A 72,089-nucleotide genomic window follows, 5' to 3' on the forward strand; every position below is an offset into this window, starting at 1 on the left:
TGCATCCTTGCATCCTACCGGCACTTACCAATGGGGCTGAAACATGGAGGTTAACAAAAAGGGTTCTACTTACGTTGAGGGCAAATCAGAGGGCTATCGAACGAAAAATTGTAGGGCTAACATTAGAGGCTTTTAGTTTAGCGCTACCGCTTACCTCTACCGTCTAGCGCCCGAGCGTCAGTATGCATGCGCAGATCACTCCGATGGCGACAGATGGCGCTGCGTTCCTGTGAAATTCCTGTGAATGCAATGGTATCCATCCGGAAGTTGATGCAGGCGCAATCACTGTTCCTGAAGCTCTTGGCTTTAGAGATAACAGTGGCCGGGTGAATAAACTGGCGGTGGAAACTAGCAAAAAACGGCTGGAAGATTGGTGGCTTAAAAGCAGAGAAGTGACATAATGTTAGTAATGTAGGAGCAAAATTTAATAAATAGAATGGTGGTTTAGTTAACCATTCTAAATCAATAATTAAGATATAGGGAGAAAAATGAGCACGATAGCTACTGCTACCACCCCGATTCAAAGGGGACGCTCCTATATTCCATCCATCCATCCATCCATTCCGGTGAACTCTGCACGTAGGGATCAATCAGCGAGTGCTGTGCTGATGGCGCGCGGTAGCGGTAGACGGCCGCGGTATGCGAGAGAGGTAAACTAAATGTCCATATTGAGTGATAGGAAGCATGCAGAGTGGGTCACAGAAATAACTTGTTACGGCATTCTAATATAAATTAAGGAGAAGAAATGGGTATGGGCAGGACATATAATGGGAAGAGAGGATAACCGATGGTCGCTGAGGACAACAAACTGGATTCCCAGGGAAGGAAAGCGTAGCAGGGGGGGGGGGGGGGGGGCAGAAAATTAGGCGGACGGATGAGTTTAAGTTCGCAGGGATCCAGTGGATGCAGTTAGCGCAGGACCGGTTTTTATGCAGAAATATGGAAAAGGGCTTCGTCCAGCAGTGGGTATAGTCAGGCTGATGATGATGATCATGAAAAAACTGAACTAAGGCACAAGGCGGGCAACGTCATTACTAACATGGACATGGTAATCAAGGTGGCAGAGGGGCTGTATATGGAGCTCTACAGCGCCCAAAGTAGTCAGGACAAAAATGAGACTTTAGTGAAGAGAAATCACACGTTCCGCCCATAACGAAGGAAAAGGTTATGCAAGAATTAGAAGCTATGAAAAGGGGGGAAGCTGTTGGGGAAGATCAGGTTAGTACAGTTTTTTGAAGGACGGAGGGGACATCGTACTAGAAAAACTAGCCACCCTGTATACCCAAAACCTGTTGACATCGAACGCACTAGAATCTTGGGAGAACCCTAACGTCATCTTAATTCTTAAGAAAGGGGACGCTAAGGAATGGAAAATTACACACCAAACAGCTAACTGTACATTACGTGTCAAGGTATTTACTAAGCTAATCGCTAGTGGGATCAGGATAACCTTACACGTTAAGCAACCAAAGAAAATTCAAGCCAGATTTAGAAAGTGTACTCGACCATCAATCATATCCGCACTATCAAACAGGAATGATAAATGGGCCCGCAATATAAATAACCCCAATAAATAGCATATGAGACAGCACTTGACTCGGTTGAAAGCTTAGCAGTCATGCAGGCATTGCGAGATCAGGGCGTAGGAGAGACATGTGAAAGTACTGGAATATATTTAGAGCGGCTGCACACCATGCACAGTTCTTTCTAAAGAAAATGATAAAACTTCAATTAGGAGAGGCGTTAGGCAAGGAGACACCATCTTCGGAATACTATTTACAGCTTCCATAGCGAGCGCATTCCAATACGTGGAATGGGTGGAGTTTGTCATTGGAGTCTATGGGGAATATTTCAGTAGTCTGCCATTTGCTGAGGACATTGCCTTGTTACGTAACCCAGGAGACCAATTACCAATAATAATCTAGACATAACAAGCTGCAAGGTAGGCCAAAAATTAACATGCATATGGCAAAAGTAATGCTTACAACATGGGGAAAGGAGAGCAGATTAATAAACGTGGAGAAGCGCTGGAAGTGGTAGGCGAATATGTCTACGTATGACTTTTAGTAACCGCTGATCTGGACCCCGAAAGTGAAATAACTAGGAGAATAAGACTCGAATGGAGCGCGTTTTGAAGTTATTAATACATTATGGCTAGCACGTTACCGGTATAACTCAAGAGGAAAGTGTATAACAGTTTGATCTTACCGGTACTCAGATATGGGGCTGAAACATGGAAGGGACCAAAAGTGGTTCTACTTAATTTTTGGACAACGCAGAGGGTTATGGAAAGGTAAACAGCCGGTGTAAAGTCAACAGATAGCGTGCAGAGTGAGTCAGAGAAAGGAGTCAATTTACTGACATTCTAGTCGAAATTAACAAGAAATGGACATGGGCAGGACATGTAGTGCGAAAGGAGGATAACCGATGGTCCATATGAGTAACCAATTAGATCCCAAGTTAAATAAAGCGTGCCAGAGGGCGCTGAAAATCAGGTGGGTTGATGAGGTTAATTCGTAGGGGTCACGAGGATGCAGCTAGCACAGGACTGGGTTAATTGGAGGGATATGGGAGAGACGTTCTCCCTGCAGTGGGTATAGTCAGGTTGATGATGATGATCACCTCAGTAATGTGCGATTCTCTAATACCAATGCCTTGATAAGTAACTCAGGTGAACTGCTAGGAATTATTGATGACGTAGACCGGAAAAACAGAACTCTACTCTTCACAATCAAAATGCAGGAGACTATGGTACTCAGAAACAGCCTCGAGAAGGAACAGCAGCTTACAATGGGTAGAGAAGCAGTGAAATGGTAGGCGAAAATAATACGTAAGACAGATAGTGACCGCAATATATACAATGGAAATAAATAACCATGAGAGTGCATTTGACAAGTATTCGCAGATCATGACTTGGAGCTTCCCGTTATCGCTCAAGAGTAGCGTATATAAAACTTGCATTTTGCCTGTACTGGCCTATGGAGCGGAAACGTGGAGGGTAATGAAAACGTTTCCACTTAAGCTCAGGGCAATGCCGAGAGCTATGGAACGGAAAGGGCAGGTGCGACGTTAAAATATAGCAAGCATGCTGCAGTGTCTCAGAGAAATAGCCCGTGTTATTGGCATTCTAGTTGAAACCAAGAAATGAGCATGGGCAGGGCATGTATTGTGCACAAAGCGTAACCAATGGTCACTATGAGTAACCAATTGGATTCCAAGGGAAGGAAAGCGTAGCAAGGGGCGGCCAAACGTCAGGTGGGCGGATGAGTTTAAGAAGTTCGCACAGGTAAAGTGGGTGCAGGTCGCGTAGAACCGGGCTAGTAGGAGCAATATTGGAGAGGCCTTCGCGCTGCCGTGTCTAATTCGGCTGAGGATTACGATGCTATGATTTTCGTTTAACCTGTCCACATATATAGAGCCTAAATAATAATTGAGAATTGGCAAAAAAAGCGGCCGCCTTTAAGCTTATGACGCTGTCGTTTCATGCCCTTACAGACAGAGCTATAATGTATGCAGTTTTTGCATATTAATTTGCTTTGTATATAGGTTGTAAAATATTGGAGTTTCGCTCTTTACAAGCCTGGAGTGAGCATAGCTATAGAAATGTAATTTTCAGTTATCTCAAAGCAGCACAAAGGGTGTCACTCAATTTAAACCCATACAAAAATTTCCTATGGTCATCTATACAAAATCCTTTGTATGGTCTGCTACAGATATTTGACCCAAAAAGCTATAGCCGTTACTATGGTTGCCTTTAGGTTTCGCTAAATTCTGTGCTATAGAAATCTTCAGCCGTTTCTATCGACTTATGGTTGCCTACGCACTGTAGGCTTTAGCATTTTTTATGATGATGTACAAACATTTATGGTCACCTATAGAAAATCCCTTCCATGGTCGGCTATAGATATTTGGCCCAAAAAGCTATAGCCTGCTATAGAAGTCTATGATTCATGGAATAATTCTGGTGTCCTAATGTATTGCAGTCTTTAGATTTGCTATGGTCAGCGTAGATAATTCGCGTGCACATGTGTGTGTACGTGCATACGTGTGTTTGTGCATGCGCATGTATGCTGGTTAATGTGTGTCATGCTCTATATTGTAGCGTGTGCAACAGCAGCCGCTAGGCGGCTGCACATCGAGAGTCTCGTGCGCGGACTCGAAGAAGTGGCCCCGTGGCGTTCGAGAAGAAGCTGAAGTCTGCTGCTGTCACTCAGTGCTCTCTGGACCTGCTCTTCTGTGCTTATTAGGTCAACCCCCCTATTAAAACCAACCTTCTGGTTACGGGCCTGAACGGCTACGTGACACTGGTGGAGGTGAGGCCTTGAATTACATGACTCGGGCCTCTCGCAGCCGCTCATCGAGTCCCAACCGGCTTCCGCTTGTGTCGACACCCGTTCATCGCTGCAGCCGTCGCCTCCGAGGTCTGGCGCCGGAATTCGCTCCTCTACCTGAACCGACGCCAGCTGACCAGCAGTTCGAGACTTCTGTAATGGCACAGGCAAGTCAGCATCAGTTGCTGCTTCAGCAGCCTCGTACGCCCCCCAGTTTCCATGGCGCTACTGCGGAAGATGTCGACGACTGGATCGACCAGTTCGAGCGAGTGGCGCAATTCAATAAGTGGAGCTCTGCTCAGAAGCTGCGCAATGTATATTTCGCCCTTGAAGACTGCGCAAAAACGTGGTATGAGAATAGGGAAGCCAGTCTTCAAAGCTGGGATTCCTTTCGCCAGCAGCTGCGGGACACTTTTGCCAGCCATGACCGCCGTGATCGCGCACGCCGCCTCCTAGACGCTCGTGTGCAATTACCTAACGAGAGCGTGGCCATGTTCGCTGAGGACGTGACCCGTCTCTGCCGACGGGCTGATCCCGACATGACAGAATCAGCGAAGTTGCGGCACCTGATGCAGGGCGTAAAGGAACCCCTCTTCGCTGGTCTGGTTCGCAGTCCACCCCAAACCGTCGCGGACTTCATCAACGAAGCTACCCTCATTGAGCGAGCCCTGCAGCAACGATACCGGCGCACGGAGTCTGCCTGTCGTCAACCCTTCAGCAGTGTGGCCACATTGAACGGGTCCACTGAAGATCACTCTCTGCGTGAGCTGATACGCGAGGTAGTTCGCGAGGAGCTCCTCAAGTTCAATCTTGGATCGTCTAACCCGACTGCCGCGGCTGTCACCGAAGCCGTGCGTGAAGAAATCCGCCAGACATTTTCACCGCCTGAGTCACTGTTGGAGCCACGTTCTATGAAATACGCAGCGGCTCTTCGTCGGCCTGCAGTGCCTCCTGCGCAACAGCTTCGTTTCGAAGCACAGCCGCCGCCCACTCTGCAGTCACCGCTCTACCAACCTTCCTACCAGCCGCCAACCCAGCAGAGCCTCGTCATGCAGCCGTCCGCTCCTCAGCCACTATCCTACCAGCCTCCCTACCAGCCGCCATCCCAGCAAAGCCCCGTCATGCAGCAACCGGTTCGGAAGGCAGACGTCTGGCGCACTCCTCGCCAACGGCCGCTGTGCTACCACTGCGGAGAACCCGGCCACTTGTACCGTCGTTGTCCATACCGTGAACTCGGTCTTCGGGGTTTTGCTCGTGATTCCCCGCATCCCCGGGTCGGCGAACGCCCTCCAGAAATCGAAGAATATCTGGCAACCCGGGCAACCTCTTCGAGCGACAGTACACAGTCTTCCCCCGTGCGCTACTCGTCACCCGGCCGCCGTGAGTTTAATCATGTGTCGAGGCGCCGGTCGCCAAGCCCACACCGGGGAAACTGAAGGCGGCGACCTCAGGGGGGCAGGTTGCTGACGAACGGAATCGATGTCCCGAAGACCCTCCCGTGACGACTCAGCCCGATGCTGCGACTACGATGCCTCCGCCGCCCCATGAACCCGAAACTCCCAATCAACCTCAAGCTGATAACGTTGTTAGCGCCGACCTTTCCGTTCTCGTCGACGGACACCCAGTAACCGCTTTGGTAGACACCGGAGCAGACTTTTCAATAATAAGCAAGAATTTCGCAGATCGGCTCTCCAAGGTGAAAACTGAATGGCTGGGGCCGCAAATTCGTACTGCTGGCGGTCACCTTATGACGCCGATCGGACGATGCACTGCCCGAGTAACCATCGCCGATTCAGCCTTTGTAGCCGTTTTTGTTATCCTGCCGCACTGCTGCAAGGACCTCATACTCGGCATGGACTTTTTCCGTGAGCATGGGGCCATTATTAATATTCCTCGCCGTACTGTAACGTTTTCGACGCCTGCAACAATGACCGCTGACTCAGAACGACGCCACGCACCTTTACGCATCGTTGACGCGGATGTATCCATGCCGCCACGTTCGTCTGCTCTCGTCACAGTCAGGTGCGACGACCAGTCCTGTGCTGCCGGTGTTGCCGAACAGAACACAGAGCTTCTGTTACATCATGGAGTCTGTGTTGCACGCGGTATAGTTCATCTGACTAATGGCCTAGCTCACGTGCTGATTACGAACTTCGGAAACGAACGGCAACGCATCGCTAAAGGCACCACGGTAGCTTACTTTGAAGGTGTCGCAGAAACTGCCCACGACTGCTTTGTTCTTGAGACCAACACGTTTGCCAGCCAAACGCCCAACTTTGACCCTGATGTGAATCCCGCTCTATCACCGGCGGAGAAGGAAATACTCGTCGGGCTACTCTTTCAGTTCCAAGACTAGCTTCTCATCCGCCTCCGCGGTTAAACAGACGCCCTTGACCAAGCACCGCATAATAACCGACGACCGCACCCGACCAGTCCGACAGAACCCCTACCGAGTGTCACCGCGGGAACGCGAAGTCATTGCTCAACAGGTCGACGAGATGTTAAATGACGGTGTCATCCAGCCATCGAGGAGTCCCTGGGCTTCGCCTGTTGTCCTCGTTAAGAAGAAAGACGGAAGTTTAAGGTTCTGTGTGGACTACCGTAAGCTCAATCAAGTCACAAAAAAAGACGTCTACCCGCTGCCACGCATTGATGACTCATTAGACCGGTTGCGCCACGCGCGCTACTTTTCATCACTTGATCTTAAGAGCGGTTACTGGCAGATCGAAGTCGATGAACGCGATAGCGAGAAGACAGCGTTTGTCACGCCCGACGGACTTTATGAATTCAAAGTCCTACCTTTCGGATGGTGCTCCGCTCCAGCGACATTCCAGCAAATGATGGACGCAGTTCTATCTGGTCTTAAATGGCACATGTGTCTAGTCTACCTGGACGACGTTGTTGTGTTTTCACCAACATTCGAGGAACACCTCCAACGTCTCTCCGCTGTGCTACGGGCTATCAGATCTGCCGGCCTCACGTTAAAACCACAAAAGTGTCACTTTGGCTATGAAGAGCTCCTGTTCTTGGGCCACGTCGTCAGCCATCGAGGAGGTCGTCCCGACCCCGCTAAAACAGCAGCCGTCACCAAATTTCCTACTCCATGTAACAAGAAGACAGTTCGCCGTTTCTTGGGCCTCTGCGCCTATTACCGACGATTTATTGAAAACTTTTCACGCATTGCCGCTCCGTTGACACGTCTCACCCGGGATTATGTCACCTTCACCTGGACGGACGAACAGCAAAAGGCATTCGACGAGTTACGGCACCGCTTGCAGACAACACCTGTGCTTGCCCATTTCGATGCGAATGCCGAGACTCTGGTCCACACAGATGCCAGCAACGTGGGTCTAGGTGCTGTACTCGTCCAGTGGCAAGACGGTGCCGAGCGAGTTATCGCATATGCCAGCCGGACTTTGTCCCGTGCCGAATCGAACTATTCCACCACCGAAAAAGAATGTCTGGGCGGTGATGAAATTTCGACCCTATCTTTATGGCCGGCACTTTCGGGTTGTGAGTGACCACCACTCTCTGTGCTGGTTAATGAACTTGCGAGACCCCTCCGGACGCCTTGCACGATGGAGCTTACGGCTACAGGAGTTCGACATGACCATCGTGTATAAGTCTGGACGTCAGCACAACGACGCTGACTGCTTGTCCCGTTCACCTGTCGAGGCTGCGCGGGAAAACGAAGAACCAGACTTTCCCCTTATCGCAGCCGTCGACGCGCTCACTGTTTCGCAGCAGCAACGTAACGATCCGGCTCTCGCACCGCTTATCGATTTTCTGGAAGCGCGCACTACAGAACTTCCCCGTCTCTTCGCCAGAACGCATTCATCGTTCTGCATGCGAAACAATGTCTTATACAAGATCAACTTCGCTCCGACGGGAAGAGATTACCTCCTCGTCGTACCACAGTCTCTTTCCGAAGAAATCTTACAGGCATGTCATGACGAGCCCACCGCGGGTCACCTGGGGTATGCTCGAACTCTGGCCAGAATTAAGAAGAGTTATTACTGGCCAAACCTTGCTGCCGCAGTACGACATTACGTGAGAACATGCCATGATTGCCAGCGACGGAAAACACCGCCTGTGAAACCGGCCGGTTTACTGCATCCTGTTCAAGTGCCAAGATGCCCATTCGAACAAGTTGGCATGGATCTGTTGGGTACTTTTCCAATCTCTGATTCCGGCAACAGGTGGATAATTGTCGCTGCAGATTACCTCTAGCGTTACGCTGAAACGAAAGCCCTCCAGCGTGGTACGGCAATCGAGGCAGCGAAATTTTTCATCGAACGCATAGTCCTGAGGCACGGCGCCCCGACAGTTATAATAACGGACCGAGGCACTGCTTTCACTGCCAAGCTACTGGAATCTGTCATGCAGCTAAGCGGCACTACCCATCGCAGGTCAACCGCCTACCATCCACAAACTAATGGCTTGACAGAACGTCTGAACAAAACTCTCGCCGACATGATGTCCATGTACGTGGATGTTGAACATCGGTCTTGGGATGACGTTCTCCCGTACGTCACGTTTGCGTACAACACGGCGCAGCAGGAAACAACGCAAATGACGCCGTTCTCCTTATTGTATGGCCGCGAAGTTTCGACAATGCTCGAAGCCATGTTGCCCCACGACGGCCGTGACCTCGAAGTTGGCGCCGAGGAGTTCACTCAACGCGCAGAAGAAGCGCGACAGCTGGCGAGGGCACGCATCCGGAACCAGCAAGGCCGAGACGCCCAGCGTTACGATCACCGCCACCGTGTAGTGACTTTCGCACCGGGCGACAGAGTGTGGCTCTGGACTCCGATTCGACGTCGGGGACTATCTGAAAAACTTTTGAAGCAGTACTTTGGGCCATACAAAGTGCTCCGTCAGTTGAGCGACGTCACGTACGAAGTGCTTCCGGACAGCTTTTCTTCTACTCGTCGCCAGCAGAAATCCGAGGTTGTCCATATCGTGCGCATGAAGCCGTACTTTTCGCGAGAAAATTAGCGCACCGCCTAACGCATGATTCTTGCTTAATTTTTTTTTTCTCTCTGCATTCGAATTCATCAAGTTGACATTTATTTTTTTTAGAGAGGGGGGTAATGTAGCGTGTGCAACAGCAGCCGCTAGGCGGCTGCTCATCGAGTGTCTCGTGCGCGGACTCGAAGAAGTGGCCCCGTGGCGTTCGAGAAGCTGAAGTCTGCTGCTGTCACTCAGTGCTCTCTGGACCTGCTCTTCTGTGCTTATTAGGTCAACCCCCCTATTAAAACCAACCTTCTGGTTACGGGCCTGAACGGGTACGTGACAATATCTTCAGAAGTTTTTTTTTTTTTTTTCAATTCGATGCCTAAAGAACTGAAATTTGGCCAGCAGTCCCCACAATTAAAACCACTGTGGGTCGTAGGTACTCACCGCAGGCGGACTTTCGTGCGGGGGCAGTGCTCCCACCAGTTATACCAAGATTGGGACACAATCCAATTGTCGTACAGAATGCCTACTGGTCTTGAATGCGCGTGTGCAATAAATAAATAAATATATAAACGGTTCCTCTCTGCATACAGCACACAGTTCTTAGTCAAATTAGAGGACGAGTCGGTAGAGGGAATCGAACCGACAACATATGTACCTTCATAGAAGAATGTGTGACTATTGCTCTATAGCTCGTTGTATATACAGTATTCTGTAGCCAGCTAAAACGGGTTATATGGCTTGCAGCCTGCAGCTTTAGAGGCATTGACATTTCTATAGACGGCTAAAGATAACTTTATGGCTAGTTCATAGCTTCAGGAGCATGCACATTTCTGTCGCCAGCTAAAGCAGCTCATATGACTTGCATTCTATAGCTTTAGAGGCATTTTCATTTCTATAACAGCTAAAGGCAGCTGCATGACTGCCAGTCTATAGCTTTATGAGCATACACTTTTCTATAGCCATCTTAACTAGTTTGTATGGTTCATAAGCCATAGGCACAGTGGTATAGAATTTTTTATAGCTGCCTATTGATATTCCTGTAGCACTTTGGGGCTGACTATAAAAGTTCATAGATAGGCATAGCTGACATTAAGGTTTCCATTGAAGTACATAGACCATTTTATATGGGAAGCTAGTAGCACTCATGAAGTATTTATATTAAACATTTGCATTGAAAAAAAAATCATTTTATGCATTACGGTAAGATATATACTATTTTAGGGCTGTACCGCATTTAAGGTTTTCACAAGTATTTGTCAGATTTTCCCAAGATTTTTTTTCCTTTCTATTATGCGTTTCGTATTTTTCAGGTGGAATGCTTATTTTATCTAAATGAGTGGTTAAAATCTTTTCTAATCGTTTTGAAATATGCATGGCTTATTCAATAGAATACCGACACGTTTTATAAGCAATATTTTGAACTGAAAAACAGGGAATTATGTAGAGAGAGCATTTAAATATCAAACACCTACTCTTTCAGGCTAAACATAAGAGCTAATCGATTGACAGGTTGTATCGACATGAAACTACTTTCAACTTTTTAGTTGCAATACCACAGATATCCCTACGCTTCGGTGTGCTCGAGGGCCTAGTATAGCTTGCAGAGCTTTTTTAGTCTCATTCTACAGGATATTGATTACGTGTATTTTGCCATCTTCTTACGAGTATATCGAGAGTTGCGTTAATTGCGACTGCAATTCTGTTGAACAGATCCAATATTTTGTTTTGATACCTGATTTTAAATTTGCGGATTGTAATTATCTTTAGGTGGCATGTATTATAGTAACCTTTCCAAATTATATTTGCAAGCATATAGAGAATGAGAATATATTATTAGCACACCTGTCCGTTATTGCTGTCGTTTCAAACTGTGGGAGGGAAAGAAACTTTCCGAGGCATTCCACATATATCTTGTTTCGATTCATATTTCAGAAAAACATTAATTAAATTTGATTTCGAATAAAAAATTATCGGCATCGGTGTTGCGTTGTCCTTCCGCATTTTGCAAGAAAAGCTTTTAAAAACATCAGCTCTGCTTACCGTGAAGCGAAGGGACAATTCCGCTAGAAACAACTTCTTCATCGTATAGGCACTGAAAAATAAGCGTAAAGAAGGGTTGAATTAATCATCACGATGGAATAAGCTAAGCTATTTATGGTATTTACTGGAAACGAGATCCCTTGACTGCGTCTGAATACCCCCCACAAATTCATGTGTCCTTCGGAGATGCGGTACTCGGGTACAAATTTACTAGCGAAAGATATTAGTCACGCCAGAGTTGCTTTGGCGAAATAAGGTCAACCGCGATGCTGACCAGACCTTTGCCTTTTGTTGTTCAGGTGCTCGAGCTCAGCGGTGGTCTTGCTGGCCCTGCTGGTTGGTCATAGCCACCGCGTCGGTTGGATTCATCGCCTTCAAAGCTTCCGTAATCCTGCACGCTCGGATTAGTCTACTTGTTTTATTGTCATCTCCTCATTCATGTCAGCATGGCGTTCCGACCTCTGACGTCATCTTTTGCCCATGCTGTAAACCTGTCCAAGACAGCTGCACTTCAGTCATAAAGAAATATACCTACGTAAGTAACGATGTGACAACTCTCCAGGCGGTGAAGCCATATGTGCGTTCACTTAACATCGAAGGTATGCTGTTTATCAACGTCCACCTGGTTGCATCCATGCGTCCCATTTTCATATAGATGTTGGTGCTTTGCCTGTCATAAGCTGCCGGTTGCGCCCACCTGACCGCCAATTTTACCGCCTAGCTACCTTTTTCCGGTAAGCGATTTTAAAGCCGTAGCTTTTTTTTTTGAAGGTATGAACTTTTATTAAAACGAAATACAAATCAGTCATAAAGGCATAAAATGTTTTTACAGTAGGAGGTTCCAAAGTAAGACTGTCTGGGGACCTCCCATCAGGGATACATGAGTATAAATAAGCAAATGTGGCAGATGATCTGGAAAAAGATATAATCTAATTGAAACCCATTAGTAAAATTTGGGGAATGAATAGGCTACACAATAGTTACCAACGTAAGTTTAAAAACAAGCATTATGATAAACACAAAAGAAATCAGACACAGAATGGGCAATGGAAGGATGCAAAGATAACAAAAACAGAAGCGGATAGAGATAAGAATATTAACAATGACAAACAGTTTGACCGTTTGCTTTCGGAGTGGGCAACAGAAAGTGCGATTAAGGCAACCTTAGGTAAGGTATGAAGCTGAGTTGTTTGATAAGAGACGCATTTTCAGTAGAGTGTAGAAAGCTGGTTGCGAACGTGCTGATTTAACTTCTTGCGGTGATGAATTCCAATTTTTTTTATTGCGGAGAGAAAAGTGGATTGTTTTCCGTAATTTGTGTTGAATTTTGGCACTAGCATATTGCTTTGTTCAGAGAATCGAATGTCATTACTCTTAGCGAGGAAATATTCAGAGAAACAGAGAAGTTGGCATTTAGCAATGCGAGCGCGGTAAATTAAAAGGCCTAACCTAAGATTAAAGATGCATTTCTAGGGAAGAATGTTTAGATCTGAGTAAAGGCGTGAAGCAGAGGCTGTGTAACGGCCTAAAGATATAATTCGAAGTGCTTGGTTTTGAAGATGAGAAATACATGATAAATGGTATGAATATACATTACTCTATGATAATATGCAATATTTGAGGTTGCCGTTAATGACGGCATATTATAGTAATAACAGAACATGGCGTTGAAAAAAATGTCTAGTTATTATCACCCTTATTCCAAATGAGATTTTTTTACAGATCGATTTGGTGTGTAAATTAAACTTTAGATCACAATCGAGCGTGATGCCGAGAAATGTAACGGATTCGGAGACAGAGATATGATCCTCCAGACAAATGTGTGGCTTCATGATCATTTGCATTCGAGGAGTGCAGAATATCATGAAGATGGGTTTTGTCGGGTTAAGTTGTAGCGTTTTATCTTGATCCCATAAAATAATATTCTGTATGTCTATGTTTATTTGTATATTAGGCGTGTGAGATTACTACCCTGAGTGAATATATTTGTATCATCTACGAAAAGTATACACTTAGTGTTAGGGACGAAGGCAAGTCATTGATGTAAGTAAGAAAAAGAAGTGAACTTAATTGGAGCCTTGTGGCAATCATAAATTTATAGTTACAAGGTTAGAGAGAGTTTCTTGCAAGCGGTCAATTTGTGCATGGTTAGTAAGATAACTATGTAAAAGAGCTAAAGCAGTTCCAACAGATGCCAAGGGATTCTAATTTGGTGTACAGTATTGTGCTGTGAAGAGTGTCAAATGCTTTAGTGAAATCTAAGAAAACAGCGCCGGAAAGAAAGCCATTATCTATATATTGTTTAATTCTGTCTGTGAATTCGATTAAAACCAGCTTTGTGGAGTAATTAGGGCGGAACCCAAATTGCTCATCTGCTAACAGTTTGAACTTAAGAAGGCAGTTACGATCACGATTACGGTTAGCTTTTCTATTATTTTAATAAAAAAAGTACTATAATAATGAGAAAATAACTAGTTACGCATACTTTCTTGCCTTTTTTGAGGATCGGTATCACTTTACCCTTTTAAGTTGAGCGGGAAAAACACCAGTCCTAAATACTAGATTAATTATGTGACATTTGGCAGCTCAAGACCAACCAGCTTTATTTTGAAAGACGGAATTCCATCCACTCCAGGAGTAGTATGTTTTTTGGCGGGAAATTATCTGAAACACTTCGTCTGGTGAAGTAGCGCGTAAGCAGAGTGAATGAGGGCATCGACTTGGGCCACAGAAGCTGCTTGGAGGCAAGGAACTGCGGCGCAAGAAAAAGAAGTTAAATGCATTGACAATGTCGGATTGATTAGTTAAATTACTATCGCCATCGGAAACTTTTGTTATGCTTATTTTATTTTCAGCTCGGCTCAAAAATGTTTCGTTTCCCAATTTTTACGAGTGTCAGTTCCATTTCTAAGTATCTCATTTTGATAGCATTCTTGTTTAGAGCGTATAAGTGCTGCGGAGAAAATATGTGAGTATTTTTGAAAGCGCTGTTCTAGGTGAAAGTTAAATGGCTGTGTCCTAACCTTTCTGAGAAGATTAATTTTTTTTATACAGTTGAGAAGACTATTGGTGATCCATGCGTTCCGCAGAACTGAATATCAATGAGTGATGCGAATTGTTGGTGTGCATGAGCTAATCAATTCTTTGAGTTTGACGGAAAATTTGCTGAAAAATGACTCTGTTATCAGCAGGAATGTTACAACAAAAATATCCCGCTTTTCCCGCTTTTCATTGGGTCAATCGAAGTGTAACGTCAAAGGCCGCGAATTTCAAACGAGACCAACTGTACTTCGATGAGTATTCACCTAACTAATTAGAGGGTTGGTGAGGTAGGACACTGAGTGAGTCTCGGTTGATTTAGTTAATTATCCAAACAGGCTAATTCACTAAACTGTACTAATGTGTACCTCGTCAGTAGCCAGCAGTAACTAATATTAACTAGTCATTGCAACTTTTAATAAGTCCTTAGTCATGACTAAATAGTCATGAGTAATGACAGATGACAGAATTTGACGTCTCAATTGGCTGTGTCTAATAACCGGAAGTGTTAATGACTTCACATCCGGTCATGACGTCATGACACGGGAGACGAAGGGCTCCTTTTTGGTGGAAATAAAGTTTTCATTCATTGAATCCTTAATTCACGCATATATCAAGCTTACCCCGCCGGGCGTCGATCGAAGCGGATCCGTGCGGCGTGTTTCATTTGGCGTTTGCTCGAACGCCGCACCAAAGAGCATATAGAAATAGACACTATAAGTAATTGGTTCACAGGAAGGGAAAGGCGCAGTAACTGTCACACTTTGCTCTGTGGACACCCGAACCGCGCCGTAAGGGAAGGGAGGAAGGTGGGAATGAAAGTGGAAAGAGAGAAAGAGGAGCCGTAGTGGAGGGCTACGGAGTAATTTCGACCACCTGGGGATCTTTAACGTGCGCTGACATCGCACAGCACACGGACGCCACTTCGTTTCGCCTCCATCAAAAAAAAAAAAAAAAAAAAAAAAAAAAAAAAATAGACACTATGCTTCCGCTTTGAAGCACTTTAGTGAGACAAAGGGCCCCCTGAATTTTTTTTATTTGATTTTTATTTGTCTTGATGACATAAATATGGAGTATGTGAATAAATTTCTACACAAGGTGGCCCAAAGACAAAAAAACGGGAGGGGGCCTCTTTTGATTAACGATGATATTATGGCAAGCCAAAGATGCATACGTGTGCCCGGGAGGAGGCCTGAGCCGAAACGAAGAGGCGTCCGTGTGCTGTGCGATGTCAGCCCACGTTAAAGATCCCCAGGTGGTCGAAATTACTCCGTAACCCTCCGCTACAGCTCCCCTTTCTCTCTTTCTATTTTAAGTCCCACCTTAATTACTCCCTTCTCTTACGGCGCGGTTCAGGTGTCCACAGACAAAAGTGTGACAGATACTGCGCCTTTCCATTCCTGTGAACCAATTATTATTATTATTGCTTTTGATTAAGTGCAACATTTAAGCGCGAATATAAGGCAGTAGAACAAGATAGGTGCACAGAGAGGACTTAAATCGTGAAAAGAAAGCAAATGGAAGGAATGTATGAACAAAGGTCGGTACAAGCAGATACGTAAAGAAATTATAGAAACAATAGTAAACAATAACAAAAAACTAATCAATACTATTGGCAAGGAATGCCTAAAGAGGGAAAGAATGTTATCATTATTACAGAAAAACTACGATATAAAATAATATGAATACATATTTGTCAAAAGAGAGCACAATATATCGGACACTAATCACCAGCAATAAAAAAAGAAAAAGGAAAATGATTCACAGTGGTAACGCATTTAATAAATAGCTCTTCAATGATTGATGAAATGATCGTGATGTGCATGTAAAGTGAAGAGAAGTGGTGGGTAAGGAATTCCGGATGAGTATCGCTGAAAAGAACACTATAACTGCTTACCGGAATTACTACGAATTTTTGGAAGTGGGTTGGAAATTTATGAAAATTTGTTATGTTTGACTGGAGAAGGGTGCCAATGAAATCTAATTTGCGTTCATTATTACGAATGCAACATATAAGCAAGGATAAATTAGCCTTAAGTTGAAAGTCGAGAGGAAGAATATTTAGGTTAACGTGTCCTTGGAAAGTAGTCGATCTGAATGGGGCAAAAGTGATTCTACGGATGGCGTGATTTTGCAAATCACGAAAGCATGAAAGTTGAGTGTTTTAAGTATTTCCCGACGATTATAAGTAATAAGTTAGATGGCTATGTACGAAGGAATAAGAAAGAGAGCGAAGAATATGCAGCTGAAAAGAATGACGTGTTCTAATTATTAAGTGAATTCGAAATGAACATTTAGAAATTATATACCCAATACAACTGTTTCCTTTTGCCTTCAGAAATAACTTACGGGATTCTTGGGCTACGGACGTGTTATCATTTCCAATGCTTATTGAGCATATTTTGTAGACGTACCATAGAATAGGAGCCGTGAGGATATATACCCTGCAGCCATTCACTTGTGCGCAGACTTCTCCGGAAGTGCAAGCGCATTATTTCCAAAGCGCAATTTTAAGGCGAAAGCCTTTAATGGCTTTCGCGGCGTTCGGCCAATCAGAACGCTGCTTTTGCGGCGTTCTGATTGGCCGAGGTGGGATGCGTCCCTGCCAGCTGCAATGCCACACTTGAACGCCCGCAAAGGAACGCTACGCGATAGGAGTAATGGTGTACCATCCAAACGCACACTTGCCGGAGAAATTGTGATACTGCGCCTTTCCTTTACTGTAAACCAATTATAATTATATGTAGCACTGCAACGAATACCGACAAGAGGGTAACAATGGGAGGCAAATTATAGGATAGGAAGGGTAGGCTTTCACCATTCTCCTCTTAAGGGACATCTAAGAGACCCTCTAATTTTTTCAAAAGTCACTCTTAACACCTTCCGCTAAAAGCACAAAATTTAGTATCCGTGGCTTACCCGTTTAGTAAAACAAAGCTTTTATATGGCGCTCCTCGAACTGTCTAATGCTCATTTGAAATTATTTTGTGACGGCTGTTAACCACTCTATATGCATGATGCATGCAATTCGGCCAGATTAGAAATGGCGGCTTTACTTGACGTGTTCTTTCTGGTTTGGTTTGGTTTGTGGGGTTTAACGTCCGAAGGCGACTCAGGCCTAAGACAGGCGCTGGAGTGGAGGACTTTGGAAATTTCGACGACCTGATGTTCATGAACCTGCACTGACAGCACGCGATACACGGGCGCCTTGGTTTAAGACTACATCGAAAAGCCGCCGCCGCGGCCGGGATTCAATCCCGAATCCTTGGGCATAGGAGCAGAGCAATTAATCTCATTCCTGAAACATGCTTGTTGTGATTTGAAAAGCACTGGTGCTGCTCAGGGCCTGCATTTTTGATCCCGTATACTGGTATTTGTCGCGTAGAGTAGGCTCTCAGTAATACTAACGAGAACTGTTGTGACCTTTACTTCCTGTCGCGAACAGCGCAGAGCTAAAGCCTTATTGCTTTTATTTTTAACGCTCACACTAATCTAAGGAATGCCAAGAATAAATTCTGCTCTTTTTTTCTGCCATTTTCCAGCCACCAGGCACGGCTTTATCTTATTGCCCATCGCACAAGATGCCTCGAGACGTATCTCGAATGATAGCAGCCACTCGTCTCTGCTTCCACACTGTTCTAGATTGCAACAGGCTCCAAGCTTCCAGTTCCAGGTTTTAGCTTATTTTTTTTCCTGTTGCTCTTAGCAATATTACGATTTTTATGTGACCTAATATTTTTCTCTGCAATTCTTATGTAAACAAGAAAAAAGAAACTTTATGTATGGAACCATGGACTTTTATTCTGTGCAACTGAGAAATGCAGCTCAATGACGGCAAAATGTACAATAATAACAACTCTGATCGCAATATTAGAACCTCCATGAACTAATGCTTTGCTTAGATCTAGATTATTCAAGAAGGTTGGCCGTATTTCCAGTGAAATTGCTGCGATCCGCAACTGCATTAATGCGTAAGCATTTTATCACCCTGTAGGCGGGTTTCGCATGGAAATGACTTTGTCGGCGGTGTAGAAGAAAAACTAGTTGGTATATTAGAAAAAGAATAATACCATCAAATAAAGCGTCACATAAAGTTTTGTAAGTGACAAAGTGGGTTATGTGGGTTAATAAAGCAATTAATTAAAGACCATTAAGTGTGTAATTGGGAGCCAAACGGCTGTCAGCCTACATCCGGTTTCGGTTTGGAGCTTCCGGTAGCGCGTCTCAGTGGATTCCACGCGTCTCATTGGAACGCCCCTTGTTCCTTTGAAAGCATCAAAGTTCACCGGCAGTTTATAATGGGTTTGTAGGAAAAGTGTAGTATCTGCCACTCGCGGAATCCTACTGACACATCTTGCCAACAATACTGCAACCCTCCGGCCAATTTGTCCGGTGCAGATTCTGTAGTCATCACGGAAGATTTTACATCTATTTGTATGGCATGCGTAGAAATGAAATATTAAATCCCTTTTGCTCCACTATAAATACTCTAGCTGAGTATTTTATTAAGCAACGCTAGATCAGTGTCGAAATTATTCCTATCGAAAAAGCTAAAGCACGCGCCAAAAAACTCGGAGGATGAAATTACCGGTTTGACCAGTCGCACAGGCGCTAGCGGCAATGCAGTATATCGGGCTCTATATGTATGCTTTTCTATGCTTCAGTGTGGATGCTGAAAGGAAATCAGCTGCAATTCTGAAGAGACCTTTGCTTTTTGTTGTTCAGGTCTGTTATACATTATACGTAAAGTTTGTTAACAGAAGTCTTATTTTGCCGAGCCGATTCGCCCATTTATATATCAGGTAAAAAAAAGCTTCGTTTTTTTGCGTACTGTTACTTTTCAGCGACGCTGAGTCAAACCCTGAACCAAATATTGGTGATATATATGCTCGCAACTATTTTTGAAGCACATACTGCAATTTTGCATGACAGTATGTGCTTCATATTGCCTTGAAGTTTGAAGCAGATACTCCAAGGTAATACTCGTAAATGCAAAGATGCTAAATAACACAGAGAGGTTTATAAAAAATGTCTGCTCTCGTTGTACATTCTTAAAATTGAAAGGCGCAAAATCATAGGACAAACAACAAGGAGATGACGGGCACGCCGTCTTGTTTTTGTCCTCTGTTTTTCGCGCTGTTACATATTAAGAATGCACTGTAACCAACTAGCCCAATAGCAACATCTCACTTGGTACAGTGGTGAGCAGCCTTGTCTAGAGCGCGCCGAGAGTGCTCAGCGGAGCAAGTCAGCGGCATCAAAGGTTAGGCCCTAGGTTCCAGTTATGCGTGTCGTTGGGAGGCATATTCGTGGATTCTCTGCCTCATTTCCGCTCAGTGCTTGAGCTACATGCTGTCAGGTACACGATTAATGATATGCAACAGCAGACAGAAACCAATACGTTTCGAGCGGACCACGAAACGGCTAGGCAAGCAGTAAGGTAGGCTTGAAAATCAATATGCAATATGAAAATCAATATGACTAAGGTAATGTTCAACAGCCTCGGGACGGAACAGTAGTTTACATTAGGTAGGGAAGTACTGGACGTGGTAGGCGAATATGTCTACTTAGGACAGGTAGTAACCGCAGATCCGGACCATGAAAAGGAAATAACAAGAAGAATAAGATTTGGATGGAGCGCATTTGGCAAGCACTCGCAGATTATGACTACCGGTATCGCTCAAGAGGAAATTATACAACAGTTGCATCCTACCTGTACTCACCTATGGGACTGAAACGTGGAGGCTAACCAGAAGAGTTCTACTTAAGTTGATGACAATCCAGAGGGCTATGGAATGAATAATGGTAGGGGTGACATTAACAGATAGGAAGCGTGCAGAGTGGGTAAGAGAAATAGCTTAAGTTACCGACGTTCTAGCGGAAATTAAGAAGAAGAAATGGACATGGGCAGGACATGTAGTGTGAAGAGAGGATAACCGATGGTAGCTTAGGCTAACAAACTGGATTCCAAGGGAAGGAAAGCATATCAGGGGGCGGCAGAAAGTGAGGTGGGCGTATGAAGTTAATAAGTTCGCAGGGGTCAAGTGGATGCAGCTAGCGCAGAACTGGGTTGAGTGGAGAAATATGGGAGAGGCCTTCGCCCTGCAGTGGGTATAGTCAGACTGATGATGATGATGACGATTATGAAGCAATTGAAAGTGGTATTGATTGCACAACTTTTATTTCCATCGGAAATGGGCGTCCTCTTCCCCACCCCCGGCACGCATTCCGGGGAAGACGGGGAGTCGTGCGCCCGCGGATTAGAGACTCAGCACGGTGTTTACCTCAGATGACCACTGTACCGAGCAGTCGACCGGAATGACGAACGGCACCGTCAGGGAACCACCCCCATCTTTATTACGGCTCGTGCATATATAGGACCGTGGCGAGAGAAGGCAGGGTTAAGAAGAGAGGAGGCAGTGCAGCACGTTTCACATGAGCTGGTGATAACAAACGGGCACCGGCACTGATATGATACATCTCCCTCCCTTTAATAATAAAAATCAGTCGTTAGTGATTTGTTCAAAAGTTCCTGTCATAGCCTAAACGCATGGGTTGCCTTGTGGGTCGCGTGGACCGCGTTGGGAGGGGAGGCTGTGCCGTCGCAGAAGTGGCTGTAGGCTCCTGAGGTGATGAGGTGACATGCTGGGCTCCAGTCGGGAGGTCGTCAGCAGAGTCGCTACCGTCCGATGGATGGATGGATGGATGGAATATAGGAGCGTCCCCTTTGAAACGGGGTGGTAGCAGTAGCTATCATGCTCATTTTTCACCATATATCTTAATTATTGATTTAGAATTGTTAACTAAACCATCATTCTATTTATTAAATTTTGCTCCTACATTACTAACATTATGTCACTTCTCTGCTTTTAAGCCACCAATCTTCCAGCCGTTTTTTGCTAGTTTCCACCGCCGGTTTATTCACCCGGCCACTGTTATCTCTAAACCCCAGAGCTTCAGGAACAGTGATTGCGCCTGCATCAACTTCCGGATGGATACCATTGCATTCGAGTATAATATGGTCAATTGTTTCACTGGAGTTCCCACATACAGCACTTGCGTCATCTCCATTGTTAAACTTCTTTTTGTAGCTGCGTGTTCTAAGGCACCCTAATCTAGCTTCAAAAAGTAGGGCACTGCCTCTAGAGTTATCAAAGAAATCTTCCTTCCTGATCTGCATTTTCCACTTTCGGTATAATTCCACACTCTGTTTTTTTTTTTCCATCGAATTTATCCAATTTTTACCTTCTGTGTTTTTCAACTGTTGCTTAAGGCTCTTTATTTCTCCGTCCTTGTTACTAACATACTTACTAGTTAGTTTCCTAGTTCTTTTCCTCCATTGTGAGTCAACGCTTTTTAGGTACAGGTATTTAAATACCTTAGCTGCCCATCTGTTACTGTCCAATTTCCTCAGGCGTTCCTCATATAATATTTTACTCTGAGCTTCCCGAACTTCAAAAGATGCCCAGCCCATATCTCCCTGTACCGCCTGATTTGTAGTTTTGCCGTGGGCACCTAGTGCTAATCGTCCAACGGATCTCTGATTTGTTTCTAATGTCGACTGTACCTCTGATTTTAGGCACAAAACCGCATTTCCGAAAGTAAGTCCGGGCACCATAATTCCTTTCCAAATACCCCTCAATACCTCATACCTATTGTATCCCCACAATGCCTTATGCTTCATTATCCCGGCATTCCTTCGCCCTTTGGACTTAGGTGATTGGTCATGCTTTCCAATGTATGCCAATCCTTCGTTTATCCATACCCCCAAATATTTATATTCTGCTACTCTAGGTATTTCAAGGCCTTGAATTTTAAGACCCTGATCAGTTGAGCTGTTGAAAATCATCAGACCCGACTTAACTGCGCTGAAACTGAAGCCTAGAGCGTCCCCTTCGTCTCCGCAATACTTAACTAGAGTTTGCGATTCTTCCAGACTCTCAGCTAGCAGCACAATATCGTCTGCATACATCAAACCGGGGAGGCGCTGCTCTACCGCCTTTCCACCTAATCTGTATGACAGGTTAAAACCTAGGTTACTGTCTTGTATCCTCCGTTCCAGGTTTATCATATAAAGCATGAACAGCACCGGTGATAGAGGACAGCCTTGTCTTAATCCTTTGCATACTTTGACATCCTCCGTACTTATTATTCCTTCCCACGTAATTTCTACTTTGTTATCCCGGTATATTTCCTGTAGGAACTCTATTATCTCATAACCGCTACCTTCTTCTTTTAATATGTTCCACAGGAGTTCCCTGCTTACGTTGTCGTACGCCCCGTTTATGTCCAGGAAGGCCAAATACAAAGGTCTATTTTCCACTCTAGATATTTCGATGCATTGGGTAAGCACGAACAGGCAATCATCTAAGCTCCTACCATTTCTAAAGCCGTTCTGAAGTTCTCCGAGTATCTTGTTACTTTCAACCCATGCTTGCACCTTTAATTTCACCGCCTGCATGGCTAACCTGTACATTACAGATGTTATGGTAATCGGCCTGTAGGATTTTATGTGCATCCTTTCTCCTTTCCCTTTATAAATCAAATTCATTTTACTCTGCCGCCAGCTGTCCGGAATTTGCTTATTCGCTATGACTGTTTCCAAAGCTTTTAACAACATTTCCTTACTTTTTGGACCGAGTTCATTAATCAGTTTGATCGGAATTCCATCTATTCCTGTAGATGTGTTTTTAGGAATATTTATTTCTGCCTTTTTCCAGTTTAGATTGGTCAGTTCTAAGGTGCTTTGTATTCTGCTACCTTGTGGTGCTTCCTGATTTGCGGAGATTACCCTATCGTCGTTCTTAAATGACTCGGCTATAACTGATGTAATGTAGTTCACTGCGTTGTCCCCCTTTAAAAAATTTCCCTCGTGATGAGTATGAAGTGAAGCGCTCCCTTGTGGCGAGAAAGTGCTGCCGGTTGCGCCTCAAGATGCTTCCGCCGGTTTGAACGTAATAGGACCGTGGTCCGTCAGGTGATATCAATTTAGCTTTTCTTTCCCAAGAGGACCCTTTTATCCGTACGACGTCACCTTCTGCAAGGGCTGGCAGGTTCCGGCTGTTCTGGCTCGACTGCTAGTGCTTGCCGACCTGGATGGTCGGCTGCGGGCGGAAGTCAGGTAATGGAGTGCGAAGACTTCTTCCTTGAAGCAGCTCTGCAGGCGATCGGCCGTCTTCCAATGGACTCGTCCTGTAATTTATTACACCAAACCAAAAATATTCATTTCTTTCGCTTGTCTTCTTAAGAATCCTTTTGATCACCTGCACGCCCTTTTCAGCAAGACCATTTGAGCGCGGAAATTGTGGGCTGGATGTAGTTTGATTAAAGTCATACAGTGTCGAAAAACGAGCAATCTCGCGGCTAGAAAATTGAGGTCCATTATTGGTGCAAAGTTCAGCTGGGATGCCATATCTTGAAAACATTGCACGGAGCTCGTCAATGACTGTGCTCGCACTCAGATCAGAGAGCTTCTCTACATCCGGGAAATATGACATTGCGTCATAGGCGCACAAATAGTACTTTCCCCCGTACTGAAATATATCGGCACCAACACGCTGTCAAGCATGATTCGGCGTTAAACGAAGCATTAGTGGTTCTGCTGGCTCACTGTAAGCGTACTTCCTGCAGATTCCACACTTCTGGTCCAATGATTCTATGTCAGAGCTCATCCCAGGCCAGTAAACCAGTTGACTAGCTCTTGCTTTGCTCTTGGCTATACCGAGGTGGCCTGCATGAATGCGCTGCAATATCTCGGCACGCATGCTTGTGGGAATTATGACCCTGGTGCCCTTCATGAGTACGCCGTTCACAACTGATAGCTCCGGCGCGATAGGCTTCAAACACCCGTCTTTAGGCCCGCCTGTCGAAATGCGCTCGATCACACCCTGCAGATAGGGATCCGCCGATGTCTCGCGCACAAGGCGCGTCAATGGTCTTTCACGCACGGTTGACGATAGGACATTGATGGCGTGCACTTCGGCATCATCCGTGTCCACAGCAAAATCAGCAGGAAGCGGCGACCTAGACAACATATTGGCGAGCTCCGTGTGTTTGCCAGGAACATACGATAACACGTAGTTGTACTTCAAAAGCCGCAAAAAGAAACGCTGCACTCTAGGCGGCATGTCCCCAATTGCCTTCTTAGCGATATCCATCAGCGGCCGGTGATCACTTTCTAAAGATATCGGATGGCCATACACAAAATGATGGAATTTTTCGCAACCCAAGACAAGGGCAAGTGCTTCTTTCTCAATTTGTGAATATCGTTGCTCGGCTTCTGTCAGGACTCGAGATGCATATGCTACCGGTCTGAAGGTAGCCCCATGACGCTGTAACAGGGCTGAGCCTATGCCAGCTTGTGATGCGTCTGATGTCGCTTTCGTTTCCATAGTTGGGTCCAATATTGCCAGAAGAGGAGCTTTGGTCAATGCTTTGCAAATGTCCTGCCAGTCCTTTTCATGATTAAGTGTCCACTCAAACAGAGCATTCTGCTTGATAAGGGACCGCAACGCTGTCATTTGCTGAGCTAGTGCTGGTAAGTATTTGCTAAAGTAGTTCACAACGCCAAGCATTCTCTGCACCGCTTGTTTTTCTTTCGGTTTTGGCATTTCTAGAAGGCACTTCACGAGGGTGTGGTTTGGTCTTATGCCTCTTCTGCTAATAATGTCGCCAAAGAATGCAATTTCTTCAACACCGAACTGACATTTTGCCTCGTTAAAAGTCAGTCCTGCCCCTTCAGCCGCTCTTAGGACGTTATGCATCCGTTCGTCATGCTCTGCCCTAGTTGCATCCCAAATTATAACATCGTCGACATACACTCGCACACCTGGGAGGCGATCAAATATCTAATTCAGAGCTTTCTGGAACACTTCGCCGGCTGAGGCTATGCCGTACGGAAGGCGTAGAAAACAATAGCGTCCGAAGGGCGTCGCGAAAGTGCATATTTTTGACGAGACCTCATCGAGCGAAATTTGGTGAAACCCCGCATTCGCATCCAAACGAGAGATTGGATTGGTAAAACGTTTATTCGGGGCCGCCTGCCAGCTCCGCCTCAATGTCCTCTCGACGAGGCATCTGGTAGTGCTCTCTTTTCAGACTCTCGTTAATCCTCCTGGGGTCAAGACATGCTCTCAACTTGCCGTCTTTCTGCGCACAATGACTAATGGGCTTAACCAGTCGGTTGGGTTGCTCATTTTCCGTACGATGCCCTCTTGTTCCATCCTGTCCAGTTCGGCACGCAGCGGTTGCTGAAGAGACAGTGGCACTCTTCGCGCCGGCTGTACGACGGGTACGGCGTCCTTGCGGAGCGTTATTCTGTGTTTTCGCTGAAGGCATCCTGTCCCCTTGAACAGTCCAGGAAACTGCTGGGCTACGCTTCCCGCTGTGGTCGTGACTGCCTCTACCTGCTCGTTGGATCAGGCCCAATCACTCGCTTGTTTGTTTCAAGTCCCAAAATGGCTTGGTGGTCCTTTCTTACCACAAAAAAGTCAGCGGCCACCTCTCTGTCTCCAGCTATTACGCTTGTTGCAACCACGTCGCAATGCTTGATGAGCCCACCGTTATAAGACCGGAGTTTGGTATTACTGGGTTGCAATGAAGCCATACGTAACTTGCGGTACACCGACAAGGGTATGATGTTAGCTTGTGATCCAGTATCAACTTTAAACACCACTTCTCAGCTGCCCATCTTCACCTTGATGAGCCACTCGCGGTTGCTGTCGACGGTTCCAACAGCGACGGTTAGCACTTCGAAGCTTTCTTCTTGGTGAATCTCATTTACACCCGCAGTTCTGCAGCAAGACGCGAAGTGTTTCAGCCCATGGCACGAGTAGCATGTCTTTCCATATGCTGCGCAACGGCGAGGGGCGTGTACTCGGCCGCAGCGAGTACACCGGCTGTCTCGCTGAGGACGTCTCAAGGCTTTTGAAGTATGATTGCTCGAGTAAACGGCATCCACGTCCGTCTCTTCTTTTCCTGCGTTCCAAACTTCGTTTTGACGGGCTGCAGTCTCCGCCGTCTTGCATAAAGCAACAGCTTTTTCAAGCGTCAACTTTTTGTCCCTTATCATCTTCTCTCGAAGTTTGGGAGAGTTTGTGCCAAAAACGATTTGATCGCGCACCATGTCATCGACCATTGTGCCAAAGTTGCAATGCCTGGCTTGTTTCTTAAGATCCCGAAGAAACTGCTCGAAGGACTCCCCTTTTTCTTAAATGCGAGTGCGAAATATGTATCGTTCGTGAACGTCATTTTGCTGCTTGACGCAGTACGACTCGAACTTTGCGACCACTGTACCAAAGCCCTCTTTGCTTTCCCCTGTGGCAAACGTGAAGTTATTGAAGACTTCTAACGCGTCTTCATCCGCAAAGCTGAGAAGCTGTGCATAATTCATGGCACTGGATCTTGGCTGTTCACTGCACGACGTTGCTTGCCAAAATATTTCAGACTTCTGCTTGAAGATGCTCCAGCTCTTACCGCCGTCTCCGGTGATGCGCAGTTGTTCCGGTGGTCTGATGCTATCCATTCTTGCTCTTGTAGTCGGCAACCGCCACCGCTGCTCTCGGACGAAGGTGGCCATCCCACTTCTGACAGCATGTATCGAGAAGTCGACCGGAATGACGAACGGCACCGTCAGGGAACCACCCCCAGCTTTATTACGGCTCGTGCATATATAGGACCGTGGGAAGAGAAGGCAGGGTTAGGAAGAGAGGAGGCAGTGCAGCACGTTTCACATGAGCTGGTGATAACAAACGGGCACCGGCACTGATATGATACAACCACCTTTTCAAAAAAAATTTTCAGCGCCTCAGAGTGCTAATCTTTACAAGCACTAGTGCATATTTCTTTTTCCCACGTTCTTGCTTTTCATACTAGGTGGAGGCACCTGCTTGGTTATATTGCGTTTTTTGTATTTCACGTGCAGCAATCGGAATGGAATCACGTGCGATTAATCCCAAGCTTTTTTACAGGTTTGTGGGCTTTAACGTCCCAGCGCGACTAGATCTCGAGGTAAGTGCACATAGTGTGGCTTGAATAACTATATAAATCAGAGCTCATATGTGGAGAAGTGCTGCTGTGCAAATGACATGGATTATCAGGTCCTATTCGTGCTATGGCTTAGCTTTATGATGGTGGTCACTCCAGGTGGCCACCAAGCCTGACGGGGCCTGTGTATATAATTTTGCTTTTTCTCGCAGAAGCTCAAGTTGAAGACATCCCCTCGGATACTGACAGTTATGCTGGCGGTGATGTGTCCAGTGATAGCGACGACGAGTGGGAGCCGAGCGCTACTGCTAAAAGGCAGCTTGCCAGTTCCACGAAAGAAGCATGTGTTCATGCCGTCAGTGATTCATCGGACTCGCAAAGTGAAGAAGAAACGTCACGGACGCCAGATCCAGTGCCTATATGGAGCAAGAGCAATAAAGTATCGCCACCACTTTCTTTAATGCGCCAAGCGGGAGTGCCTCAACACATCCAGGACCTTGAGGTGAACAATCCTTTCGATATGTGTCTCGCATTATGTGGACAGACGCGTTCACAGAATCGCTAACTTTTCAAACAAACCTATATGCCCAGCAACAAAACAAGCCCTAGCACCGATCACAGCAAAGGAGTTCCGCACCTTTTTAGGAATGTACCTTTTGATGGGCATCAAAAGAACAACGCGTTACCGCGACCACTGGTCTAGCGCTCCGGACCTTCATGGCCCATTCATATTACACCTGATGACAGGGATCGTTTTGGATGGTTGCTGTCTCATCTGCATTTGAATGATAATAATCTGCAGCCAAGCGGGAAGCCCGCATTTTGACAAGCTGTACCAAAGTGCGACCACTCGTTAATGAACTTTCCGCGACGTTTGCAGCTAGCTATTTGGCAACCGAATTTCTGGCAATTGACGAGTCCATGATAAAGTTCAAGGGAAGAAGCTGGCTTAAGCAATACATGCCAAAAAAGCCCGTGTAGCGTGGATACAAAGCATGGATGTTGTGCGCCAGTAACGGCTACAACCCGAAATTTGAAATTTATACAGGAAAGTTTGACAAAGACGTGCAACGTGAGTTAGGTGCCAGAGTTGTGAAAAGCCTTACAGAAAGCTGGGTTGGCAGGCACCACCAACGTTACTAGATACTTTGGGCACCACCGTGTGTTTTTTGACTTCTTCAGCAGCTACCCGCTCCTAACAGAGCTGAGAGATGCCTCCATATACGCCTGTGGAACGGTGAATGCCAACCGGAAATATTTGCCGCCGCTGCAGGCAGATAAAACAATGAAAAGGGGCGACACCGACTGGAACGTTAGTGAAAATGGCCTGGCGTGCATGAAGTGGAAGGACAAGAGAACCGTCCACCTGTTCTCCAATTAACACGATCCTGCACTTCAAGCGCTCGTCGACAGAAAAAACAAGAATGGAAAACTCACCAAGGTAGCTTGTCCAGATGCGCTACAGGACTACAATCGAAACATGAATGTTGTTGATAAATTTTACCAAACAAAGAGCCAATGTCAGATTGATGGGAAGTAAAAAACAAAATGGTGCATAGAATTTTTTTTTTTTTCATTTCCTAGACTGCAGCATTGTAAATGCCTTTCTAATATACAGTGAACTAGAAGGGGTTGAGAAGGCAACACTCAAAGATTTTAGAAAAGGCGCAATTTGCACATTGGCCGCAGAAGTACAAGTCTTATCCCCTAGAGGAAGACAGTCGAGGAGCCGTGCAGTTGGAATAAAGAGGTGGAAGCCATATGTAGCTCCGGTTGTCCGGGCCACAGAATCGAAGCACCAGCCCAAAAAGTGTACACTGAGGCGGTGCGCGAAATGCAGCACAAGGCGAATCCTTATGTGTGAAACGTGCAATGTTCCGCTTTGTCTAAGAGGGGACAGAAAATGTTTTGCCGACTTACATAAGAAGTGAATGAACCTTCTGAGATAATAGTTACGTGAGATAACCACCGTGGCCCCATTCCAGCATGGTGGTTACCTCAGGTGACCACCTCAGATCATCAACACTGGCATGTGTGATTTTTTTTTATTTTTATTTTCATTCTTTTTCTCAGTGCCCTTGTGCCGTTTGTGCAATAAAATTGGTTCTCTTACCAAAATAAACTACTGTGCCTCAAAAAGATAGGGTAATCGCTCGGTGCAAAAGCAAGTGTAAGTGATAGCGGATGATCACGCGATTCAAACACGCACCAGGCTAAGAATGCGAGGATTGGGCCTATTTGGGTTTTTGTTGGTTGCGTTGCAGGAGTATTGTTTGATGACGTCTTTGCGCTGTGTTATCAGCTACAAGCGACACCGCATTTGGTGTCCGTATATAGCCGGAAACTTGACTTGCTCCTCGCGAAAGCGCAGGGATGGTGAGTAGTGTATATGCAGAAACGCGCTTTAATCCGCTATCACTCTCGCTTTCTTGCCCGGCCGTTTTGTTGCACTCGAGAAACACGGCGGCATCGCTACGCCTAGCGACCATCACAGCTTCACAAATGCAGGTAGCGCGACCTTAGCGGCGCGAAAGGTATACGCAAGGCGGGGGATGGACAAGGAAGCAATGAGAAGGCATCCCTCTAATTTGCCGCACATGCACGCGGCGCGCGCAACTCAAGCTCAGAGCCTAACGTTATATGCCGTTGACTTGCTCCTCAGAGCGCCGTAGGCGCACCTAGAGAAGACTCCTCACCACTGTACACTCCGGAGGCAGAGCAGCATACCGAGCGCCCGCTATGTCTGCTGATTATTTATTTACATAAACTGATGTCTAGCATAACGAGACATTGCAGAAGTGGCTACATCTGCTAACAATCATCATAATATAGCAACAAGTGCTCAAAATAAAAGAAAGAAAACAAACATAGCCATCTGTTCAAAAACCACTGTCCCACATGTTTTTGCAGTCAATAGCCAAAGTCGTCATTCGGCAATGAACGGAAGGAAAAATTGACTGAATTCTACATTTCTATAGTGCGCGGAAGAAACTGTATAAGAATCAACTGATGCCTGTAATGGAGCTAAGTTGAGAGGACTACAACAACGCGTGCGTAAGACAGAATTATTGAAGAAGTGAATTGGCGCTTTTACAGATAAAGTATAAAGATAAAGATGCATGCGGGCATGTATGCATGCGTCTGTGAGCAAGCGAGAAAGTATGCTTGTAAATTGCATCACCATCCTAATGATTACTGCGAAAATAAATATTTCGTAATAAAAGCCTGTGACCTCAACGCACCTGACAATGACTGGCCGGACATAACATCGAATTCACTTCATGAAAGTATTCCCTCTGATATTGTCACGGAAAGCAGGTCTGCACTTCACGAAAAAGGAAGGCGAGGCTTTATGAGCGAGCGTTCCTCCGACAGCGCGCGAACCCACTTCAATGTCCTTTTCCTTCAGGTGCCACCTGAGAACATCAAGTTGGATTGTTCCTCTTCCTAAAAAAAATAACAGCTGAGGCCGAGCACAATGAATGGGCGGTACACGTGAATAGAAAAGATCAACACTCGAGTAGAAAAAATTCTAGAGGGCACAGTGAACCACTAAAGTGCGATGAGGCGAAAGCAACAATAGCGCGGTGGACCGTAGCCCTCCGCTACGGCACCTCTATCTCGACAAAAGCATTTTTTGGGCGAGTTGGTGTTTTTGATGATCCATAACTACAGCGCAAACGACAGGACAGGGATGAAGGAGGGACACCAAACAGCGCTATGTGGTGTCGCTCCTTCATCTCTGTCCTGTCGTTAGCGCTGTAGTTATGGGCCTCTATCTCCCTCTCTTCTTTCACTCCCACCTTCCTCCTTTCCTTTACGCCGTTCCTATTTAATCTCGCATTGATCAAGATACCACCCAGGCTGCAAGGGATATCGGGACTTAAACATACATTTTATGCGGATGACATTACTCTTTGGGTAACAAGAGGCAGTGACGCACATTTGCAAGAAACTCTACAGCACGCGGTGGATATTGTTGAGGAGCTAGCAGGGGAAGCAGGACTCTCGTGCTCTCAGCTCAAGTCCGAGCTTTTTGTGCTAAATGACAAGCCAAGAGGGATACTTGCGAGGCACTATGTGCCGCCACCGCCTTTAGAGGTCAAAGTGGGGGGCGTACCGGTCGCTGAGGTTCAAACGATCAGGATCCTGGGTATGTATCTGCAGACTAACAGGAAAAATAGCGAGTCCTTGAAAAGGCTTAAAAATACGGTCAATGCTACCGTGAGGTTAATCAGGAGAATCGCTAATCGTAAGAGAGGTGTTAAGGAAAAGGACTTGTGTAAGCTGGTGCAGGCGTTTGTGCTCAGTAGAATTGTGTATGCGACGCCTTATTTGAAGTTGGACGCGACGGAAAAAGGCAAGGTGGAGGCTGTGATTAGGCAGGCATATAAAGCGGCCCTTGGGTTGCCTCACAATGCGTCTACCGAAAGGCTGCTGGGATTAGGGGTGCACAACACCCTAGAAGAACTACGGGAGGCGCACTTGGTGATGCAACTCGGTAGGCTTTCAAAAACAAAAGCAGGAAGGGACATATTGGAAAGGATCGGCATTGGAGTTGATGCTCCAGCTGGTGACACTAAAATTCAGATTAGGCGGGAAATGCACAAGGGCTTGTACATAAAACCTTTGCCCAAGAACATGCATCCAATACATCACGACGACCGCAGGAAGGCAAGAGCCAAAGCTTTACATGTTAAGCACGGGAAGTACAAAGGGGCAGTCTATGTAGAGGACGCATTTGCAATTGCGGTGGTGGACGGGCGGGGACGCTTCATCGCCTCCGGATCAGTCAAAACCCGCTCCCCAGAAACTGCAGAGGAAGCGGCGATAGCACTAGCTATTACTAGTAGTAATGCTGACTTGATCTTCAGCGATTCCAAAACAGCCATCCGAAATTTGGCGAGGGGCAGAATATCTGTCACAGCGGCGCGATTGCTGAATCGGGCCACGGGGCGAGGGACTACGGAGGCGGAAATTGTCTGGGTACCAGCACACTCTGGGAATCCTGGGAACGAGACGGCTCACATGAATTCTCGAGGTTTCGTCAGCCGAGTAGGTAAGCCGGACGTTCCGGGAAGGTCCACGAGAGATGGGCTGGTATCCTTTCATGACATTACTAATCATTTCAAACTTGAGCGGAGGATTTACCCACCCCCGGACAAGCAATTGGTGAAGGCGCAGGAATGCGTCTGGCGACGATTGCAGACTAGATGTTTCTTCAACCCATACGTGTTGAGCAAAATCTACCCGGACATTCAGCCGGAGTGCAAATGGTGTCAGGAATTGGCAACCTATGACCACATATTATGGAGCTGTAGCATAGCACCGCCACCGGCGGATATTATGCGTGATCCTTCCCTCGAGCAGTGGGAGGCCGTGTTGGCCAGCTCAGACCCGGTCGTCCAGACCAGGGCCGTGGAGTGGGCCACCCAGGTCGCCGTCAGCCATGGGTTGATGGCCATCTAACACGGAACCATCCATACATGCTCTCTGACGAAAATAAAGTTTTTCCATCCATCATCCTTTACTGCGTGGTACATGTGTCCATGGAGAATTGTGACAGATACTGCGCCTTTTCTATCCTATAAATCAATTTCAAACGCCGCTAATGCCTGCTCTACTAACGCCTCCTAGACATTTGTCTGGTTCTGTTTGCTTTGTGGTGCGGCGTTTGAGGAAGCGGTAGAAGAAAGGCGCCGCACGACGCCTGAATCGGACGCCCGGCGAGGTCAGCTTCATCTATGCATGAATCATAGAAAAACATACGCAAAGTGCGGACATTCGAACCTTTTCGCAGCCGCGCAAGTAAGGGTCCGACCATCCGCGAGCGGCGTAGCGATGTTCGCTTCCACTCCACCTCAAGGGTAGATAGCTTATCATACGTACACCGGCTTGCATGAAAGCGTATACTTTCCTTGTTCTTCCATATACGCGTTGATGCGGCGCCGGTTATGTGCCGCAGGGCACGCGCACCTCACCGTGCATTTCAATGCGTCACCTCGTTTCTCCGGTAAATTGTTTCGTTTTGTCTGCAGAAATAATTCTGTTGTGTTTTGAGCTAATAACGCTTTTAGCAAGTATTTTGTTCCGCAACTTGAACGTATTTTGCACGTGTAAGATAGAATAGGAGCCGTGACGCACTTTTAGTGTGTAGTTACGGCATGTTTTCGGGTCGTGTTTTTCTGAAGAACATGTGCTGTCCTTCAATTGCGTAATTTTCTATGACAGCATTAAGACAGATAATTTTTCGGGGGCTCAGATGTATCTTAACACAATCTTTTATTTGGCAGTGCAGGCACTGTGTGTTGCGCATGTTGGATCGTTTTTTGAATGGTGTTTACTTCGCTATATTTGCACAATGCATGGGCTTTTGCCGCTTCGTATACAAGCATCATTTTTACATGCCGAATTCCTTGTCATGGCTAAAGCATTCTTGTTGGTGTCTAAAAAGCGCTGCTGCCTGTTCGTGGCTAGCATTTTGGCGACATCTACTACTATTATGATATGATAGAAAAACAGCGCAAAAGACGTGCACGGAGGAGAAGAACGGACAGGTCAGCGCTCGTCCTGTCCGTTCTTCTCCTCCGTGCACGTCTTTTGCGCTGTTTTTCTATCATGTCACCATACCAACTCGCCCAGATGTCTCTTCTTTTACTACTACTATTAGTCGCTAACAATGGATTCCCTGTAATACCTTTGCCATACGGGCAGAGGGCAATTTTGTCGGCGATCATGAGTATATGCATAGCATTGGGTTACCATTAAGTATTCATTGTGATGTATTTAAATTTCTGAACAGGCTAATTTATAAAAACTCGGCGCATGCTGTGCCTGCATTTTTTTCTCCTTACATATATCTACCAGTTCACAACTCCTTTTTTGTTGTTCTCACGGATGATGTTTTAGAGCAAAAATACACAGCCGGTACGCGAAATTTTTTCATCGTGACACTGTTCTGCGTGCTTCACCATACCTTCAACCTAGTTGTTCTTTGTAATATGATGTATTTTATAAAGTGTGTGATCCAGTATTTTTTCTGTGCCATTCAATGTGTAAATAAGAAAATAAACTTTTTTGCTTCGAACTACTGCCTCCTTGTGTGCCACTGAAAAAAGCGGCTCAATAACGGCAAAAAATTATAATAAGAACAGCTCTGATCGCATTATTCTAACCTGCATATACTAAGTCAGTCACGCCTACGTTCTGCGAGAACCTTGCCGGTATTTCCAGTAAAGAGGTTGCGATCCGCGACTTTAATACGTCCGTATGCATGGCATCGTTAAAGCACTTGAGCGCTACTCTAGACTATCTGGTTGAATATTTTAACAACTAAAGATAAGTCAGAATTTAAAGCATTTCTATCGAAAGCGAAACCAAAACAGAGCAAGACACGTGCCGAAAATCTCGGAGGACGAAATTAGCGTGCTGACCAGCCGCTCGGGGCGCTGGCGCTGTTCGGCCGGAGTTGACAGTTGACAGCCGTGTGTGCAGACGCGTGTTCCATCGCTCCTCCAATTGCACGTGGCTACCGGAAACGGACGGACTGGCGACAGCGGGAGCTTCCGAAGCGTCAAATAGATGAGTTCTCTCTTTTATTAACTTTATTTCGTTTTCAGCTAGTTAGGTTAGGGGCAGCCTAAAGAATAGATTTTAGCTCTTGGTCCTAGCGGCCTGGTTTTTCGTGCCGGCAGCTAGGTTTTCTTGGCGTTCATTCTGTAACTATCTTGTTTAGATAAATACTTTTTTTCTAGGCTATTGGCATTCGCAGAATTGGTTTTTAACGTGTGTTTGCTAGTCGTTTCTTTGTCTTCTTTCGGCAATTTGTATATTCTGAGAATTCGTAATAGATATAGTTCAGTCGACGAGCGCTTAAGATGTGCAATCAAAGAAAGGTAAAGTGTACTCAGTGTGAGGCGTAGGTTAATCTCAAGGAAACGCGTTTTGACTCTGTAGCTGAAGCGGAAGGCAGCGACTTTTTGTGTCGGTGTTGCGTATTGAGTACGCGTCTAGATAGATTTGATCAAGAAAGGGGCAGTTTAGTGTCTGGTGTGGATGATTTAGAAAATGAAGTACGTTTGTTAAGGGCGGAAAATCAGAAACTGCTTGGACAGCTTACTGAAATTGAAAAAAGGGGCCGATTTTATCCTTGGAACCAACGAGTACGAACATTCGAGTGTGGGCAGCGGGGCTGGGACAAGCACTGACATGGAAGGCATAAGCAAAGTAGGTCAGCCGGATCCGAACCGACAGAGTTATTTAGAAGCAGCTACTAAGAAGCCGGAATAAAAGGAAGAAGTAAGGTAGAATGAAAATCCCAGAGAGAAAGACACAGATAACTGAAAGCAGGAGCCAACAGCTGGGAGAGGGAGAGAGAAGGCCCAGGTGCTTATCGCCGGAGATTCTAACATGAGCAGATGCAAGCGAGATATCTTGGAACCTGTAAAGGGTGATAAGCGAGTGTTAGTTGGAGCCTTCCCAGGGAGAACAATGAGGGCAGTGCTGAAAGAGAGTAAAAAGAGGCTGTTGAAGAATTCCGCAGAGCGCAGTATGGTAATAGTAGCCGCGGGGCTAAACGATGTCCTAAATGGTGACACTGCAGGAGTGGTGGAAAGTTTAGCTAAGGGAGTTGACGAGATCAGGGAGATAGCACAGCAAACGCCGATAGTTGTATGCACAGTACCAGAGGTGCTAGGATTGAACGGAAAGCTGGAAAAGGACGTGGTGACAGTTAATCAGGACATAAGAAGGTTAAGCTTGGAGAAGCGTTTCGAAGTGGTTGAGGTAAACAGGGAGGTACAAAAAGCAGCTTTTGGTAGGGCGTTTCAGCGAGATGGCATTCATTTTAAGAGAAGGGTGGGAGCAGAGATCGGCTGGCGCCTGGAAGGCACGGCTGTAGCTTTTTAGGGGGTCCACGAGGACTCCGTGCACAGAGGTAGTTAGAAGTGAAGCAGAAGAAAGTGTAATAATGGAGGCTGAGCCCCCAAAAATGGCAAAGAGTGGGTCGAGAAAGAAAAGTAGAAAAAAGAAATTTAACACTAGGATCAGTACATAAACATGCAAGGAGGTAGAAAAAGAGCGAAATGGTTAGAGATAGAACAGCAGTTGAAGGATGACAAAATAGGTGTGCACGCCCTTTGCATTTGACTACCTCCAAGAACCTGACTATTTTCGAGCTTCTACCTGCGCTCAGAATATTAACAAATTCACATTGACGAATCTTAAAATGAAAACACCGCCTTTGCTACTCCCCATAGTCGTTATGCATTTAACCTGTTGCCTTTAGGGTTGTGCCGTGCGTCTACCAATTTCGAGTGCGTGTTCGACACTGTGCTTTGGGGCATGGAATGGAAGACATGTTTGTGTTATCTGGACGATATCATCATCTTTTCGTCAGACGTCACCGAGCACTTGTACCATCTGACAGATGTTCTCACATGTCCTGCGAGATCGCAAGAAAACCTATCGAAGTCATCGGCTGTGTCGTTGGAAAAGCTGGTATCTCACCCATTCCCGACACCATTGGAGTTGCAAATAATTTTGCTCGACCCAAACGACCGAAAGACCTCCGCAGCTTCCTTGAGTTGGTGACGTACATCGAACAATTTATCTGCAGAATTGTTTCTTAGGGGCCCTTTTACACAACCGCCTGAAGTCTGAAGAACTATTCTTATGGTTCTCTAAGTGTGAACGGGCCTTCCAATTTTTCGAGGAAGCGTTGATTTCATGTCCTGTGTCTCAATATTGTGATGAAACAGCGCCTGCCATTGTTCATAGTGACGCCAGTGGGCAAGGCATCAGTGCGTTCTTTTTTTGGCCACGCAACACTGCTTCTGAAGAGCAAGTAGTGGCATTCGCTAGCCGTATCTGAGCACACCTACACCATTGCGGAGCTAGAATGCCTTGCCGTTTACTGACCAAAAGTTTCGACTCCACCTGTATGACCGCCACTTCACTGTCTCCACTGACCATCATGCGCTCTGTTGGTTGTCGTCGTTAAAGAGCTTATCAGGACGACTGGGCCGCTGCGTGCTACGTCTACAAGAATATAACTTCACCATTCCCTACAAATGCGGCAGAGAACATCTCCACACTGTCAGCCTCTCTCGCTTACCGCTGCCTTCTACTCCAACCAACAGCGCCTCACGTAGGCATTTTGATGATCATCTGGATGTTGTCCCTATAGATATTGTTATGGTGAAATAGCAAGGGGGTGTTTATTTACAGTGATATGGCAGTGAGACAAGGTGAAGCCTACTAACCCCCAGGCACCAACGCTTTCTCCTCTTCTTCTCCCAGACCAGCACAATTCTTCCTCGTCGTCAGTGGCGTGACATTTCCGCCCTACTCAGCCTAAGCCCTCTGGGCGTGTTCGTGAGTCGTGCGAGGCTGACACGGCTTCAAGCAGGCAACATGAAATATTTCGGTTTTGGCAGACCGACGACCTGATGCTGTCAGGCAGGCTATTGCATAAGTTAAATCCCTGATGCGTTTGACAACCACATATGGGCCGTCATAGGGGGCCAATACTTTTTGATGTAGGCCATGGCGCCGAATTGGACGCTACAGCCAGCCTAAATCACCTACAGAGTACGTGACCCGTCGGTGACTGGCATCGTATCACACTTTAGAACGTTCTTGTGAAGCACCAGACCGTAATCGGGCGATTCTCCGAGCTTCTTCGGAAGACAGAGGGTCTCAGCCAGGCAGGGGTCTTTACGGCTTGTCAAGGGCAGGATAGTATCCAGGGAGTAGCGTGGCGGTCTGGCATAGAGCAGGAAAAATGGACTGTACCGAGTCGTCTCATGCGTGGTGGTATTAAATGCATACTTGATGAAGGCTAGTATGGTGTCCCAATTCTTATGCCTTGCGTCCACATAAATGGCTAGCATGTTGGTAAGCGTTCTGTTGACGCGCTCAGTCAAGCCATTTGTCTGGGGAAGGTATGGCGTCGAGTGTCAGAAATTTACGGCGCATAAACGCATGAGCTCTTCAACAACATCAGCAGTGAACTGTCGGCCCCGATCTGTGATGACAATTTGTGGCGGCCCGGGTCGTAACATGACTGAGTGCAGCAAGAAAAGCGACACCTGATGCGCCGTAGCAGATCGAAGAGCGGTGGTTTCACAGTAACGTGTGAGATAGTCCACGCAGATTACCATCCAGCAATTTCCACCCACGGACTTCGGAAGCGGACCTACGAGGTCAATGCCTACTTGATCAAACGGAGCTGTCGGGGTCTTCACAGGGTGCAGCAAGTCAGATGGAGTTGCAGTTGGACGTTTGTGGCGTTGACATTGCTTGCAACTGGCAACGTATTGTTCAATCGTCGAGCGCATTCTGGGCCAGTAAAATCTTTCTTGAGGACGGTGGAGTGCCCGAACCGATCCCAAATTCCCAGAAGTTGGATCGTCATGCATAACACGCAATGCGTCCGTGCACAGCGTCTTGGGAACTACGAGTAGGTATCGCTGGCCGACAGGCGAATAACTCTTTTTCCATAGGAGAGCACCACGCACACAAAAACGGCTTGAAGGTACGCTGGCATGGGCGGCGGCAAAGAGAGGCTTTAGACTGCTATCATTTTGCTGTTCTGTTTTGAAAACATTCGTGTCGGGGAACGCTGGATCGAGGGTCGATATATAATTGTCGAAGTCGTCGCAGTCAGGTCTAGTCGTGGCCAGTGGCTTCCTATAAAGGCAATCTGCGTCTGCATGACGCCTCCTGCTTTTGTACACCACGGCAAAGTCATATTCCTGTAACCGGAGGGCCCAGCGTGCGAGGACACCACATGGGTCTTGAAGGTTTCGCAGCCAACAGAATGAATGATGGTCAGTTACGATAGTAAACGACCCTCCGTACAAATATTAACGGAAATGCTGCACAGCGAAATCTACAGCCAGGCATTCCTGTTCGTTGACTGTGTAGTTTCGCTCCGGCTTGCTGAGGGTACGACTTGCGTACGCGATAACATGCTCTCGTTCATCGTGCCGTTGGACGAGGACTGCCCCGAGACCGATTCCACTAGCGTCTATGTGAACTTCTGTCACTGCAGCAAGATCGAAGTGACATAGGATGGGTTTCGATATTAAAAGAAACTTCAGTTGACGAAATGACGCGTCGCAGTCTGGTGTCAGGTCAAAAGTGGAGTTTTTGTTGATAATGCACGTCAATGGGTAAGCAATATCAGCAAAGTGAGGTATAAAACTCTAAACTACGAACACAACCCTAGAAAACTGCGCACCTCCTTCACTGTCAGCGGGGTTTTAAAAGACTCAACTGCGGCAGTTTTCTGGGGATCCAGCATCACACCATCACCATCGACAAGGTGTCCTAGCACCAGCGCTTGGCGCTCTCCAAAGCGGCACTTTTTAGAGTTTAGAATTAGGCCGGCGTTGTTCATATATTTCAAGACGCTTACTAGACGGTCATTGTGTTCTTGGAAGGACTTCCCAAAATATGACGATATCGTCCAGATTGCAAAGACAAATGTCCCATTTTAAGCCGCGCAAAACTGTCCATAAAGCGTTCAAATGTGGCAGGCGCATTGCACTGACCGAATGGCATAACATTAAACTCATAGAGGCCATCTGGCGTTACAAAGGCTGTTTTTTTCTTATCCGCAGGGTCCATTGGAATTTGCCAGTAGCCAGATCTGAGATCAAGACATGACAAGACGCACCAGAGAGGCAGTCGAGGGCATCGTCTATGCGGGGAAGAGGATAGACGTCCTTTTTCGTAACAGAATTCAGACGCCGATAATCGACGCAGAATCGCCACGAACCCTCTTTCTTGCGTACAAGAATAACAGGTGCAGCCCAGGGGCTAGATGACTCCTGTATCACCTTCTTCCGTATCATGACCTCCACTTGCTCATGAATGACTTTGCGCTCAGATGGGGACACGCGATATGGCTTTTGACGAATGGGACGAACCGAACCAGTGTCGATGGTATGATGGGTCCAATATGCAGGGCGAGAGGTTGTTCCATATGTCTGAGAAAAGTCAAACATAGGCGAAAAGGGTAGAAGAATATCCACAAGAGTACGGCGGTGAGGTGAGCTGAGATCGGCGCTGATCATGCGGAAGATCGAAGTTTCATCAGCAGGCAGAGGTACGGTGGCACTCGTAGCATCTGTGACCAAAGCAATGATGTGGGGCGCATCGGGTCCACAGGAGGCAAGCTTCAATCCCGTTGGTAAAACTGCCGCCTCGGACGATGGATTGATTGTCCATAACGAGGCACTATCGTGATGAACGGAGATCATACAGTGAGGGATAACATTTTTATTCAGGGATGCTGAGAGAACTGGGTGCACCACGGCCTGAAATGAAACTTGGTAAAGAAGTGGAGCGGACAGGGAGACGAACATGGCAGACAAAGGTGGAACTACCGTGTCTTCGGTAATACTAAAAACTGTTTCTTCATTACGGCCACTTTCAAAAAGAGTCGGCAGATGCGAGCCGTCAAAATGAACCTCTTGACTTCGGCAGTCCACGGTAGCGCCACAAAACTTCAGGAAGTTCATTCCTAAAATGATGTCATGCGTAGAGTGGGGTAAGACTAGAAATTCGGCATGAAATATTGCACCACCCGCAGACACTTGCGCACTACACACACCCATTGGCCGCAACGCCTCTCCACTCACGCCACAAAATGTTGAAGCACGGTCATACTCAAATATCACTTAGCGTCCCAACAAGCGCCTAAAATGATTACTCATCACAGACACAGTGGCACCCGTATCCACCAAAGCTAATGTACACACACCATCAATGAACACACGAATTTTATTTTTGAGAATTATAGTTGGAGGAATGTTGGCACACAGCCCATTGCTCGCGCTGGTTAGTTTTCCTGCTGAGGCGACATGGAGCGCAGCCCCGGTGATGGAGAACTACGCGCACGGAAGGCGAGTCCCACAATCCCACTTCTCCCACTTCTTTCAGACCAGCACTATCCTTCCTTGTCGTCAGTGGCGTGTTCATATGTCTCCGCTGAAAATCACTGAATTTCCGACCCTGCAGCAGGCTTATCCTTACAGCAGCACAAGCTATAGCCCGTCTCCGCGGTAAATCACCATCCCCCAACAATCGTATGCGTCGACAACTCCACCTGTTCTGGTTTCTTAGTGGAACGCTCTACCGTTCTTTTTCCCACCCTAGTGGTCACCGATGGGCTCTCGTGTCCCTGATTCTCTCCATCATTGTGTGTTGGAGGCTTCGCACGACGATACCACTGCCGGTCATTTAGGCCACCACAAGAAACACGACCGTATAAAAGGTCGCTGCATTTGGCCCAGGCTTTCTATAAGCATCGGGCAATGCATATTATCCTGTGCGTCTTGGCAGAATCGTAAGCGGTCAACCTCTCTACCTGCTGGCACCCAGCAACCTCTTCGTTTCCTATTTATGCCTTTCGGTTCGGTCACCATTGGCTTATTCGGCCCCCTTCTCGCACTCGCCGGTCACCGTTGAATTGTAACCGCCATTGATCATCTGACGCGGTAAGCTGAAACACCTCTCTTGGTTCAGGTACCGCTTCTGAAGTTGTGGAGTTTTTTCTGTGGGCGATCGTCTTGGGCAATGGTGCTCCCCATAACCTGATTAGCGACCATGGGAAAACAATATTTCCCAAGTACTTGCGGAAGAACTCCGCGTCGCCAAAGCCGTCCTCAAGAAATCCTCATATATCACCCTCAGACTAATGCCTCATCGAGCGCTTGCACCGTACCTTGTCTTACAGTCAGTTCCATATACATCACTCCTGATCATACGAACTGGGACAACGTTTCTGCTTTTGTTGCCTATGCATATATTTCCACCGTACAACGCATCAACCGCTACGGCCCTTTCTTAGTTTATGATCGGCAACCCACAACACTATGCAACACTACCTTCTTCGCTTTTCCTGTCTTCCAATCTGCATAGTTGGGCGACCAGTTTCCTGCAATTGTGGCCCGGTGACGACAAACTGCTCGCCGCAGAACTGAAGCAGTACAGCAAGAATAAAAACCCCACTATGACCAGAACCACCGGACTGCCTCGTTTTCGCCTGGTGATGAAGTCCTGAATTCTGCATCGTTATATTGGCTCTTACAGCATGCTGCAACAAACATCTCCCGAGAACTTCCGCGTTGTCCCCTCGCATACCGTCGCCGATCGGCATCGACCCTCAGATGTTGTTCAAGCTTCGCATATGAAGCCGTATGCTTGCCGACCCGCTTCCTTGTAAAAACGACCAGGGTAGCCACTTCATTTTCGGCGGGACTTGTTTGAGCACTGTGCACTAGGAAGATGAAGTGTCCTTGTGCACTCACAGCTTCTGTGTGCTGTGTGAGCTTTGAATTTTTAATTCCTCTCCTTGCTTGCAACGGCTATAAAGTTGCTTACGAAAACTGTTAAGGCCAGCTTAGCCGCCCGCGGCAAGAAGACAACAAAGAGCTTAACCTACGCCTTCAGGAGTTCAACTTTACAGTGTTGTACAGGCCGCCAACACGCTGACGCTGACTGCCTCTCGCGGCTGCCTCTCGCAACTACCCTCTGCGATGACAACTTTGACGACTATCTTGCCGCCGTTTCCGTACAATTTCCGGATCTTGCCACTTTCCAGCGAGAACAACGAAAAGATCAAGGCTTGGTATCACTTTTTGAAAAAGCTCGTGATCCGGCATCTGCGAACCCTTTCTGCATTCGCGATGGTTTGCTGTATCGAAAAATCACTCATCTGGCGGTGCACGCTTTCTGCTAGTCGTTCCGGCTAGCCTCTACTCCTCTGTTCTACAATCTATGCACGATGACGTTACAGCTGGGCACTTGGGGTTTGCCAGGACTCTTACGCGCATTAAGGAACGTTTCTGCTGGCCAAATATGCGTCGAACGACTCAGCGTTACGTGGACTCCTGCGTGCAGTGCCAGAGGTTCAAGCTCCCCACGACTTCTCCGCCGGGCCACTTACATCCGGTGACACCACCGGCCACACCATATGAGCAAGTGGGTGTTGACCTCATAGGCCCGTTTCCCCGCTCGTCCAAAGGCAATCGCTGGGTCATCGTGTGCGTTGATCATCTCACGCGTTACTGTGAAACTGCCGCCATCCCTTCCGCCACCGCCGCTGAGGTCTCGTTCTTTCGTCTCCACGCTGTCGTCCTCCGTCATGGGCCTCCTCGTGTAATTATCAGTGACCGAGGCCGCCAGTTTACAGCAGATGTTGTGGAGCAGCTTCTGCGCTATTGTACTTGCCAGTTGTGTCACTCTACGCCGTACCATCCCCAGACAAATGGCCTCGTCGAACGTACAAACCGGACGCTGATGAACATGCTTGCGATGTATGTTGACTCGCGGCACAAGAACTGGGATGACGTGCTTCCTTTGATTACTTACGCCTATAACACCTCGAAGCATGAGACAACTTCCTATAGTCCATTTTTCCTCCTCTAAGCACGTCCACCTCGACGTTCTCTTGACACCTTTTGCCGTTCTCTCTCGACACCGAGCCGTCTGTTTCGAGCACCCTCTGCCGCGCTGAAGAGGCTCGCCGGGTCGCCCGATTACGCACTCTGGCCTCGCAGGACCGCTCTAAGCAGCGCTACGATCGTCGGCATCAGAATGTCTCCTACTTTCCCGGCAACTTAGTGTGGCTCTGGACACCTCTCCGCAAGCGTGGTTTGTCCCAGAAGCTGTTGTCGCACTACACAGGCCCATTTATTGTGCTCAAACGCATCAATGAGTTGAACTACGTCGCGTCTCGCCAATGTTCCCAATGTCGCCCCTCTCGGAAATCACAGGTAGTTCATGTCGCAAGAATGAAGCGCTGCTACTCTCGCTCGGGACTCTGACTGACAGCCCATGGGCTTCGTCTGAGAAGGGGGAAATGTCAGGCATGAGAACAGACGAGAACAAGGAAGTGCAAAAAGAGGCTCTCCGGGATAGAAGTGGAAGAAGAGGAAGCTCGCTATATCTTGTTTAGCACATCGACTGATCTACCCACCACCAGGCTTAGTATTAGGGCACCGCTACGAGCAGAATGCGTGAATCGGCTAAGTATTGGGCGGCTAGTCCTCTTTTTTCTGTTTTCCCCTGCGCATTTGCGCTTTTCACCGTGTTGATATAACGCTCGCAGAGAGATTGTAACTATAAAGTGATGTCTACGCAGTCTCCCGGCCAGGGGCGCTCCCCCTGGTCGGCTTTCATTACTCCTCACGATCTACCTCTGGAAACGTTCCAACGATCTGGCGTTCCAAACATTCCTGTGGCGCTGGTGCCCAAGGATGGCGGATTTATTAAAATGAATAACCCTGGGACTGTTCGAGCTGCTCTCCAGGCAGCCTCTACCCTCTATGACTCGATCACAGAAGTGAGGCAGTTTGGGCGTGGCGGGATACTGTGCCGATCTCCAGACCTCAATTGCGTGAAGGATCTGCTTAAATGCAATTCATTTGGATCACTTCAGGTGAGCAGCTTTATCCCTACTCATCTTGCATGCACAAAGGGATTAGTCCGAGGAGTAGACTCTTCTTTAACTCCAGCTGAGACCCTCGACCTTCTTTCGGCGGCTGGTGTGGTAGCGGTGTACCGTTGCAGCCGGGAGGTTAATAATACGCGGGTACCAACAGAGTCGGTGATTGCCACATTTGCGGGAACTTCATGCCCGTCAGAGATAAAAGCATGGCCATTGATCTTCCGTGTGGATCCTCTTGATTCTAAGCCACTGCAGTGCACTAATTGCTGGCGATATGGTCACAGTGCTCGTGGTTGTAAGTCCTCCGTGCGGTGTTCAAAATGTGGCGATGGTCATCATTCGTCATCATGTTCACAACAACACGACAAATGCTGCCTTTGCGGTGGAGCCCACGCTGCAAACTCCTTGGAGTGTCCATCTCGAAAACAGGAGCTGCAAATTCTAGAGGTAATAGATAGAAAACGCTGTTCGCGTCGTGACGCTGTAATAGAAGTTAAGGACCGATTACACGGTTATGCAGGTGTGTCAGCCCGATCAGGTGTGCCTATGGATGCATCAATCTCAAAGGCGATAATGACTGCAGTGGAAGCATCAATGAATAAAATGGTCGACCGAATAGTTGCTACTGTCACAGAGTGTTTTTCTAACGTTCTGGCAGTTCAGCTAACGCAAGCCCTGCAATCAGGAACAGCCCCTTTCATAGCAAATATGCCCTCTGAAAGCTCTCAACTGCTTGAAAGCACTACTGTTGCTTCGCCTAACAAGGCTGCTCTCCCAGATGACGACGAAAACATTGATGACGCAGAGATGGTAGAATCAGATGTGAGAATTCTAAAACGGTGTGGGTCTCCCATGTCCAATCATTCTTCTCCGCGGTCCCAACCAAAATCAAAGAAACATCAGCATACATTAAAGCCAAAGGATAATATTTTGGGGCAGGCAGTTGCGGCTGCCAAGATTTCACAATCATAGGGGCACTAAGAGTTATCCAGTGGAACTGTCGTTCAATTCTAACAGCTTCAACAGATTTAGTTTACATTTCTTCTCAATATAATCCACACATAATTATTTTGCAAGAAACTTGGCTAACAGCCGAAAAGCATTTCTATTTACAAAATTATCATTCATTCCGACAAGATCGCCAATCAAAAGGAGGAGGTTTAATTATATTTGTCTGTACAAAATTCTGTCACAGGGCTAAGATTTCTTTCCAGTTATCTTCTATAGATTGTGAGTTATTGGCCCTAGACTTTGAAATTCCAGGGCACTGTCCGTTTTCCTTAGTGAATGCTTATTTCCCTAGCGGTGTACAAGATACAAAACCTCTAGATCTACTATTAGTTAATTGTCGAAACTCAGTTCTTCTGGCTGGTGATTTTAATTCGCATCATGTGTCATGGGGCTACAAGACAGATAGTTGTGGCAGGCGTCTTTAGGATTGGATAACAAATAATAACTTTTCCTGTAGAAATTCGGGTTGGGCCACATTTATAAGAAAACACAGTAAATCTGTGTTAGATTTAACTTTTACCTCTCCCAGTCTCTTCGTTAATAATTGGTCGACACTTGATTGTGGCACCTCTAGTGACCACATACCGATTGCGTTTGAGGTTAATCACCCTGTAACTCCAGCGACTTCTCAGTTGAAGTCATTTATCAACTATAATAACTTTCAGTCAACGTTACGCTCTAATCTTGAGTCATTGACTAACACGGATGAAGAAGAAAAATCAAAACGCCTATGCTCGGTGATTGAGGATTGCCGTAAGAAGTCTGAGATCCTGGTACGGAGCTCAAAGGGAAATACTTCAGCTGTTTGGTGGAATGCTGATTGTTCCCGAGATTACAGACGTAGAAAGGCGGCATGGAAAAAGCTTCTCCACAACCAGTGCCCGAAAAACTGGCAGGATTACAAGTTCATTGCTGCTACTTTTAAACGTACAGTTGCAAAAGCGAAGGACGAGTATGATGCTAAGCATTTTGATTTCCTTTCTAAATCTGGCAATCGAACTGCTCTTTTTGGTTTTTTACGCTCGCGGAAAAAGATTCCGCACGCACAAAATCTACATTCCTTCATTTTGACTCCACATGAAGCAATAGACACAATTGAAACAATTGCCAAAGGACTGGAGAAGCGTTTCTCGTCTGCACTTCCTTCGGGCTCGATACCTGTAATGCCAATGGAACCAGTTAATTATGATCCCCAAATTTCCGTTTCTGAGCTTTCTCCTATAGTTATGAGATTACCAGCCGCTGCTCCCGGTCCTGATAAAGTAACTTCAAAAATGTTAAAAATTCTTTTTGACGAGTCACCTCAGACGTTATTAGACCTAGTAAATTATTCCATTAAACATGCTTGGATACACCCAGAATGGAAACTTGCCAAAATAATTCCTTTACTTAAGAATAAAGGCGGTGCCTTGTCCATTGATAATATTAGACCAATTGCATTAACATCAAACATTGTAAAATTAATTGAAAGAGTCATACTTATACGTGTTTCGGAATTCATGAATAAAGAAAATATCCTCAGCCCTTGCCAAATTGGTTTCCGTCAAAAGTGTTCCATCTGGAATGCGCATGCTGATCTCGAAAGTCGAGTTCTTTTAGCGCGACGCCAAAAAATGTACGCTGCCTTGATAACGCTAGATATAGCCAAGGCCTATGATAGCGTTGAGCATAGCATTCTATTGCAAAAATTGAAATCTCTTCAGTTTCCACATTATTTAGTAGCCTGGATATCTGAATTCCTCCAAAACCGAGAGTTTTACTGTGCACTAAATGGCGTCCATTCTGGCAGATATAAGCAAGCCAGGGGAGTGCCGCAAGGAGCAGTCCTTTCACCAGTCCTTTTCAACATACTACTCAGCTCAATACCAGTTAATTATGACGTTCGCACTTACGTATATGCGGATGATATTGCGTTTTTTGCAACTGCATCGGATATTCAATCCCTTTATCTCCACTTGCAAACGTACCTAAACTCTATTGAGAATTGGTTGTGTGGCTTGCGTCTCACATTAAATGTCAACAAAAGCGCAGTCCTCGTATTTAACATAAAAGATTCTGTAAGTCTGTAATGTATCAGCAGCAAATAATACCACAGGTTAAATCATTAAAGTATTTAGGGGTCACTTATGATGATAATCTTTCATGGCAGCCCCACATTAACCATATTGCTACGAAAGGGGCTCGGGCCGTGGGCATGTTGCGCCGAATTAGTCGTCCCAGGTCTGGAATGCGGAGAGATGTCCTTTTAATGATTTATATTATGTATGTGCGTCCAATTTTAGAGTTTGGTTCAGTCTTGTTTTCTGGATCAGCAACTTATAAAATTCGACCGCTAGTTCTGTTGGAGCGAGAAGCACTTAGGTTGTGTCTGGGACTTCCAAAATTTGTTGCCAACAATGTGCTCTACCTTGAAGCCCGGATTCCACCCTTGATATATAGATTACAAATTCTAACCGTTCAGACGTACTTAAGGATATATGAATCAGAGTTTCACCGATCTATGTCTATTTTTTGCTGTCAACCGACCTCCTTTTTCGGTGTCCATTGGTCTAAATTTCACACCCCGCAGGTTGTTATGGTCAAAAATTTGCTGGACCCTTTAAATGTTTCCCTTCCTAGTATTCTACCCATACAAACCATCGGTTCATCTATTAAAATTGTCTTTGACGACATATTCCCGAATAATGCTAAAAACTTATCATCCGTTATTCTAAACGGATTATTAGAAGACCATTTAAGAAGTCTTTCTGCTAGTTTAGTTGTAGCTACTGACGCATCTCAAAGTAATGAAAAGGCGGGTGTGGGTATATATTGTCCACATTTAGACTGGTCTTTTTCTGTCCGGCTTCCGGACTTCACCCCAATTTTTGAGGCAGAGTTTCTGGCGGTGGTACTCGCTTTACGAAAATTAGACTCCTCTTTTTCTAAAGTGGCAGTAATTTCCGACTCTCTATCCTTGTGTTCATCTCTCTCTTCGTCGGTGGATTCTGCAATAGTAAAAACCTTTGTCTCCCTGATCCCTAGACATTTGAAAATTGTACATATGGTATGGGTTCCAGGCCACAGCAATGTGACTTTAAATGAATATGCTGACAATTTGGCAAAAGAGTCCCTTAATGGCCCCGTATTATCTATCCTTCCGGCGACCGCGTACATCACCGCAGCGAGGTTTCGAAGAAACGTCCTATTAAATATGAAAAATGGACATCTTTTAAGATCTGATGACTACCTACATCTAAATTATTCTTGGAATAGAAAATTATGTCATTCACGGCAACTTGAGATTTCACTAACAAGGCTGCGATGCCGTATCCCACCTTTAAATTTCTATCTTTACAGGTCTGGTTTGGCACTGTCTCCCGTCTGCGCATTTTGCGGTGAACAAGAAACATTAGATCACTTTTTATTGTTTTGCCGCCGCTTTACTACGCTGAGAAAGCAGTTGATGGAAAGGCCATTGCAACAGCTTGGCCTTAGTTTAAGCAGCCCGACATTGTTATCATTTGGCGCCACAATACTTGGGCACAGTCACAGGTCTGTGTTAACTGCCATGCAAAATTTTTTACTGGACTCAAATCGTTTGCCTTGCTAAATATTTAAACATCACTTGCTCTAAAATTGTAGTGTCAATCTCCCGTGAGTGTTACCACTTTTCATTTTATATTTCACTTATCTCCCGTTTTGTTTCCTTTGCTCTACCCCTCAAATCATTTTTTTTTATGCAAGTATATTAAAAAAAAAAAAAAATCTTTGCTACCCAATTCTTGGCCGATCCCCCTCTGTGGGTATGTGCCATAAGTTATTTGGACAACAACAACAACAACAACAACATCAGGCTAAGGAGCAGAGCCACCTTGTAAATAAACCTTAACAATATTATCCGTTTTATAGTCTGCTGCGTTTTCCAAGACTTAAGTAGAAGCCTGTTCATTATCCTCCACGTTTTAGCACCAAATGTGAGAACAGGTAAGATGCAACTGTTGTACCTTTTTATCTTGAGCGCTACAAGTAAGCTGCTAGTCATAATCAGGGAGTGCTTGTCAAATGCGCTCCATCCCAATTTTATCCTCCTTGTTATTTCTCTTTCATGGTCCGGCTCTGCGGATACTACCTGTCCTATGTAGACATATTCGCATCCCACTTCTAGTGCTTCGCTAAATAACATAAAATGATGTTCCTTCCCGAGGCTGGGGAACATTACCTTAGTCTTCTGTATATCAATTTTCAAGCCTACCCTTCTACTTTTCCTATCTAGGTCATTAATTGTTTTTGCAGTTCATCGCTTCAGTTACTTGGCAAGGCAATTTCATCAGCAAATTGCAAATTACTGAGGTATTCTCCATGTAGCCTTATCCCTAACTTCCTCCATTCCAAGTCTTTGTATACTTCATCTAAGCAAGCTGTGAATAGTACTGGGGAGATCGTGCCTCCTTGCCTAATACCTTTCTTTAAAGAAATTTTGTTACTTTCTTATGCACAACTATGGTGGCTGTGCAGCCGCTATATATATCTGCCAGCACTTTCACGTACGGCTCTTCTACCCCCTGATTTCGCAATGTCTGCATGACAGACGATGTTTTTACTGAGTCAAACGGTTTCTAGTAATCAAGGAATGCTATGTATAAGGGCTGGTTCGAGTATTTTTGTATCACTGGGCTGATGATATGGACATGATCGATAGTAGAGTACCCTATCCGAAAACCTGCATTCTCTTTTGCTTGATTGCAATATAAGATAATCCTGATTTTATTAGCGATTACTTTAGTAAATACCTTATACGTAACAGACAGTAAGATGATTGGTCTGCAATTTTTCAAGTCCTTAGCGTCCCCTTATGAATTAAGATAATGTTTGCCTTATTCCATTGTTCCGGTGCCGTCGATGACACCAAACACTGCGTATACAGAGTGGCCAGTTTTTCTAGCACGGTATCCTCCAGTCCTTCAAGAAATCTATAGTTATGTAATACTCTTCAGCTGCTTACCCCCTTTTCATAGGTTCTAATGCTTTCTTAAACTTGCCCTTCGCCACTGGCTGAACGACTGAGTGCGTTACCCTACCACCAATTTTATTGTCCTGATTACTTCGGGTACTGTAGAGATCAGTATAGAACTCTTCGGCTACTTTGACTATCTTGTCCATATTCGTACTGATTTTCCCGCCTTGTCCTTTAGAGCATGCATCAATTTTTTGCCTACGACCAATTTCTTCTTCATCGCATTAAGGCTTCTCCCGTTCTTAAAAAAAAAAAAAAAACATGCTCAATTTTCTTCATGTTTTACGTCCTCATATCGACCACTTCGCACTCATTGATTAGCTTTGATATCTCGGCCAATTCTATGGAATTGAAAGCTTTCATACTTTGGCGTTTCTTAATCAAATCTTTCGCCTCCTTAGACAGCTTACTGGTATCCACTCTAACTATCTTATCGCCTATTCTACAGCGCACTCAGCAATGATATCTCTGAAATTATTGTTTATATCTATACAAATGTCGTCATCCTCAGTTAGAGCTGAAATTCTATCCTGTACCAAGATCCTGAACTCCTCTGCCCTCACCCTCAACATTAACTCTTTGATGGACTTCTTTCTTTTTACTCTGTTCCGTTTCCTCTTTAGATTTAGACTAATTCAAGACCATACCATCCCGTGGTCACTGCATCGCACTTTCTTTATTACTTCTACATCCTGTAACGTGGCTGGATTAGAACACACTATGAAGTCAATTTTATTTTTAGTCTCCTTTTAAAAACTTTTCTATGTACACTTCCGGTTGTTTTCTTTGCTGAAGAAGGTATTCATGAGTCCTAAGTTAGTGCATGCGGTCTGCAAACTAGACTAGTAACCCCCCTGCTATTCCTGAAACCAATACCATAGCCGCCCACCGCCTGGTCTCCTGTCTGCTTTTTTCCTTACCTTGGCATTGAAGTCATCTTTTAGTACAGTATACTGCGTCTTTCCTTTCCGCATTGCTGATTCTGCGCCTTCTTAGAAGCTTTCAGCTCCCTGGTCATCATGACTACACGTAGGTGCGTAGGCTGTACAACCTTCAGTTTTTACGCTTATTTAGCTTTAACTATGATGCCTGCCACTCTCTCATTAATGCTATAGAATTCATCTATATTACCAGCTATATACTTATTGATAAGGAAGCCTACTCCTAGTTCTCATCTCTCCGGTAAACCTCGATAACACAGTAAATTCGCATACTTCAGTACAGTATATGCTTCATTCGTCCTCCTAACCTCACTGAGTCCTATGACTTCCCATTCCATGCCTTCTAGTTCCTCTGATAGCACTGCAAAACTAGCTTCTCCAGTTAGGGTTCTAGCATTAAACGTTGCCAGGTTCAGCATCCAATGGTGGCCCGTCCAGCGGAGCCAGAACTTCTTAGCACTTCCCCCTGCGTCATAGGTCTGACCGCCCCCGTGGTCAGTTGCTCCGTAGAAGCTGGTGACTGAGGGCCGGGTTTTATGGGACTACTCATGGGAGTTTGCGGCCAATTACTCCAGTAGGGTGGCCATCTATTCTGATGAGGGAGTGCGTTCCCGGAGATGCTAACTGGCATCGGGTCACACCCAAACCTGTTTACGCAATTCCATCAACACGCGGGGTTTTGTTTATCCAATGGAGAATTGCGCGGCACCGGGATTCGAACCATGTTCCTCTTGCATGCGAGGCGGACGTTCTACCTCTACGCCACCGCTGCACCCTCACACTAGTCAAAGGTAAACAAACCGCGTCACTGTACAGCCTTTCTAAAAAGTGTTGAGCCCACGATGTCTGCTTCTGAACAGTGTAGTGACGCTCATTTAGGATTAGTAGATGTCCATCCCACTGGAGAGCGTAGGACAAAAAAACTTCTTACCATCAAGAGATTCGGAACACTGGAAATGCATTATAAACCACATGAAGTGGCTCAGCAGCAGACCCCCTGGGCTCTACACATTTGACAAAGGCTGTACACTTAGCCCCTCTTGACTACGCTAAGAGGAGTATCTACCATTTTAGAAATACTTTACTTCAGGTCCCAACACCTAGCGATCTGTCGTATACGACTTGGGCATAAAGGGTTCCACTAACACGGTGGTAAGATACCTGATATCAGCAACTCGTACTGTGTTGGCCGCATATTGTATGGAGAAAAATGGTACTTTTCTCGTGACTTTGCAGGGACAAGATACGCTGTCAGAGAGGTTTTACTAAAATGGGTGCATACCACGTCCAAAGCAGTATAAGCACAGATCAGTTTACTGCTACAGATGCTGCAGGGAAGGACATCTCCAATCATGTTGTCCCAATAGACCAAACCCGGAGTGCATAACAGAATCTGGGGAGCTGAAATACAGATGCGGACTATGCAAGTCAGATGATCACGACATCATTTCTTCTAAGTGTCCGACAAAACATCAAAAGAGTCAGCACGGGTTAGGCGAGGGAACACAGGACGCCGTTAGTACTTCGGGATAGATTCGCTGTACTGTCCCACAAACTGTCTGATGAGATGAATGAAAAAGTAGAGCCATCATTCGAGTACGTGCAACTCAATTTGTGTTATGCTGCAAAGCTAAAAACTAGAAGAACCAAAGCTAAACACTAGAAGAAATAACGCGTATCGGGGTGCTCAACTGATGCATTTCACGAGCTCGAGGACAACACATGCATACTAGATGACACACACCAACAAATTGCAATACTGGCATTCAAAATGAAAAACTGTACAAATAAAAACGCAGATGGCAGAGCGCCGCAAGGAAAAATGACTTATACCGATAGAAATGTCTGCCTGCAGCCCACCAGTAAGGCTGCCGAATATGGCAAATGGCAAACTTGGCGCTAATACTCCAGTGTGGGAGGAGGTACTAAAAACGTGCGACCCTAACCTAACTTATTCAAAGCAGCATCCACAAAGACTAGACACAGCTGCAAACAACGCCAGGGTATAACACGATGAAATTGAGGGTTCGCGAATAAATTAGGGAGAATTAACAAAATTTGAAATTGGGCTAGCGCGTGTCCTGTGTCTGCTTCTCTTGTGTGTGTTTCCTGTGCGCTTTATCTTTAGTCTAGGGAGAATTAGAACTAAGTTGTTATTTCGCAATTTGCATTCCCGGACATTCCTGCTACAACACAACAGGTTGTATACCATCAGTGGATACATTGGCTACCAATGCAATTCAATTTCTGATAAGCGAGTAAGAACAGCCGCAGGACTAGGAAAAGCTGCTATACGGTATATGTAAATATTCGCAAAACGCCCATTGATCTAGCGAAGTGGTGCAACAGTCAGCAGAAAGTCATTGCTGCACTCACGTGTCCAAATAAAACACCAATAATACTGGGTTCAGTATACGCACGAGCAGAAAAAAAATAATCAATTTCGGATGGGTAAAATATATTCGTTTAACGTATCCAAGGACACCCGTGTTAATAGGTGGGGATTTTAACGCTCCACACAAGGTGTTGAGATACTACCATGATTTAAAAGAAGGAAATCAAGTTCACACTGTTTTGATCGAAACGCAGTTCACCCTGCTCAATTACCGTGGTGTCGCAACGCTGCCAGCAACTCTAAACACACTATCCAAATTTGACGTGGTGGAAGGGTCCTCGTGCACGGTAAGCGGAGGCCGAATTAATTGTATGTGGTAGTGACCACACACTAACAAACAATCTTTATTTCAAGCATCAATAAAAAAATCTAAAGTAATGTATTGTTAACGCACTGGGATGACGTTCGACGGGATTATAGGATCAACGCTGTCACCATATCAGAATTGGAAGCTGCTGTAAAGGAACACGGCATCACTACAACTGTAAAAAAGGATCACCTAACTCCCGATTTCTATCTCCAATTAAGGGCACGTAGAAAACGAGTGGAGCTACAGGTCGATAGGCACACTGATGATACTCAAAGAAAAATAGCTACCAATCAACTGACTGCTAAGGCACAGCGTTATAAAAAGCAACTCACCCACCAAAGATGGACTGACTGGGGCAGTAATTTGGTCACAAGAAAGGACAGCAAAGCGCTGTGGAGGACATTAAGAGCAATGAAAAAAGGGAGGCAGAATAAAGGTCACGCCGAAAGTATCCAACTTGCCCTACAGATAATTTCGAAGGAGTTTGCCGATCAAGCCGCAGCCCTCTTTCTTCCAAATCATGCGCAACCTGCCGCCCTACCGCCGACAAAGGACTCGGCAGATAATTCAGGATTAGCATCGTTTACTACATTGGAGCTGATGTCTGCTATAGAAGAGTCAAGGAAAACACAATGCCAGGACATGATGGCATCTCAAACGAAGCGTTAAGAACTTAGGAGAAGTAGTTGCCGTTTTGGCTTTGATAATTGTGTCTGGGTAAAAGGCGAAATTCCCCCAAAAATAGAAATATTTGGGCGTCTTCCTGATCACAAAGGCTGGCAAACGAGGATACAGTCATTGCGTCCTGCAGGTACCCCGCTGCGATCTGCGCAGGGGGTCGTATACAACAAATCGGACAATACGTAAGGTAGTCGCTTAACCATAACAGACGAATAACCACCAAATTACCGAAAATGTTTTATATCCTTTAGGCGGAATCTCAAAGATACACGCATAGATGTTAGTGAAGTTGGCTTTTACGACTTGAGAACGCATAATATGACATCACTCGTTCTATATCCATGGTAAAAAAAAACAGCGCCACAGACGTGGACGTTGGTGAGGAACAGACAGGACGGGCGCTGAACTCACAACTGAAGTTTATTAAAAAAACACAGATATAAAACCCAGCCAAGCAGCACCAAGTTCAGTTCAGTCGTGTCGGACTCTTCGTGACCCTATGGACCATGTCACGCCACGCTTTCCGGTCTCTCACTATCTTTCTAACATCACATAACTTTATCTGCAGTGCCTCGAGGATGCCATCTAACCATCACGTTCGCTGCCTACCCCTTCTCCGGCGACCCTCAACCTTTCCCAACATCAATGTTTCTCCAGCGACTCCTCTCATCTCATCAGATGACCAAAGTAGCTGAGCTTTAACTTTAGAATTTGACCCTCCAATGAGCAGTCAGGGTTTATGGTCTACAATATCGACTGATTTGATCTTCTGGCAGTCCAAGGAACTCTCAAGAGTCTTCGCCAGCACCACAATTCAAACGCGTCAATTCTTCGGCGGTCAGCCTTTTTCACAGTCCAACTCTCGCATCCATACATCACAACTTGAAAGACCATAGCACGAGTTATACGGATCTTGGTTGGCAGACTAATGTCTCTGCTCCTTACTAGGTGGTCAAGGCTAACCATTGCTCTCTTTCCCAGAAGGAGGCGTCTCCTAATTTCATGGCTGCAGTCTCCTTCCGAGGTAATCTTGGAGCCCAAGAAGAGAAAATCTGTCACAGCTTCCACTTCTTGTCCCTTGATGCTCCACGACTTGATAGGGCAAGACGCCATGATCTTTGTCTTTTTAATGTTCAGTTTAAGCCCAAACTTCTCACTCTCTTCTTGTACGCGCATCAGAAGTCTCTTGAGTTCCACTTCACTTTCTGCCATTAAAGTGGTATCATCCGCATATCTAAGGTTGTTGATACGTTTTCCAGCTATCTTCGCCCCAGCTGAAGACTCGTCCAGACCGGCCTTCCTCATGATGCATTCTGCATATAGGTTAAATAGGCAGGGCGACAGTATGCAGCCTTGCCTCACTCCTTTATCAATCGGAAACCAACCAGTAAGACCATGCCCAGTTCTAACTGTGGCCTCTTGCCCTTCATACAGGATCCTGTGGAGACAGATGAGGTGAATTGGAACTCCCATCTCTTGGAGAGCTTGCCACAATCTGCTGTGATCTACGCAGTCAAACGCTTTCGCATAATCAATAAAGCAGAAGTAGATGGGTTTCTGGAACTCTCTTGCTTTTTCCATGATCCAGCGAAAGTTGGCAATTTGGTCTCTAGTTCCTCTGCCCTTGCGAAACCCAGCTTCCACGTCCGGAAGCTCCCGATCCACATACTGCTGCTGCCTACCTTGAAGGATTTTCAACATCACCTTGCTAGCATGCGAAATAAGCGCGATCGTGCGGTAGTTGGGACAATCTTTGGCACTGCCTTTCTTTGGATCGCTTTAACAGATAATGAGGTTGAGTTTCTTGAACGTGGTGTGTGTGTGGGGTTATCATGATTTTCTTGTTTAATGTGCGGTTTGGTGCTGCTTGGCTGGGTTATATATCTGTGTTTCTTTCAATAAACTTCAGTTGTGAGTTCAGTGCCCGTCCTGTCTGTTCTTCACCTACGTCCACGTCTGTTGCGTTGTTTTTTTTTACCATGTCACCATACCAACTCGCCCAGATGTCTCTTCTATTACAGTCCTATATCCTTAATGCCAACAATTTGTAAAATATATGAAAAGATGGCTGCCACAAGCTTATCGTGGTAGCTTGAAAGAGGAAAAAGTTTCATCCACGCCAAATCGGATTTAGAGGAAACCTTGGCCCAGTAATAGCACTGGGACTACTGGCAGAAGAGGAAGAGGAATGTGGGAAACAAAAAAGGAAAAAAGAAATTGAAAGAAGATCACTTCACTTTGACGATTGGCAACTGCACATTACAGAAAGTTGATGAGATGGGGGTACATGGGCTACACATATATAATCGAGAAAAGAAACTCAATGGTTCCACAGTACCAAAATGCAGCAGCGACTACGCTATATTTGACCAAATGAATCCCGTCTAGAGGAGGGGGGGCCCGAACAGATATACCTTATGCGGGTTCCTACTCGCAACAATGCGCCACGGGGGGGGGGGGGGGGGGGGGGCGAGACGCTACAGTCGCCTTCTAGTCCACCCGACGTGCCAGCTCTAGCAGACAGAGCTCTGACCCCCAACCCGCGGTGCGAGAAATCGCCACTGCGGCGGGTTCGGGCCAGAGGGGACAAACACCGAGTTACGTACTCGAACAGAGTTTATTGTGCTCGAGTACACGGCAGAGGAATAGCACTCAAGAACAACCACCGTGTAGCGAGCGAACGCCGCGTACGGGGGTGAAATAAAAACCACCTAATGGGGAAGCGCGCCAGGGAGGTGAGAGGAAGAGTCTTCTCACCTGACACGGCTTCTCGCTCACATCCCGTTGCGGTAAGTGCCTACGGTCAATGGGCGATTCTCGGTGACGGCGGTGGTCTCCTGGGCAGAAATCATGAACCGCGCGCGTGCGCGCCCATTCGCCGAAGAACCCCGAGCGAGTTGCTGCAGTCGCGCTGCTCGACACGAAATGGGAGAGGAGGTCTCCCGGTTACGCCGGCAGGAAAGAGGGAAGTCCGCGGCAGCGTCGCCGCAGGCCCGGGAGGCGGCGGGGGGTGGCCAGCATGCCCTCTCCTCCGCCAACCTCTCTGCCAGCGCGCGTAATCACGCGTGCTAATTACGCGCGGGCGTTATAATGGAGGAAGGGGATTGTGAATCCCCACATCCCCCCCTCCTTAAAACCGCCGTGCGGCTAAACGTAGTCGCGTTCACCGAGGGATATACCGAGGGGCCGGCTCAACGCCGTTTAACTTTTAAAACCAGAGAAAACCGTTAAACCCATAGAAAAGTACCAATATATAAAAAGTTGCAGACAGCTCACAGCCACGGGTGACGGAGGGGGGAGGCAAGGCCGACGACCTTGGAGCTGGGGGCACACGTGCGGCGGCCGCAGGTCCCGCTTCTTCGCCGTCAGTCAGCCAAGCACGGAGATATCGATGGCCGCAGGCGGGCCTATGCATTCATCCTTGGTCAGCCAGGGCAGCCTGCCGGGGAACGGTTAGGAACTGCGTCTTCGCGTTGCGTAGCGTGCTGCAGGCCCCCTCAGCGGGTCGTCCGCTCTCTCCCGGTCGGCCTCTTTTCCCTCCGTCGTTGACGCCGCCGATGGCGAGGGCAGCGGGGCGCCAAGCTGGTCCCACTGGTGAAGCCACGGCCGCGAGCACCGAACGGCGCCAAGGCGGTCCCTTTGCTGCAGCTTTTGTCGTGCTAGACGCATGGGCCCGTTCCACGAACTCCGGCTGTCTCGCTCCGTAGCCGACCGGAAACCGTTTGTCTTGGCCTGGTTGACAGTGACAGCATGCCCTGGGTGCGGGAACGCGGCAACTCCTTGGACAGCTTACCCCTGGCTGCTGCAACGGTCGTCGTGGCCTCCGCCGGCTCCCCTCCTTGCTGGCTGCAATGCTGTCTTTCCCTAGTTACATTTTTTTTCTTTTTCAAATCTACCCCCGCTCGATCTTTTCCAAGAGAAAGCGCGTGCTTGCTCTGGAAGTAAAACGCGCTGAATATTGACAGAGCGTCCCATCTATATTCAGCACAAGAAATTACTCCCTGCGCGTTGGTCAGAGTTACGTCTGCCGTGGGCGCAAGTCGTAACGAGGCGCGATGCTCGAAATCCCAAGCCTTGCCTCTCGCTGCAGCTAGCTGCTGGTGGGGGAGTGCGTCCTCCTCGGGCCACACAGCGGGGCTCGAATTGCGGTGCGCTTTGTGTAAAGTCTAGCTCCGCCATCTTTGCTTGCAGCTCTGTCGCACGTCGGCGTGTGCCCAACGCAGTAATCGTGGTGTTGTTGCGAACTTATAGAGCAAGTTTACCGGTTCGACAACGTCACCACCATGCACATCACTAGGCAGCGAAATAACACAACTTGAAGAAAAGTCTTAGGGCCGTTCGCATGCTCAGCGATGCATATGTGCGATATAGCTCGTCTCAGCGTGGCGTGACCAACCTCGAAGGACTCACGTGTATCCTTCGCGTGGGAAAGGATTGCGCAAGGTGCTATAGGAGTACAGACGGAGGGATCCAACGCGCTCAAAGCAATACAAGCTGTGTACGCCCGCACAGGCAGCAGTACCAGCGTACCCTTTGTGCGCCGCGGCCGCGCCGCTCGGCTCCCAGAGCCCGTCGAACACTGGTCGACAAAACAATATAAAAAACAGGATCCTACCGCTTTCTTCCTAAAGCTCCCTTAAGGCTGACTAGGCTCCCCACTGCACTAATGCAATTAAAACGGTCACCACTTAAACTGGGAGAAGCCGGGTAGGCTGGCCCTTCTCTGAGGCTGCGAGCCATCGCGACGAACTGGATGACGGGCGCGGCACCAATGATAGTAAAATACTTCTCATGCCATCAACGTGCGCGTGCAAAAGTACATACCCTACAACGTTGACCGTCCTTCCGTAGAGCATGGTAAGTCAAAACACTACGAGAGAAAGCCCATCACGCCAGCGTCCGCGCGTCACCCTGCTGCAGAGCGGTGGAGTCGTGTGACCTCCTGCTCTCGCAGAAAATTACCAAGATCATGGTGGCTAGCGTCAGCTCCTGAGCTCTCGCGGTAATAAAAGGTTATGGTGGTTTTGCTTGCTTGCCGTTGTGCAATCACCACTGCAGTATTAGAAGAGATTGAAAGGTCAGTCCTGCTCACTGCCATGGCTAGCCTATGTGTCGGCGTCGTACACACACAGACACTCGATTTGTCAACACCTCTGGCCCCACGTTGGGCGCCATAATATGGGGGTTCATTCTCGCAAAAATGCGCCACGGGGGGGCTAGACGCTACAGTCGCCTTCTAGCCCACCCGACGTGCCAGCCCTAGCAGACAGAGCTGTGACCCCCAACCCGCGGTGCGAGAAATCGCCACTGCGGCGGGTTCGGGCCAGAGGGGACCAACACCGAGTTACGTACTCGAACAGAGTTTATTGTGCTCGAGTACACGGCAAAGGAATAGCAATCAAGAACAACCACCGTGTAGCGAGCGAACGCCGCGTACGGGGGTGAAATAAAAACCACCTAATGGGGAAGCGCGCCGGGAGGTGAGAGGAAGAGTCTTCTCACCTGACACGGCTTCTCGCTCACATCCCGTTGCGGTAAGTGCCTACGGTCAATGGGCGATTCTCGGTGACGGCGGTGGTCTCCTCGGCGGAAATCATGACCCGCGCGCGTGCGCGCCTATTCGCCGAAGAACCCCGAGCGAGTTGCTACAGTCGCGCTCCTCGACACGGAACGGGAGAGGAGGTCTCCCGGTTACGCCGGCAGGAAAGAGGGAAGTCCGCGGCAGCGTCGCCGCAGGCCCGGGAGGCGGCGGGGGGTGGCCAGCATGCCCTCTCCTCCGCCAACCTCTCTGCCAGCGCGCGTAATCACGCGTGCTAATTACGCGCGGGCGTTATAATGGAGGAAGGGGATTGTGAATACCCACAACCTAGACGTCTTGTGCGCTCAGTATTTCAACCTAGGATGGTGTACGAAGCTCAGTTCTATTGACTGACGAAACTAGAGCAGGCGGAGCTAGAAACAATAAAAAGAACTTCAATGCGAACAATCACGGGTTTTCTAAAACTAACACCCACCCCTGTAATTTAGGAATACGTACAGTTGAATGCTCTAAAGAAAATTATTAAACAGAAAGAAGAAACAAGAAATTTAAACAGAAAGTATGTTTAGCCTGTTACAGCTTTATACAGTCAGGTGACAGCGCAGATATCAAATATAAAAGACTCCCCTCCCTGCACCTACACAAAAATGATGACTAACACGGCTAATAAGCTTCATTGTAAAGTACTTCCAACGAAACGTCCTCTGGTTGACATAGGTCTTGGAATATGTATAGCTTATACAGAAACATCAGTGATACAAAGTTTTGGGAAGAACAGCAACTACCAGCCCCACGCATGCACAGTTATTCACACATAGGGAATACGTAACGCACCCCCCGGACTAACTTGTAATGGAGCTGTATGCTATACGCGATGCGATGGAGGCTATAAATGTCATACCGTCTATAGATGAAGCTCGCATTCATACCGACTCTCTAGAGGTTATTAAACAGCTCAAGAGGGTCACAAACACCCTAACTAGAACAAGAGCAAGAAGATATGGTTTGAATGGGTACTGAACAAGGGTAGATGGAGGAAGCCTCAGTTCGCAGGTTGAGCCAGCGTGTCGACAAGTAGATTTGTCTCCGTCCGAGCGAAGACACGTCCACTTGTCGAAACGTTGGCTCGACCTGCGAACTGAGGACTCCGCCCTCTACTCTTGTTCAGTGCTCTTTCATACAAACGCCCTAAGCGTTACGTAGGAGATACATGCCCTAAATAAGAAAATAACAAAACGTGTTGAGAGATATTGGAGACAAGAAGACGCAAATATTGATCATAAAAGCAGACACTGTTAAACATCGGGCCCTTCACACGAGTTGCTCACCTACAACCCTCCCATTTGATCCTCGCTCCGCTTTCACAATCTTGGAATCTGTTGTAAGGAAACGTGCACGTGTCCTTTCCTTCTTGCACTCCCTCCCTCACAACCTAACTAGAATGGAGGAGGTGTCCCTTGCAAGGATTATGGTAGGGCGGCCCTTACACCGTCGTCGACGTACCGATAGAGCTTTCAAGATGCAGTGCAGAACACATGTCCTAAGTCTTGTAAGCCAGCAGCCAAGGTGGATCATCGCCACTTTTATGCACATGCCCAGGAATGCAGCAGCCACAAATAAGACGACTCAAGAAGTTGGGCTGTCGACTAGAAAGAAGTAAAACCGACACTTGTGGCTAATGGAGAATACTAAGAGCCGGAACTTCCTCCGTTGTCTCGAAGAAAATAGACTTCACGAAATACTTCCAGTTAAAAGATTAGCCTCACTCTATTCCACATGGCAAACTTCCACTTTTTTCACCCTGCACATACGCATCGTCGTCATCATTGACTGCTGTTCGGAAGATCGCTCGCAGAATTCGATCTACAGCCTAGAATAAAGATGTTGGTTCGAGCAGTAGCTGACAATATTAATAAAACATAAATCACACACCAGCTGTAGTGACAGATATTAGAAGTACGCAAGAGGCTGTTCTAATCTATTAGTGCAATTAGGTAAAAGAATAAAATACTGGGTAATGGGATATTTTCGGCATTTTGTACAGCATATTAGTCTTAGATACAAAACGGGTGGCTTTTGGGGCTTGTTTGGTGCGTGAACCATAGCGAGACTCGTGTTGTTCGTTCTTCTCGTTTGTCCTGTCTTCTTTGCGCTACAGTCTCGCTAGTTTAGATACATATTGAGAAAATCATTTGAGAGAATCATATATACATATGTGCACTGTAAAAGCTCCTATTCAGACCCTGCACATGATTATTATTTATAAGACATTGTTCTTCTAGGAAATTCGGGGAGCTATAGAGTGGTATATGTTTTTCAGGTCCCGTACCAACGCTTGGTCTTGAAAAGCGAGGTCTATTAACGAGTTTAGAGTGTTTGTCACAGCAGTAGGAGGCATCACTATACGTCATCAACCTTATCTCGTGCCGCGCGGGAACGTTTTCTTCTGGGCGCTTATAATTCTCGAAAGTCGTTACCAATTCAGGCTGGGCATAGTGAGTGGGAAGCCTCTTGCTTGGCGCCGCCTAATTCTCCGCTTTCCAAAGCCATTCCCTCTCCCTCGCTCATCTCAAAGTGTGCAACGCTGCTCCCCATCGCGTTCTCGCTGTCTGTTGTCTCCATATTCTTGTGTTTTTATTGTCCAGACATCCCTTTTCTCGTGGTTCCAACATAAATTGCGCAATAATCAGAGCGCGTCATGGCCTCTTGTTAACACGGCGGCATTTATATAGTTTCAAATGCTTCATTTAACGCGACACCACAAGCCAATCTCACAGGGGCAATGACACAGTCGTTCGATGTATTGCCGTGTTATATTTCTATGAATAACATACAAGTCTTTGATTCTACTCTCAAAGTTTAGTGCCTAAGGCGCGCGAATATTGCAAAAAAAAAAACACGGTAGAAACCGGAATCTACAAACTCCACCCACCGAGAGCGACCGCTATTTTAAAATGCTCGTGTGATGTCAGAAGAGAATAGGCGGCGGAGCGTCGTCTGCAATGCAGGCTGCAATATCAAAGGACACGTCTCTTGTTTTGGAGGGATTGACACTGTGGTCGTCCCTAATGCAGAAGTGCTTGATGAAGATGTTACTGCGCAATGGCAATACAGAAGAACGGCTCATTGGGCGAGTTGGTGAACCATGATGGACAGTAAAATACGTGCGCAAAAAGACGAGACAATCGAAGAAAGGAAGAGCATATATATACACACACACTTGTTGTACCCACATGCGCATAGTCAAAATTTTATAAAAATATATATCAACACATGTAAAACTCCCCCCATCAAACGCACGTGGTGAAACCTGCCGACGCACTATCGATTGTGCAGCATGGTCATCTCTATTTCTGTCAATGCGACGGACGTTTTACTAACACAAATATTTTGCTTTCGGTTAATATGGAAAGCCTCGGCGATTTCTCGAGTAGTCTGGTCTTTATGAAAAAACAGTATATCAGTATCAACAAAGAAAGGTACACACTCACACGCGTTACAATGTTTTGCTAAGTTTGTTTCATTCTTTTTTAAGGACTGCGCCTGCTACATCAGCCTAATGTTGATGCAACGGCCTGTCTGCCCAATATACGTACGGCCACAGGACATATATTTTATATATTTATATATTTTTATGAAATTTTGACTATGTGCATGTGGGTACAACAACTGTGTATATATATATATATATATATATATATATATATATATATATATATATATATATATATATATATATATATATATATATTGTAAGGTTCTTCGATTAAATCAGTTGTCAGTTCTGCGCCGTCGTTGTCCACTTCTCCTCTTTGTCTCGTCTTTTTGCGCACGTATTTTACTGGCGATACAGAGTGAGGTATGTTTCTTCATCATAAGGCACGGTCGCAGTCAGTGGATGGCGCGGTTAGGTTCCTTAGGTTATGGACACACTGATGGGTCGCATTATACCGGCGACGACGTCAGCGAGACCAGCGGTCACCTATCGCAACAGTGTGAGGTTTTCGGGCCCACGACACCGACGGAACTGATTAGCGGACGGACGCCCAATCTGTTTCAATCAGACAGCAGGCCGAGCGAGAACTTGACACACGATTAGTAAACGGTATGAAGACCTGTGCTTGTCTTTAGATCAACGTGGTTAGAAAAAGGAAAGCAGGCAGCTACACTTTATATGTTCCCCCTTCTCGTCAGCAATAACCTTGGTCACAAATGTCCGACAGCACGGAACAGCCAGTCCGGTCTACGACAGGTAGGCCCACGGCGAGTGTGCGGGGCTCATGCCCACTGTTTCGGCTGTTACGGAGTGTGCATTCACGAGGTTTCATGTGGCCATTGAGTGTAGTTCTGGCAGTAAAACGAGACCCTCAGGATACCAACGCTGCTATGACGTGTATTTTACATCAATGACATTATGGGTTGCGGGAGGCAGCATAGAATCATTCGACCACAGTGGCCTAGGTGACGACTCTTTCATATGCTGCGAGTGCCAACTGTGACAGAGTCGCCCCCTAGGCCCCCCTATACGTGCCAACAGGTTACGCCATCGCCGGTGGCGATGTCGCTCATTCCAGGAATTAAATCCTAAGACGCGTGTTCTACAAATGCTAAATCAATGTTACTCAAAAGGACCCGGCGGAATTGCTGGCTCTTGTTTGAAAGCTCCCATCACTTATACTCGTGCTCATTAATATACGTCGCTACTCCGTAATTCAATAGCCCTTTAATTTGGTATTCTATTCTATATTCAATATTGAAAGCGAGCTCTACCACTGGAGCTGGCGGCGCTAGTGTCGACCTAAGGGAGCAAGTGGGATCACGTGACTCTGCTTACTACTGCTGAAGCAGCCGCTGGATTGAATTTGTGTGTTTTACAAGGTAAATGTCGTGGTTTTCTCTGCAGTTTTGGTTTTTGACATTTTAGTAAAACACTTTGTGGGAATGTTGGTGCATAGCTACTAACATTTCCAGCGCAACAACGATGGAACACAGATAAAGAACGACAGCGCATGTCCTGTGATTTCTTTATCTGTGTACCGTCTTTGTTGCGTTGGAAATATTTGTAGTCGGTTTTTGACGTGTGCCAGCATCACACACTTTCATCTTGCACCGTCAGTGCTGTCACTTTAGTTTATTTAGGCTGTTGACATGGTCAGTGACTAATCTGTATACGCGACGGAACCTGCCGCACGCTCCCATTTCTACCCGACAAATTACCTGAAGGAAGCTTGGTTAAACAAGTTGCCAATGTGTAGAGAGGTGAGTGATTATTCTTGCGTGTACAAAACGCGGTTCATCGAGCAATATTTCATCTATATAGAGTTGGAGAGTTCCGTGAGGTGCGGCCGAAGTGCGGCCGCTAATTGAATTTTATGTTCTTGCGCTTATCACTTGTGAAGCTAAAGAAGAATTGCTGGCGGGATAGAAAATATACTGTCTTCTTCGCCGAGCAGTGCCTAACGAGAGCAAGGAATGTTCGGCCGAAAGTGGGAAGGGTCAAATTTCTTCCTAATGAATGCATTCAGGTCCAAAACTAAGCGTTCGTGCTATCACGCGCAGCAGTACGCGTTGTGATGGGCCTTAGACAACTTGAGCAGTAATTTCAAGTGAACAAGAAAACAAATATTCATAGATACCATGATCTGCTCACGTAAGATAAAAAAAAAACCTACAAGGAAAAGCATCCACCTAAGCTCGAGGGGCAATGATCGCGGTCACTGTGCAATAAGTAACACACCTGTGAACAGTTGGTTTAAAACATTTCTTCCCAACATCGCCGCTGTAAAATTTGTCTACACAAGGATCAGCCGAAAGGTGCCGTTTTTGCCGGCACGCGCGGCGAAGAGACCCGCATCTGTCACCACATGAGAGCTCCACTCCTACAACAGAGAAATATGATTACCGAGGAAAGCAGAGTTGTGGTGGTGCCGCGCGTAATTTTCTCATAACGATTGCTGTTATTTATGACCGCTTATTTTTACTGAATCTGCCACACGTTCCCTTTTTTTAACAACAGCGACAACGTTGCAGGTGTGCGGCTTCGTAGCAGTAGTTCAAACTCGTCGGGCAATGCTTCGACAGCTCACGGACTCTGTGAACTGCCTTCTTCCCGAATAGGGGTGGCCTAATACCTCAAGTGTTTTTCAACAGTCCAGGATCGTAGTGTAAATGAAAGAAAGAAATCAATTCAGAATTAACGCGTGGTTAAACCGCCTAATAAAGGATCACACAGCAGCAGTTCAGCGCACGTTATCCCACTTACTGCGTCACGCGTCACTGTCAAACGTTGGCGCCACGGTATGTCCTCGCACCCGATAATACGGTATATGAAAGAGAACCGCAGTATATGAAAGAAAAACCGGTCATAGATATAAATGCAAGCATTAGCCACGCCTTATTAATTCCTCTACATTGTCTTGGGGCAGCTGATATAATACAGCATACGTGGTTCCAAGAGGGTTGAGCTTTGATTTCGTATCTCACGGACGAAGGTCTAGATACCAGGTAATGCCAGATAAGGTATGTGATAGGGTCACAACACGTCACACTACGCGACGACAAATCAGGCAATAGCTATTTGACCTGCGACCTTCTTTTCGTCAAAGTTATGTCCGTAAGTCGTGTTCGTATTGTCGCTAACTTCGAAGCGGGATTTCTGCCGAAAGGTAAATTTTGCACTGTCGCTTGGAAATACAACCTGGTGTACTGCAGCGCGACACATATGGATGCCTCGAGACAAGCTTGTTGGTTAGGACTGCCAACAAGCAGAGATGTTCTTCTGGCAGATAGTAATTTATTTTTACGTAACTTTCTTTTCCTTCCATCATCATCTTTATTCCATGGATTGCACCCATTTCATGGTAAAGGGCTTCTATATTGTCCCGTGGTAATGGCAAGGTCGTACTCACCAAAAACAGGCAGGCGTGATGGTACTGAAATTAACTCTTTATTGGGATGATTTGAGCCCGCAAAAAAACTAAGCAACTCGGCAGCGGTGATAGCAAGCAAACGTGCTCGCCGATCGTCGAACTAAGAATGCACGTTTCACTAGTCAGCGCTGAATTTAAAGGCAGCGAGGAAAGATCCAGTTAAAGCTGCAAACGGTACTTGCATGACTTGGAACATTGTAGGGACACACGCGAGCGGCTGAAACTTCGAGATACGTCCCGACGCATCTTTCGCGACAAAGAAAATGATAACGCGTCGTATCGCGCCAACGAGCATGAACAAACACAGAATACAGAATTAATAAGCGCGCCAGAATCACAATGCTAACGCCTCATGCTAGCAGCTGTCGAACAAAAACAAAGATTTAAACAGTTCGCGGCAATATTCCTTCGAACATGGGCCTGTGCCAGCGGCGACCACATTATGAAAAGTTTGGAACCTCAACCATAATAACATATTTATCCTTACCGATATGTCCAAATCAAGTGACGCATAAACGTTGCTTTAGCCTACCTCAGGGAGACTTACTTAATGACAGCCTTTGTGCTCAAAATTGTAGATTTGCTAGGCAGCGATGGAGGCTAGTTGGCTGGACAAATTAGTTCAAATTGCATGTTACTCAAGGAAAAAAAGGCGAACGAGGAAAAAATGCACTCATGTGTTTTTCTTTTTTTTTTTGTCTTACGTTTCTCTTTTGTATAGTTGGTTTTATTTTTCTTGTCTCTTTCCTACTGTATCGAACAGCTTCCAACAATGTTTTGGGTTAACTGCATAATATGTTCAGCTTCACTCTGAACCCATCGCAAAAACATTCTTAAACGCTGCGCACTCTCAATGCGGTATAGGACGCGTTTTAGGGAGAAAACATAAATATTTGCACTTCTCTATTGCCACTAAGCCTGGCAAGTCGTAAAGTTTGAAGAGGTGGGACAAGTCCTACCTCGATTTTAGCAGTCTCTCCTTGCTTGCCAGGAAGGCGCACAGTGCGGGTTCGGAGGCCGCAAGTAAATAAGGTACCTCGGAGGTTACAAGGTGAAGCAATTTGGGGAAGGTCCACCACGGTCGATCCTTGTTTAACAAAAGAAGCGTGGCACTTGCCTGTTTGGACACGTACACTGAAGTAGTCCCTGTTGGGATGGATTACGGCCAGCTCGTACCTGCAAGGTGGTGACCAATTCGCCTTTCAATACATTGGCGTAAACCTACGCTATCTATATTCTAAGATATGAATTGTGCGAAGTATATGTAGCTCATTTTCACTTAGGTAAGTGTATTGTTCCTGTTTCGAGTGCGCTAATAGTGTAAGTAACAACAGGTCGATTTTATGTTACAATTGAAGTAGTTCAGTCTACAATAGAACGAACTTATAAGCAAGCTGTGAAATGAATGGCAAGAAAACTGCCACTAAATACACAATATGTCTGCCTACTTTAGTCTTTCCTTTAAGCAGTTGGCAGCAGAAAAGTGAAACGCAAGTAAGTGAAACGCATTGCTATTTTCAATTCAATATTAGCTCACAACCGCAACCATTTTTTCAGTGTTTTAGTGGTCAGCTCCGAGTGTTCACTGCAGGAATCGGAACACGTCCAAAAAAAACTAGATAATGATCTGTCAGAGGCTACAACTGAACATTACCTACACACAGCTTGACTTAATTCACGTAGGGAATCTATAGTTAACACTTTGGCTATGACGCACCGCCTTTGAAAGCTGCAAAGAATTATCTATTCCTTGAAATGAAAAGTATGCATTGCAGGTATTCATTATTATTTTTTGTAGTTTTATACTCTTCATAATTTTTTGTTCATTTCTAAACTGTTATAGGGTGCCTCCAGTAGATGAAAAAGTACTGAAAAATCGCCCAACATTCTTCTGACGTTATTTATCCATACTGCGGTTGCAATCTGCATGAAGCAAGGGTAACAACCAAAAAAAAAGAATTTTAATAATATGCCCTACATACTTGAACTTACAGGTGGAGCCTATTAGCGGTAGGGAAATAATATGACTTATGAATCACAAAAAATGGCAGTGGGTTAACTCTGCTATGCCTGGATATACGTAGCGTAAAGTTACTGTTATGCTTGGTGCTGAGCTTGCACTTTCACTTAGTTATATCGAGTATTCAGTCCACCGACGAGTGCTGGAATCACTTTCTTCCTCCTCCTCGTTCTCTTCCTCACTTTCCTCCGGCTGCTGTTTTTAAGCGGCGGCCATAGCACGTCGTTGAGCTTCCTGACGACGTCTTTTCGCTAGGCGTTCTTCTCGTTCTGGGAAGATTCAGTGTTCTGGGCCTCTCTAGCGGCCCCTCTGGGAAACCGTCTTGTCGTGAAGGTACACCACGCGCCCCTTTTCGAACACAACTAGCATTTCATTGAACACATTAAAGTTCACCGGCGTTCTCTATTAGTCTGTCACTAGCGGAATCCCGCTGTCATTCTCACTGTAGACAAGATAAATTATGCAGAGCGCTTCACTATTCGGGGCGTTCCTTGGACCCTCAACTGCACAATCTATAACAAACCAGAGACCATAGATCAAGTTTTATAGACTACTAGGATCCTGTTGTTACTGGAGTATGTTACAAAGATCTTTAGAAAAAAGAACTCCCCATTAATCTTTACGGCTTCCGGTTTCTGCCCATACAAAGTGAAGAGGTCCCATACTATATGATTATGGTGCTGAGCCTCCACAGCATTTGGAAAACACGGATGGCATTTAGGCACGCCGAAGAAAGTGTGCGATCGGTCAGAGAAAACTTTATTGGAAGTGTCACATTTCTCGGAGATATTTTCCGCATTCAGCCTGAGCAGGCTCAGTTGATGGATGTGATTGACGGATTGATCAAAATGAGTTTTAATACATCGCTTAAGCCAAAGGTAGGATAGTGATTTGTATGTCTGTATGTACTATGTTGACCGGCAATAAATTAAATAAAGTTCCGAGGCGTGCCGCAATGTCGCGACATTGCGCCACGCATGTATTAAAACTCTTCGATGTACTAAAACTCCTTCATTTTGATCAATCCGTCAATCATATCCATCAATTGAGCCTGCTCAGGCTGACTTCGGAAAACATCTCCGAGAAATGTGACACTTTCAATGAAGTTGTCCCTCTCTCTCTCTCGCTGTGTGTGTGTGTGTGTGTGTGTGTGTGTGTGTGTGTGTGTGTGTGTGTGTGTGTGTGTGTGTGTGTGTGTGTGTGTGTGCGTGTGCGTGTGCGTGTGCGTGTGCGTGTGTGTGTGTGTGTGTGTGTGTGTGTGTGTGTGTGTGTGTGTGTGTGTGTGTGTGTGTGTGTGTGTGTGTGTGTGTGTGTGTGTGTGTGTGTGTGTGTGTGTGTGTGTGTGTGTGTGTGTGTGTGTGTGTGTGTGTGTGTGTGGAGTAATGTTTTTATGTGTAAAATCTGATAATAAATTAGGCAATAAAGAAAAAAAGGCGTTGCGCATTGGTAAAGCGCTGGGCTGGGGATCGAAGGGATGGAGGCTCGATTCCCCGGTGGAAAACAATGTCTAATAATTTTTTTTAAAGTACCGATTCAATAGTGAATGAGCATGAAGACTTAACAAGTTCGATTTGCCGTTCTTGCCTTCGGAACTGCGGAATTCAGTTTTCCCCTTCAGTGAAATGGAACGTCGGGAAGTCGAAGGTGAACTTCATGTAGTGTATTGAGCACCAGGTGGAGACGATCCAGAAAAGAGATTGGACATGGCTGGCTCTGGATCGAAATGGTACTGACGCACATCATTCGCAGGATGATGCGGACGCCGCTGATGAGGGGGCACTCTGTTGCAACGAACATGATCATACAACCGCTGGTTTGAAGCGAAAGCGTCACTACCCGTGTCAGACCGCAGCTTCACGTGGCTCCACATAGCATAGTTTTTCGCATGCGCGTGACGTCACAGCCAAGGCTAGCTGCGCAGCCCCTCGCTAAGCTCTGTCAGCGTTGCCAATCAACGCTTAAAAGGTGTGCGACTCCTTCTCACAAAAAAAAAAATTAGTTTCCACCTGGAATCGAACCTCTATCCCTCCGATCCCCAGCCTAGCATTATAAGCAATTGCGCCACGCCCGTATTTTTGTTTCCTTATTGCCGGTCAACAATGTACAAACAGGCATAGATATCACTACCGTACCTTTGACTTAAGCGATATCTTATAACGTTTTAATTGTGATCAATGCGTCAATCACTTTCATCCACTGAGGCTGCTCAGGTTGAATGCGGAGAACATCTTTGAGAAATGTGACACTTTCAATAAAGTTGTTCCCAACCGATCGCGCATTTTCTTCCGTGATCGTGACAAGCCGATATAGATGAAGAAGCGGGCAGCAGCGTGGGTAGCAGCGCTCGCGCTAGGCCCAGTCCTGGAGAGGTTAATGAGTTATGTTAATCGATACAGGGTGACCTAATGTGTCCGAAAAATAATTAGGCCAATAAGTTACTCAGGTAAATA

General features: G+C 46.3%; 1 pseudogene; it reads right to left on the reverse strand.

The window, feature by feature from the left end:
* Positions 1-23,932: 23,932 nt before the first annotated feature.
* LOC146187887 (uncharacterized) lies at positions 23,933-25,989 on the reverse strand (annotated as a pseudogene).
* Between the last annotated feature and the right edge of the window lie 46,100 nt (positions 25,990-72,089).

This window comes from Amblyomma maculatum, chromosome 5 (assembly GCF_055883805.1).
Source record: "Amblyomma maculatum isolate TAMU_Amacu chromosome 5, ASM5588380v1, whole genome shotgun sequence".
Taxonomy (NCBI): domain Eukaryota; kingdom Metazoa; phylum Arthropoda; class Arachnida; order Ixodida; family Ixodidae; genus Amblyomma; species Amblyomma maculatum.